The 60,948-nt window shown below is 38.5% G+C and overlaps 2 protein-coding genes and 1 long non-coding RNA gene across 3 annotated transcripts; 2 read left to right on the top strand and 1 right to left on the bottom strand.

Moving 5' to 3' along the window:
- Positions 1 to 1,061: 1,061 nt before the first annotated feature.
- LOC122846500 lies at positions 1,062 to 36,581 on the bottom strand. The gene is made up of 6 exons (XR_006373249.1): positions 36,497 to 36,581; positions 28,973 to 29,119; positions 28,136 to 28,444; positions 13,415 to 13,501; positions 4,817 to 4,895; positions 1,062 to 2,900 (listed from the first exon to the last, which is right to left on the bottom strand). It is a non-coding gene; the product is annotated as an uncharacterized LOC122846500 (long non-coding RNA).
- On the top strand, positions 36,160 to 42,191 carry obi1 (ORC ubiquitin ligase 1). Its single transcript, XM_044143503.1, has 6 exons — positions 36,160 to 36,328; positions 36,515 to 36,650; positions 38,207 to 38,298; positions 39,269 to 39,490; positions 39,590 to 39,678; positions 40,233 to 42,191. Exons 1-6 carry the CDS (start codon positions 36,242 to 36,244, stop codon positions 41,608 to 41,610), a joined length of 2,004 nt encoding a protein of 667 aa, XP_043999438.1. The 5' UTR covers positions 36,160 to 36,241; the 3' UTR covers positions 41,611 to 42,191.
- An 845-nt stretch (positions 42,192 to 43,036) lies between these two features.
- Positions 43,037 to 46,280, top strand: pou4f1 (POU class 4 homeobox 1). The gene is made up of 2 exons (XM_044143493.1): positions 43,037 to 43,389; positions 43,819 to 46,280. The coding sequence occupies exons 1-2, from the start codon at positions 43,267 to 43,269 to the stop codon at positions 44,803 to 44,805; spliced, it is 1,110 nt and encodes a 369-aa protein (XP_043999428.1). The 5' UTR covers positions 43,037 to 43,266; the 3' UTR covers positions 44,806 to 46,280.
- Positions 46,281 to 60,948: the final 14,668 nt, after the last annotated feature.

Below are 60,948 nucleotides of genomic sequence, written 5' to 3'. Positions count from 1 at the left end.
CTGCCCCGATATATTTAACCTCCACATTACACCCGGGATAATGGCCTTGTAAAATTGAATTGTGAGAAAGAAGTGGAGTTGGAGAGCTCATTTAAAGAACATAAGAGGGAAGGAGAAAAAAAAAGTGAATGAGGTGCAGAAGGGTTTTTGAAGCTGCTAGGGCAGGGAGGGTTAAGAGGAGGAGTGTTAAACACTTTGGGACAAGGAGCCCCACAAGTGACAGGGACATTTGTTCTCGTCTCATTTGCATGTTAAGAGAACATCCTGATGGTTCTCTGCTGGACTGACAAGATACCTAAAAGCCCTGTAGGTTGAAAGTGGCCTCAAGGTGAGGAGCTAAGATTAGTCCGTCCTGTTGAGGTCACGCCGGGGCCTACACAGTGATGAAGATGAGCTGGGACAGCAGGAACACAAAGTGGAAAGTCAAGTCTTAATTTCATCACCTTCACTCTCCTGTCTTTACTTCAGCTGCAATTCCATTTATTGAGCTTTAGTTCCTTTGTCTTTTTTTATACATTTCACATTTTCTGCTGTCTTATAAACAACTTACCTGCACTGATGGACTGGTTGAATCACCCACTTTGCCTGAATCCCACTGAGAAGTACCGGGAAGTCGTATTCTACAAACAAACTTCAAAACAAACTGTGGTCCAACGAAGACTTTGTTCTTGTTTTGATTATTCATGAGTCTGACATTCACCGGCGTGTAAAATGTAAAGCCAAACAGGGCTTGCTGCTAAACCTGCTTCATCTCTGTGGTCGTCTGGGTGAGAGCTGTGAGTCCCTGCTAGTAGCAGAGTCGAAAAACTCACCCAGAAACAAGTAAACCTCTACAAACACTCACATGCAATTTACGATGCTGTGCAATTTCGTCAATACGTCAAGCCCAGATATTTACACTTCTCTCTGAAGAAATGGCCTCCAATTTCAGACCAAACCCTTTCTAACTGATTCAGGAGGAATATATGGGATTTTCATCATTTATTCATGAAATGATCTAACAAATTTTAAGCAGATTAACTTGTTTACTTCCAGCTAACAAAAGAAACAAGCGTGTACAGTGCAAATCCCCTTAAATGGCAAATTATTCAAAGATGTGTTATATTTCATAAAATGCATTACTTTTATAAAGGACAAACATCAAGAATTATGACAAGTTATTTATAAAAACTAAATTGAAACTACAGACAGACAGCCGTGAATTGATGTAAATCCTCATGAGATCATTGTTTCACAAGTTAGGAAAAACAAACATTGTCACAGATGCAATATTGAACTCATTTGTTATTCCATATTAGTGCACAGACTTAGTTATATAAAGAGCTGTGAACATTAGAACTTTTTACATTTGATTACTTAGCTTGGAGTCTTCGTTGCTGACCAGTACTTAAAAAAAAATCCAGAAAAATATGTGTCTCCTAAATACAGGGAATACAGAAAGATTAAAAACCAATAAATAAACCAACAGAAACATTGTCACACCAGCAGTGATATCTATTCTGAAGTGTCATTTACCAAAACTCAGACATTTCATTTTACATTCACATTTTAAAACCAGGTACAAACACTCAGACTTGTTTCACAGCTCAAGGTTGAAGCATCAATGTCTAGGTACACAAATTTCTTTCTAGAGAGTTTTTCTAAAATAATGAATTTATTTGTCCTTTCAAAAATGTTTACCAAGAACACAGTCAGTAATTAACCAGGCTTGTATGTGACAACATGAGACAGTAAAAGAAAAATGTCAAAAACAAACGAGTAGGTATGCAACGTGCATTTAAGGCTCACTGCTGTTGAGTTTAACGTTCTTACAATCAAGGGTTAAATTAAAGGTGGGGCTATGAGATGAGTGCTTTCAAATTGTTTGTTGGTTGCATACACAAAAATCCAATAAATTAAAACACTTCAAAATTATATGGGCTTATAGAATATTGGATTTGTGAATTCGTCTTTCATTTAAAAAAAAAATCTGTCAAGCAGGGCGCAGCTCTGTGCTACGGCACCGGCTAAAGTTCAGCCTTTATGTCAACTTCCTAGAGAAGCGCGGAGTAAAATGTATGTGTCAGTATTTTAATGAACTTAAATAATAACCTCAATACTTTCCCTTCCATTTAATTACAATGTTGTATACATTCCTCTGTCGTCTCATGAATCAGAAAAAGAAAAAAACATAAATATAATAGCATGAAGTGTTTCATTTTATTCATGTTACTTTTGAGCCACTCTTTGTCTAAAAAATGCACAATGATAAAAATAAAAAAAAGTTCATATCTCACTTTGTGTTATATGTTTACCATTGTGTTGGAAAGAATTTACGCCTCAGAATTTGGAGCTACTCCTTTACACACAGTTGTTTATAAATAAGCTGTCAGTGGGTTTTATTATCTGACTAATCACAGCAACATAAATTCAGTTGATCTGATCTCAGTAACATTCCTACATTGCTTTTCCCCGAGTCTCCTTTGTGTGATTTTGCAAACAGTGACCATCTTCCTCTCCGGGCTATGAGAGTGAAAACACTCTGCTTTCTAATGTTTGATGACGGGTAATTGCAGTTCGCTCCAACTGGGACAAAATATTATTCTGAAGTTTTTCTGCTCGACGCCCAGAAGGCAGCGCTCTCTGTGTATCTGTCTCTCTGACATTTGGATTCGCCTTTTAAGAAGACATTTCTCAAAACTGTTTGTTCATGTTTTCCAGACACAACAAAAATTCTTCTTTCTGAACTTCAAACAGTTCAAGGAAGTGTGCAATTTATTGATCTGTAGGATTTGTTAAACAGATGACAATAGATCAAATGATGTACTAAATTAGTCCGCAGTGTTTAGGTTTAAATCACGTGACTTTAAGGCGTTGTGTAGAAACTTGAAGTGGCAATGATGGAAAGGTGCTGGTCTCATCTGTAGAAAAAGACACAAAATGCACATTAATCACATTTGTTTACATGTCATATTTACACAATATGTGGTACAATTAAGAGAATAAATGATGGCAAAAAATAAGTTTTTGCCATCATTTCAGTATTTTTTGGGGTGTGTGACTGAGTATTAACGGCACACTGATTTTGCAGTTATTGAGGAGACATGCTCATCGTTGAATAATTCCTTTGAATCAGAGCAGCTTTCCAATTACAGCACTCTGGTGACTCGCAATGAACCTTTATCCATTCTGCAAATGGGCGTGCTATCCCTAAATAATTTCCTCTACAAAGATGGTGCCGTGCATTATGAAATATTCAGAACTCAATTTTCCGGCCCTATCAGTCTTTGGAAAGATCCATAATTACATGATAATCCGTAATGTAATTCATTTTGGGCACTTTCGGAAACTGAGTTCCAGCCGCTGCAAAAATGTTTAATGCGTGGCTGAAATTGGATAAAGTCCGCTTTGTAGTATTTTGTTGTGATTGTTTAAAGGGATTATGTTTCATAGTCCAGTTTTGCCTTGGTTTCTGACAATTACAGAGGCCTTTAGTGTCAATAGGCGATACTGAGATACTCTTGTCAGGGTGACACAGAATTAGAAAGTGCATAAAGGACCAGAGGGAAAAGATTATTGTCAAAAATTCAGAAACATCCAGTCATATGGCCGTACTGTTCAACCTATGAAGGATTTTTGTTAACAAAATAAATCTGAATTTCACCATTTTACATTGAATTCAGGTACATTATGGTTGTAAACAGCATTAGAAACATTTAAGGTGCAGAATCACATCTTATTAACCAGAAATGTGGGGTTACAGTTCAGTTATTATGAGGTGCTGCTCTGCAACAGAGGCATGTGTACAAAATATTGTCATTTCAAAGTTGAGCACGAGACGCTGATTGTGTAAGAGACGGACGGATATTTCACCAAGACCCATTTGTGAAAGCCCACAATAGCCTATAGAACACTATCAACACAAGATTTCCCATCGAATCGCCTGCCATAAAAAGTGAATGTGTGCTTTTTATCCCCTTATAGCTGGTGCGGTGTACTTGTGGAAGTTTATAACATATAATACAGTTTAGACAGCAGTATCTCACTGTAAGGTGCTCAAGAAAGTAGGCCATAAAAAACCTGTAGCCACTGGCTTTAAAACTAATAAAGTTAAATGGAGTCGCCGACATTCTTTTGCGTAGCGTTATTGGAAGTGAGGCCTGCAACCTCGTTTCTGCGGCAAAATGTGTCAAAACAGCTGTCAGTCATTGTGATGGAGCACTCAGCAAGATGATGGCAATGAAATGCCTGTTAAAATGTGAAGCTCCTGTGATAACAGTGCTAAGCTTAAAGGCCAAAGCTGTCACAGCAAAGGCGAGACGCAAGAATGAGAGCAGTAGCACTTTAGAGCAGTGTTGTCAAGCAGGTGGAATTGAAGCAAAATTACAGCAATCTCCTTTGTTTTTGGTAACGATTGGGATAAAAGACTAGATATTAGATGAATTCTTAATGTGTATATTGTGGAAAAAGGGGCTATTCCATTCATACACAGGAACTGGTGTTTCACAATTAATTTTTGTGATGGAAAAACTGTGATTAGGCTGTGCCTTTAAACAGAAATTATTGATGGACACGCAACAGAACAAAGCTGTGCAAGAATTTACACTCAAAACTATTTATTTTCCCCAGCATTAAAGGCACAAATAAGAACTTACTATATAGTAGGTTATATTCAGCCATTATAATGTCTAGGTCAGTGTGTTCTAGTGGATTATGTTTGTCATTGCTTATTTATTCCTTCAGAAACATAAAAAAAACAGTTTATTTTGACATTTTTTGCAGCTGTTTATAGGACCTACAGTATATGGGTAAATTGACACTGATACCTTTAACTTACTGGGAATTGGTGACAAATGACTTCTCAAAGGAGTATCCCATTCCACGTCAGGCACCGCTCTATAGTTTACGGACACGATCTGATTGAAAAAAATAAAAAAATAGACATGAGAAGGTGAATTTTTAACAAAACCCAGCTGTACACAGCATAAATAGATGAGGTCAACAATGAACACTGAAAAAAAGAAAAAGTAAAACATTGGTTGAGCTCAATGTCAAACTCAGTAAGTCATTTTTCCAGGCGCAATTATTTGCTTCATATCCAACACTGTACTTTTATGTAATTTTCTACAGCTGTTCTTTACTGGATTATGGTGAAACAGCATCTATGAAAAAAATAATCTATGCAACATAACAGGAGGAACTCAGTGGAGGTAAACTTTTCATGTTTTGAATGGCAGCTTTTGTCACAGTTTTTGTGCTTTTTCTCCACCACAGTGAATTACAGGCAGGGTAGGCTTGTGACACACAACACATCAGATCTCTATGCGAGGTGCTGGGTGTCCAAGCTAGTGCTGTCAGGCAAGACTTTCCCCTCCCCCTCACAAGACCAATTCCCACTTAAATTTAAATGTAATAGTTCAACTCTGTAATGAAGAGTTTGTTATAACAACTGTCCTCTGGCAGCCGCTGTTGTGCTTCAGGGTCCTGTGTTACTGTTTGTCTTTTGGTCTTTTGCTTTACACCTTTTTTCCCCCATGTTTCTCACTTTTATACATTTAAATAAAATGAACTTTAACAAATCCTGAACACAACGGAAAAGAAAATACCTTTAAATATGTGTTTACATTATTGGTTAGGACAGTGCAGTCAAAACTTGCTTTGGGTTGAAATTGTCACGACGGCTGAAACGTGAGAAAGGAGAACGAACTTAAAGGATCTGAAAACATTTTACATTACTGTAGATTGCATTTACTTTCCTTACTTGATAGAAGTTAGTTTTCATTTTCTGCTTGCCAGTAGGATAACATCCACCACAAGCTCACTTTAAGTCATCGCTTACGCATAACATATTCCGTTTTTTACTGTCTTTCTTGTGTGATGACTGTTTCCAATAACATCATTCACTTCCTTTTAGAAAATAATACTTTTTCTGCTGGGGCAATCAAGCTCTGATGCCCCTCATTTTCTCCTTGACATTTTGTGATGAATTCCCATCTGCAAAGCATTTCCAAATGCTTTGCCCAAGGAGGTGTAATTTAAACAATATCAGTCACTGTGGTGCTGCCAGAATAAGAATTATGGTCACATGAATGTCTCATCTGATGAGCAGCAGAAGACAGACTCAAATAACAAGAGCGCAATAATTCACTCACTGTTATTATCCACCTAATTATAACACAAGATTCAGCCATGTCGCTTTTCCTTCTTGGATTCAGAATAAATGAACAAATTGACCTCTTGTTAAAGTCATGTTTCAAATGTGTACATGCCTACAATTGGCGTGGTGTGTAGTTTTCTGTTTGCCACAGAGCACATCCACAAAGCTAAAACACCCATTAGAAGGTCACCCAAAGTTGTCGTGCGCAGAGTAACCACACACTAAGACATCAGTTTTCGCAGGCAAACTATTATAATTATAGTGCTATAACAAGTTTAATGAGAGCAATCAGCTCTGAATATCCGTGCCTTCAAGGAAGCAGAGGTCCAAGTCAGTCGCAGAGCGACTCCTTGGTCATTCTCCGTTCGCTTGCAGAGGGTGTTCTCTGGGTGTCAGGGTCTTGGCAGTGCTGCTCCCCAATGAATGCTACCCAGTCCGTTCCTTAGTGGGGGTCCCTAATTAGATTCTCATGTGAATTTAATGGACTCACTCCTTTTGGTCCTGCAACAGAGAGCAAAAAGCTGCAACATCTGGAGGGAGAAGACCCTCCTCATGCAAAGTGGGTCTATCTTCATCTATCTCTCCATCTATCTGTCCGTCCGTCCGTCTATTTAGCTGATTTTTACAGGGTGGGATTGCATGTACTTGAAATTAATAGTTTAAAGATCATTAAGTTGTTTCATTGGATTCTCGGGAGGGATCAAGTTTTTAAAAATATGTTTTTTAATAAAACCTAACAATTCAAGTTCTGAACTAGCAACTTACTTCCTTAATAAAACACAAAAACATAGTTGTGGGTGTTGGATTTCATATAGCACCACAAAAATATATCTGACTTCTATATGATCACCGTTTCTAAAAACACACTTTGCTCCTGTTACACAGACTTATTGCAAAGAGATATTTTTTGCAATGTATAAAGATTATTATTTCTCCAGCTGCATGTTTTTTTGCAGTGATAAATCTTGTAAATTTACAACAAAACAGGCTCAGTCTTTTTTTTTTTTTTCCCACATCTGGAGATGGGTTTTCAGGAAAAGTTATTTGCAAACAGCTTTCAGTGCAAGATTTGCAGGTCAACAGAACTAAAGAGGGTAACCGGAAGCATCATCACTGACAATGCTGCACCTGACTTGTTCATTTGAAAATTTGTTTACCAGGATACATAATCTTAAATTTTATGTACATATATATATATATATATATATATATATATATATATATATATATATATATATATATATATATATATATATTTATTTTGCACATACTGATCACTCCTTCTGAGACAACATGAAATCATCATGGTTGTGGATGGAAAAGAGGCTGTTTAACTCAATCCCATTTCTGTCTTCTAAACCTCTCAGTGCTGTTCTAATGAGCACAGACATCTGGACCCATCTCACAATACGAGGCTGTGATGAATATGACCCCCGTGGTCAGGCCCTGCCCTAAACCCCACCAGGGCACATAAAGCAGTAGCGCAGGCCTGTTAAAACACTGAGCTGGAACATAAATCGGTCCGAGCGCTTCTTAACTGTCCAATTTGCATGGCCCTTACACAAAGAGGCTAACGATGTTTTACAAGACAAACATGAAGAAACACGAACACGGCGCCATGCGTGCAGGTAGGTTGATAGGGTTGAACCTGTTTGTTTTACGGGGACATTTCACAGTTTGGATCTGTTAAAGACGCTTGACGGGACTCGTACACGAAATGGTAAACAAAAGTTGTGGTAGACAGAGCAGTCTGCAGGAAAGATGGAGGCTCTGAGAGGAAAGAATTTGAAAGTTAGAGAGAGAGAGAAAGAGAGAGAGAAAAGAGGAAACGGAGCAGAAGCAAGACTGCCGATGGGAAAAGGGAAGATGAAGAGGGTGCTGAGAATGGAGTCTGGGTAGTTTTATCTAGTGGGCAGGCTGACGGTGGCGGCGGGATCTGTCTCTGTTAGCAAGAACAGAGACCTGTTATTAAAGCCATTTATCACTGGCTGAATATTCTCCCTTTAATAGGCGCTGTCGTTAATTACCCAACTTTGTCAAGACAGAGTGTCAAGGGCTCTCTGTTTTCTCAGACAGGCTCACACAGGCACTCTGATGCATACTGAAGCTTGACCATGTCATCAGGCCAGGGGACTCATTTTTATAAGTGAAGGGGGCAAAATGAGGAATCCGTACAGGCACACATCAGAGAAGGTTTTTTATACTTTTCAAGACATGATAAAATAATGCAGTCCTCAACAAAAGAGTTTAAATTATCTAATAAAGAACTGAAATACGCAACTCTGCTAAATGGACAATAGGAAAGTCATATTATTAGTATTTTATTTTATTTTCCTAGGGTTCTATTGTGTTTTTTTTCTGTTTTTTGGATTTGTTTAACTTTATTTTTACTGTAGTTTATATATAAACACTATATTCATCTAACCTAATGGAGGGACAATCCAAAATTATATCAGAGGATAATGTCATGATTTTCCATCATCTCAGTGTTATATAGCATTGTAAAATGCTATATAAACATGCAGAAGTCAGAATAATTAATGCTTGACTACATTTTATACTAGACATTATGATTTGAAGCCAATATTACAAGACTGTGAGCAATTTTATTTTACAGAAATTAAGGTTTTTGGGAATTTCTTTAAGACAAAGTTGAGGTTAATGTAAAATACTTAATTAAAGTCTTAGCTTTTAGATGCAGGAAAAAAAAAAAAAACCTACACAGCATTTTCCAGTTCAACAATGACAAACAGACTGCTCTTTACAAGAACCAGGGAACTTTAATTTATATTCAGTTGATTGTATCAGCTGCTAAAAGAAAAGTGTGTGGGTGGAAAATGTCTCCTCATTCCTAATTAGACACTTTTGTTCTCCTTTTATAATTAGCCACTTAACTAGCAATAGAGCTGTGGCTGTAAAACATTTACAAGGATACTCGACAGGACACGCCAGCACCTTTTGTTTAGCAATTAGTTTCTCTTTGAGAGGAACAATGCACAACATCTGCTGGTCTCGCAGAGCTCAGTGAAAGAGGGAGGCAAACAGAGGCAGCAGTACAGATTATGCCGCAAGGACTGTGAAGTTTATAGTCTGGAGAAGATGATCTGGAAATGGAAAAAAACCCCAGCTCTGATGGATATAATGATAATAGAGTAAGAGAGGAATGTGTAATAGGGACTTGTTTTCCACATCTCATTGATTAAAAATTGGCGTGGCGTAAGCGTAGATTCCCATGTGAACAATGCAGCAGAGTTTTAGCGCGTGTCCCAGTATGGCTTCTTTTAGTACCCAGTCATTTACATTGTAGTTATGCAAAGACAGAAGCAATGATAGGCAGAATGTCCATTGATCCCTTTGGCCTGATTAGCTCACCAATGTGCAGTCAAGGCGAACCAATCAGACGCATTGGTCATGGATTACTTTTTAACGCTTCAACAGGCAATATTATGATTTTTATTTTTTTTTTACATCCAACTTACATGCCAGCTTTCTTCTGGGAACATTTGGGAATTTGTTTCCTATGTCTCAAAGAATCAACGACTGCAATGTCTGGACTTACTTTTAAACTTTTGAAAACATTGGTCACGCCGTCATAACTTCAATAAAATTCTTTATTTCTTAAAATTTTCTCTGAACTGTTTTACTGCAGCTTATTTTGGATTTGCAAGATTTATTTCATTTTCTGCTTGTTTTACCGTTTGTCCAGAAGAGGTTGCTGTGTTCACTGCAATTTACAGGAAGTGAATGTTGAGGTCTGACTCTTATTTCGACTTATATTTATTAAATAAATGAAGTAAGTTTGAAGTGGAAGCTCAATTTATATCTTTTCATTGCAAGCACATAAAATCTCCAAATAACTATGAATTGGACAATCACATAACATTTCCATGGCTTATATTAAATTCATCATTGCTGTTTTTTTGGGTCCTGCGCAGAAACTGTACTTCTAGTAAAGAATTGGTATACGGTAATAATAATATAATTATGCTAATGTTTTTATTAATACTGTTCACTGTGCAATTTTTCCTCATTGAATACCTGCTAATTGATTATAGATGTAGTGTTCCTCATTGACAGTAGGGGGCAGAATCCATTCATTGATTTGAGTGCCATTATGTGGAAGCCATGTAATTGTGTTGTGAGGCCTATTAACACACACTTACACTCGTCTTTGGAGAGCAATGTTTAGCCTGTTGACTTAAATGTGTTTATCTTGTTTCAAAGAACAGAACTGACTGCACAATGTGTGACTTTTTAGAGAGATCTGAAGAAGAGAAAGCTCTTCAAAGTGAAATTTCTGTCTGCCCATTTGCACCAAAATCAAAAAAAAAAAAAAAAAAAGATAAAAAAACAACAACAAAAAAAACAAATCCTGTGAGGGAGTCTGAACAGCTGTTAGAGGTATGAGCTTCTCTCTGATACCTGCGTTCCCGTGATGCTGGAGATCAAACGCTTTGCTTAGCACAACATCCATTCCTGTCTGTCACACCCTCAGGCTAAACATCAGTAGTGTGCCTTAAAGCTTGCAAATGTTCTCATGACAAAGTTAAAATGTCTCGATTAATATCTGACAACTCGGCTTTTCTTCCCCTCCTCCACACCGGTTCATATGTCTGCTTTGGCTGCTAATCCATCTGGTGATTTCTGCTGGATTCGTCCATCGCTACGGTTTTCCCGTGTTAAGACGGTGAAAAGACTCGGCCAGTGATGAAATCTTGGGATCTTGAGAGTTTCTTGCGTTTGCTGTGATGCAGAATGTTAGAAATGTAAGTGTAAATCACTTTTCATTCCGATTCTATTTTGCTGTCGACAAAGTTATTTGAAACTTTGTTACGTTCCAAAGTTCCACCACAAGAGTCATTTACATGAACTGTTGAATAATTGACAACCACAGAAAGGATAATGGCAAAATGCTGAGCAACCTCGATGGTGTCCTCTTATGCCATGAACTCCCATCAGTCCTGTTTCTCCATCTTGACGCTTAATGTCTCATCCATCCATCAACTTTTAACCAGACCTCGTGGAAGATGGCGAGTGACTTAAAAGCCCGGCAAGTCAGACCTAATTAGCCAACGCCTAATCAGACCAACCTTAGCGCAAGGACACTAAGTGGATTGTAGGGAGCAGTTAAGATCTTCTCTGCTGTTGACCTGGTAAGAAAATAAATTAAAAAAAAAAGATACTAAGACCTTTGAGCAGATGAGAAAACTGAATATGATAGGGTCACATCTAGCAGCAAATATAAATAAATAAATAAACAACATCTGCAAAAAAAAGCCAAATGACCTGCTTCTAACTAGACCTACACCTATGCGATAAAAGAACATCCATTTTTCAATTACTCTTCTGTTTTTTTCCTGTAATAATAATGGTTTCTTTCAGAGGAAAGGTACACAGCCATAGGTTATACATTTTAATAAATTTAAGTTTATTAAAACTCACTGGTGGGAGCTAAAGGCACAATTAACATAGAAGGTAAAGGTTAGATGTAACACAACTGTGAACTGTGTGGTTTTACTCGATTGGTTCAGCTGTTACTTTGCAAACTGGGAAACTTTGTTTTGTGTAAATCAAAGCAAAGAAATATCACATATGGGGTTCCTCAAGGCTTCATTCATGAGCCACTTTTATTTAATGTCAATTTATTATGTCTAACTCACAATTTCTACCACAGAAACTACATACTATATTGATGCTACTAACACAAAGCTCTATAAATGGGTCACAACATAACCATAGTCCTCTACAGTCACTGAGTCAGTGTGTCCACGATCTCTATCAGCAGATCAGGAAGAATTTTGTTCAGCTTAATGATGAAAAGGTTTTGTTTTGGTCCCAAAAAGGTAAGGTTAGAGGTGAGGATTCAACTAGACTAAATGGGGCTAAAAATTGCACAGCATGCTAGAAACCGGCTGTTATAGACAACAAACTCAATACGTGTTATAAGCATAAATACGTTTCATCCAATCTGTTATTTTCAGTTTCACTCATTTTAATAACCTTTCTGGTGGTATTGCAAATCTCTGTTTACACAGATTTCATTTATTTATTATTGTAAATTGTCTGTTGTCCTAATGCGTAAATAAACATGCACTTTATGAGCATTTACTATTTCTGATAATTGCACAGTATTTCAGTACTATAATATTGTCCTTATTGTATGGTATCCATCCATCCATCCATCCATCCATCCATCCATCCATCCATCCATCCATCCATCCATCCATCCATCCATCCATCCATCCATCCATCCATCCATCCATCCATCCATCCATCCATCCATCCATCCATCCATCCATCCATCCATCCATCCATCCATCCATCCATCCATCCATCCATCCATCCATCCATCCATCCATCCATCCATCCATCCATCTGTTCACCCTTGTCCCTAATGGGGTTGGGAAGGTTGCTGGTGCCAATCTCCAGGCGGGGTTCACCCTGGACAGGTCCCCAGTCTGTCGCATATTGTATGTTATATTATTCTTAATTTTGTTTTTTTATAAATTTATCATACTTCTTTTCATCTTCATGTCTCGAAGCATCTGAATTTCCCAAGAATAGAATAGAATAGAATAGAATTGAAACAATACTTTTATTCTATTCTATGTGCAGAAACTCTTTCAATTCAGGACTGAAAACATAGTTTTTATTCCCATGAAGCTAAACAACTATAACACCATTTGTATCATGTCTTCTTTTTAGATTTACATTTATAATTTTATCAAAGTTTCTTTCTTTTAATGTGGTGCTTAATTTTTTTCATTCTTTTAATGTTTCTTTTCTTGAACATTATTTTTTACTTACATTCCATGTAGCAAAAATAGATCATAGTCCTTTCTTGTTGGTTTTTGCTGCGTAGAAACTATTCTCACGTGAAGACACTGGGTTGGACTACTAGTTACTGAGAAAATGTTTTTCTGCAAACCTGAGACGGCAGGACTCCAGACGGCAGGGACAAGACAGGAGGAGACAGAGCAGCAGAGCAGCCGTGCAGCAACGTCTCTTCATTCTGTGAGTCACTAAAATATTGAGTAGCTTTTGTTTTGCCTAGTTAAACATGCACTGATGTGACACAAACTGTGAACAAAGCCATTTCACACGCACGGGAATCCTCTTTTTGTATAATTTATGATGCGGCGACGAGTTCACCGATGCCTCACAGTTTGTTCTCAACATAAAACATCCAGTAAATGCCTACTTTAAAAACATTTACCTCAGCAAATATAGCAACGAAAAAAATATACTAATGACTGCAAACATTTAAACAAAAATTACCTGCTTCATCTCACTGAGGTGGCTTTCTTCTTCAGAGTAAAAGATGGCTTTGTTGTTTAGCTGGCTTCTTTTTTTGTGACACTCACTCTGTGAACAAAGAATTGATTGGATGAGTTCAAAAAAAGATGACTTCATTTATAACTTTTTTTTTTTTGCATCTGTAGCAGGGTTTCTTGCTGAAAAGAGGCATCATAAGCATAACTTGAACCTCACTGAAGCAAGTTCAGATTTTTTTTTTTTCTCCCATCATACAGGTCAGTCTTTGGTTCCCACTGGACGATTTACCAGTCCCAGAATGCAGTTTGGCCGTATTTAGAACCAAAACTACTTCAAATAACCTGCCTTCATGACAGAAGGTTTAAAACTTTAAACTATCCACAGATGCATTGTTTATATCTCTAGAAACCTCTGAACTGAAGCATAAATATTAAACAAGCAAACAAAAACAACAAAAAAATGAAAGAGTCAATTTTACTGTCAAATTTACAAATCATAAACTACCTGATAATAGAAGGCACTGAAATTGATTACCACTTTAAAAGATAATGAACATTTTTAAAGCTTAACTTACAAACCAAATTCTTATTATTTTTTTGAAGATTCAGAGAATAAGTCTGCGTGTCTCAAACCTAAAGAGCAAAATTCAACTACTTTACTATCCAAACCCAAAAGCCACTGAGACTGCAACTCAGCAAAGATACAGTGATCATCTTGTAGCATGAAATCCTATTCATTGAGATCCAAACAATCTCAGTTGTGAGCATGAATTATATATCTCTCTGGAGATTTGCTCTCTGTGCTTTTCCCCTTTTGTTCCCTTTGTCTTAAACTCTTCTAAATATTTTAGCTGCGATGTTTCTCTCATAACAACGCAATAGCAGACAATTAAACTAATGAAAGTTAACACAATCAGTCAGCAGGAGATGTTTTAAATGATCTACTTCAAAGACTCGTGAGAATGACTAAGCATACCAACTGAAGAAAGCAACTTTATTCTTCTGTTACTTGCTCTTAGTGTGCTAAATCAGGGTTTTCTATTTGTGTGACTGCATGTGTAAATGCACACTTCTTTTCCTGGTCTATTTGAAAAATAATTCATCTAGAAGAGTCAATACCTGGAATAATCTATAAGATGTTCAGGGCGAACTGCTCCAAGTCACTCCTGATGAATAAATTATTTCATACTCAACACGACAAACTAAATTTCTGCTGACATTCAACAAATACGCTTTCACAAGATGTGGAGGCATGCTTCGGCAAACCAACCTGCAAGTGTGTATCCTGTGTGTGTGTGGGTGTGTGTGTGTGTGTTTACGTGGGCGGTCTCTGTGTGTGAGTCTGTCTCAGATAAAACAAACCGTACATACAACAGCCCAGGGACACTCCAACCATAATTGCGCAGGGTGGCATTTTAGAAACACTCACACAACAGGGGTCAATTTCTCTCCAGGTCACTGAGAATGACATCATCAAACTACTATTAACTCTGCAAACAATCCTAGTCCTGCTACAGCTGTACTGACATTGGATTCCTACAAAACAAACAGCCGTCCCCAGGCTTTGCCCTCAATCTAAAACCATAACCTCCGAGTGAATGACAGAAAAGTCTCCATCTAGGTGGGCCGGAGTGGAGGTGAGGACGGGAGAACTGAAAATGACAAGGCACACAAATTCTTCAAAACCACTCCCCTCCCCAGCTCACCTCCAGACTTCCTTCCTCAATTGTAAAAGACATCCAGTTTTCTTCTCAGCTTGAATCGCAACAGACACGAAGAAGAGTAAAACATAAAGAGCAAAGATTGACTCCTTACTGCTAAGTTGAGTCTTTTCAGACGGATTGTCTTATATGATTAACCTGCTGCAGAGACTTTTTTTTGTCTCCACCCTGAGTTGACCTGTTAGAAACGTCTTTGTAGTAACACGCAGGCCTGACTGTGGCCGGGTCAGCGCAGTAGGCCGAGGCGTGCGCTTGACATACGGGCATCAGGAATTCGTCCAGATGCAGGGCACTGTTTTTCTCTTATAATGGCTTCAACTCCTGACGGTAAATAATTAATGCGCTCTATCCAACACAAAGTGGATGCCATGCAGAAAACACTACATAGCTCGCCATCTCACTGGCCACTTCCCATTGATAGGAGCAATGCACATGATGGTGCTTGTGTTGCTCTGCTTTTACGTGACCTAGCGTTGCGTGCTCCTATTGTTTCAAGCAAAGGCAGCAAAGAACTGAAGTATATTTGCAGGCTAGGGTAAAGGGTAAAGGTTTTTAATTTTCCTTAAATACTGAACAAGAAGCTTTTACATGTCGATTGTCGGTAATCATCCCAAGAAGACGGCTGTTTTTGACGGTTCTGCGTTAAAATGATTTTAAGCATAGACATTATTGACAGGTCCTGTTCGTACAGACATACTGTGTGATATAACCTTTGTTGAGGCCAAAATGTTAACGAAAAGGGCGAAAAAAATTGATCATAATAGGACGAAGCTACTGTTAACGATTCATCGAGCCTGTGTTGGTTTTCTGTCCTGTTTTTACAAGAAACAGTCTTATTTGGCACGGAGGTGCAATAAAAGCACAAAAGCGTATCGGAGGTTATGGCAGGAGCAGTCACATGATCAATAATGTCCCGACCCTCCTCTCCTTGCCCCCTCCGCCGCTCTTCTTCCTTTCTCTCCTCACCACCTTTCCTCCCAATCAATTACCTTCCCCAAGTAAATAGATCTGTCCCAATGCTCACTGCTCCCAGCTGGAACCTGATATTCCTTCTCTTCTCTTCATCGCCCCAGCCAAGTCACAGAGCGAAACCAGATATCTGACAGAGCGCTGCTGCAAACTCTCCTCCAGAATGTATTGAAGTGCAAAGGCTAAAAAAAGCCCAATGACATCATCTTTGTATTCTTTAGTATTATGTTTACTTTGCTCTGACCTCTGAGAGAGCCACAGATGGGCAGCTTTTATGAGGAAATTAGTATTAAAGCTCCACAAAAACTTTAATAAAATAATTCATGTTTGTCACCTTTATCTTATTTGTTTAATAGGTCGTTATTTCTTTTATGCTGCTCCAAATAAGGTAATGTCAACATTAGAAGTGTTCAGAAAATCAATTTTAAATGATCAGACTACAGTTTTTATGTTTTTAATGTGTGTCCCTATTAAAAAAAAGCAGACACAGAACCGCAACGTCACATGAGGTGGGATGAGATTCCCACAGTTTTAAAACACCACATTTTCGAGGAAATTGTAGTCATAATAACTAAAATAAAATCAAGCAGTTGATTTAAAAATAAAAAGTGACAACTATTCTTATGCTTCTAAAATACTGATTATTAGTTACAATAATGCTATTAAAAATGTTTTATATTATTTGTGCTTTCATAAATAGGCTTAAGCAAAGATTAGCCTGCTACTAAATGTAGTAGTTACCAAGTTCAAATACCAATTTATTGAATACTTCAGCTTTTTGTTTACTTAGCAGAGAGCTGTGTGAATTTTAAATATCTGGAGTAGCTTTTTAAAGAAAAAAATGAGTTTTTAGGCTTCATCCATTTAACTGATATTACTTGAAAAAAAATCTAAATACTTGATTGTTTGAGAGGTAATACAGTCAAGGCCATTCAGATAAACTAAGAGAACATCTACTCTTTTATTTAGACAGTCAGTCTGCCCAGAAAAGATTGTACATCTGTTCCACTTATATATTTATATATAAAAAAATGTCTGTCTTCTTTTGTAAGATTAACAAGTGTGAGGGCCCATCTGCACTGCATTTATTGTTTTTAATTTATACTGTACACAGTTGAAACCAGGTATCTACACACACTGTATAAAACCTTTTTCTCCTTCTGTCAAATTTATTTTCATAATTCCAGTTTACAGAATTAAATGGAAAATACAACCAGTGACTCCTCATCTCGGGGGTAAAGAACCAGTATCCTTCTTGAACTGTATGATGTTGGACATTTCAATGCCATTTATACCTGCATATAACTGCTTGATGAGAAACATGATACTGTCAGTGAACTGTAAGTTATAGATCAGCGTGAAACAGACATGAAAAGTGTGAAAATTATCTTCAAGATATTTTGGCTAATTGCTTTTCAAGACCAATTCTTCCCATAATGTCACACAATGAAGCAGTGTGCTTTAGGTTTTGCCTCTTGCCTCTGCATAAGTTAGAATTTGTGAATCAATCAATTACAAGTTTCAAAAGCAATGTTATCATCATTTCGACTTTTGAATGTTTTTAAATGCCTGGTAATGTTGGGTTAACTTGTACAAATGTGTTTGCAAACTACGTAGTTTATTCCTTATTTTTCAGAAAGTGATAAAAACGTGAAGACTTGTTACGCAGCATGCAAATATCTGGTTTCAGATTTATAATATGTTAGGAGTTGGGATATTTAGATGAACTAATTTTTTTAATTCAAACAAAGCTGCATTTCACAAATGAAAATACTCCAGATGAAGCCCATCCCCCGTCATCTTGCTCGTATAATATACAAGGTGTCTACAACAGGAATCCCCAGGAGTTCTTGAAAATGAATTTGTTCATTCCACGAGCAGCACAGCGCGAGAGTGGAGATGCAGGCAGAGCCAATCTATATCTCCTGTGACCCTCAGCAACATGTCGTTATACTTGCTAATCAGATTTAGAGACAACAAGTGAAAAGGATGGCCTCTCCGGGCCGTTTGCTTTCGCAAATGGATCTGCTTAATATGGGAGATTAATAGACTACTATCTCATCTTCCCTGTGATTGAAGCTATGATCTGGTTACTGAGAAACATGATGGATGCTGAGGTGGAGGTATGCGTTAACTCTTTCAAGGCAGAAGGCAACGCAGCCTCACACAACTTTGTTAAAAGGCAATGCAGAGCAGCAATAATGATGATGTCTGCAGGGCTGTTGAGTTATTAGCATCAATGTGTGAAATTGATTTTTTTTTTTTCCAGTTCCCAGATGTGTCAAATTACAATATGAACTAATTCTGTATGGTTGCTGGGAAGTAATTATGCCTGCCTTGGGTGTTTTGTGTGAGATGCTTGCCTCAGTTGAAGGTATTCAATTAGCATATTTCTACAAGGTGGGCTTCTGTGCAGAGATCAATAATAAAAATCTCTATGATCTTTAGAATCTAATCAGTTAAAGGGACAGTACCTATTTTCTGAAGTGGGGATCTGTAAAGCTATGAGAAGGACATCTCTGCAGACACTGGTCAGAATTACCTCAGAATAAAGAAACAAACAAACAATTTTCATATCTTGTTATGTATAAAAAAACCCCAAAACAAAATAAAAATAAGTTGTATCAGTTTGCCTGAACAGGTTTCTATTAATTATTGTTCTACATTACTTTTGCATCAGATAGTTAAGTTACTCTCCTGAGTAAAACTTAAGATAGTTTACGTTTCAGTATACGTTACAAAAGGTATACAGACTTCGATATATATAAAAAGTGATAAGTGATTCAGTAAAGAGCTGCTATAAACCTTATATACTGAAACAGTTTTCAAAATGTCACATAACCTGCTTTGGTCATGGTCCTGCTTCAAACAGCTGATAGTTTTAGTCTTCAGTAGGAACTTCTTTTGTTCCTCTAAACTCTGTCCCAGGTAAGAGAGTGACTGCTAATGGCAATTTTACAGAGCAGCTTTGTCTTAATAACAGATTCCCAGGAAATCTCAATCTTTTAGCATTTCATATTAGAGGAAAGTTACAAATATCTTCAGTTAGGCTGTCATTTCTCAAAAACTGCTATAATCAAAAATATTTGTAAATTACATTAACTAATAAATGCACGCACAGTAGTATTATCAAAAAGTCAATTCTTGTCTCTCATCTAATTCAATAAATGTAATTGCTGTTGTATTTATTTCTACTAATTTCAACAATTATGTCTTACAGCCAATGAAACCCAACAATATATTATTTCAAACCAACAAAAAAAAAAGAGGAATTTCAACCCATTGTACTGAAATTGTGAAATTGTATCTCTATGTACTGTGCAGTGTATGCATCCAATATTGGGTCAAGGCCCTTTTTGCACTGCATTTATTGGTATGTCACATAGATGTCATAGTTTTTTCTTCCACTTAACTTTCCATTGACATTCTTGGTATAGCACTTGAGTAGTAATGGCTTTGTGGCTTAATGTTCTTGAAGAGGAGATGACTGTCTGTCAGCAAATCGGTCAAGTAAGCAATTTTCTCCATGACTGCATGCACCATAAAGTTGCCAAACCATGCTATCTGTGTTTTAAAGGTGTTTTAATAAGAATTATTCTTATGTATGTAATATTTACTTTTTCTGAGAAACTGAATTTTGGATATTTATTAACTGTAAGCCAGGATAATCCAAATTTGTAGAAATAAAGGCTGTAAATATGCCACTATGTGTAAGGAATTGATGTGAATTGCTGAAATTAATTAACTCTGATTATGTTGTAATTGACTGAGCCGTACCTTTAAAGACCAGTATTTCATCTTGCTGCTTAGCATATTTTCCCTCCAATAGTTCCCGATATTTGAAACTGGATTTTGTTAACACTGCACAGCTGTCAAGTTTGCCCTTTTTATACAGTTGTGTCCATTTTTTTTTTGTCTTATATCAGATAACATGCAGATTTTAGAGTCAGTTCAGGTGCCTCTGTGCAACTAAGATGCAAATATGAGAAAGATAACCAGAAAATATGGCCTCATCAAATCAAAGGCAAAGGTAACATATTCAAATGACTTGCAACAGCAAAAAACAACCACAGGTGTAAAGTGGAAAATGAAAATAAGACAGAGCTTAGGGTACAACGAGGCGTGCCTATTTTAAAACAGAAAAAAGCTTGACGTTACCAGCACACTCTCTTATTTCAGCTATATATTCTAGTGTTTTTCCTTCCAGGGTGTTGCTCCATCTGTGTGGAAATCACACAGAAAAACTGTCAACCCCAATAGGGCCTGTTTAGTTGATGCAGAACCATGATGGCTGATGCCTTGAAGGCAAACTAATTATCAGGTACTTAACAGTCCGAACCTGTGATGCGCGCTCTGCGAATGAATTGGATGCATAAAACCGATTTCTTCATGTACTTTTCTCTATCACGTTCTTCCATTATTTCTCTCGTGTGTTATTGCTGTCATTATTATCATTATTATTATTATTATTATTATTTTTTTTTTATCTCTTTATGTGTCTCGTTTTCATTGCTTTTCCAATATGATACTCTTCTGTTTCTCCTCCTTTTTCTTTCAGGGAACCAGCTGGGAAACTGGCCCTGGGATACAAGCAAGAAGCATGCAACCATATGTTAGATATTTCCAAGGAAGGTGTTTGTGAGCGCGTTTGAAAGAGAAACAAGGGGAGGAGTGAGTACTTGCTGAACTGCACTACAGTGTAATAGTTAAGTAGGACATTTATCTGGCAGTGGTTTGTCTTCCCCTGTTGTGCTTGGATGTGAGCAACACTGAGAATTTCTGTTGCCTTCAAACACAGGCACACACACACACACACACACACGCGTGCGCACGCCCACGCACGCACACTGCAAAATGCACAGGCAGACCGCTGAGAGCGACTTGTTAGAGACACTGACACAGTTGCTCATTAGACAGTTTCTTCTTGGATTGGGGCCAAATATCTGCAGGTCACAACTCATTGAAGTAACAGGCAATGTAAATCACTGACGCATGGAAGTGCTGAAAAGCAACACAAGACTGTTTCATCATTATTTACCATATTTATGTCACATTTTGCTTATGACTGTAAAGAAACGGAATACAAAGTGTTAGCGTTCATACTAAGAGCTGCCATGAGATCAATGTTTTCTTTTCCTTCACCGCAGCAGAGCTGCTCTTAGATTGTACAGTACAAGTCAAGTCACGTCTGTTTGTATAGCACATTTCAGCATAAAGGCAGTTCAAAGTGCTTTACACGGCAAAAATGTAACGCAAAAACCAATAATGAAACAAGCAATACCATCATCAAAATCATCAAGAATAGTCATCATAAAAACTTGATTAATCGATGTTCCAGTTGTTTTTAATCAAAGGCAACGTTAAACAGATGTGTTTTTAGTTTTGATTTAAAGAAACTCAGTGTTTCAGTTTTCTGGACGTTTGCTCCGGGCAAGTGGGGAATAAAAAGAGGAATTCTGCTTCTACTTAAGTCTCCAACACCGTCATTTATTGAGAGACTGACTCCACTGGGGCCTTCAAGAGGGTTGTGGGGTTTTCTGCTAGGTGCTAAGAACCTTTTTAAGAAAAAGAGAAAATTATATGAAATAGATCTACAAATTAAGTTGCTTTTCACTACTGAGAAAGTCTTGATGATGAAGACGGATGGAAATTTCCCATTTACCGTGAAAGCTGAGAGTTTTTATTCTGTATTCAATATTTCAAAATTGTAATATCTCAATAACTGAATAAGGCCTGCTGCATAATAATTTAGGCCTGTACTGTCATATTTGATAAAATGGTTGAAGTTATATAGAAAATCCGCCCAAATTGGGAACAATGAGCCTCAAAGTAAATCTGCCACACATTTACTTTTCTGAACTTGCCTGGGAAAGGTCCCAGCTTAGCAGTGTTTGTTAAATGTTATAGAAATATGGCCAAATTGAAGAAGTGTAATAGCCAATACTTGAGTCATTGTGAATGTCAGGGTTGAATTTGTTCAACAGACACTAAATATATTTGTTGCGTTCCTATAAGGCAACACAAGAATTAGTCTATGTGGAGATCATGTTCTCTAACGACCAGGAAACTCCAAAAGGTTCACACCTGCTCTCTCCTTCTCAACAAGCAATAACTGTTTGGGAAACTGGAATATTTTTGTGAACATTAGGACATGCCACGCAATCCTTTGTCACTCCTGCCGTGCACATGCGTACCCTCCCCTAAGGGTAAGACTGAAGGTCCAGCCTCCATTTCTCATTAACCCACTGGCTGGATAAATCAAAGAGCAGGGCAAGACAGGAGACCCTCAGCCTTGGCCATTCAGATAACAAGAGCACCCTACACCATTCATAGCCTACAGCCCAGTGATATATGGATCTGTGGAGGCTAATAGCAAAGTATTGACAGGGAAATGGTGTGCTTATCCTGCTCCTGCATGCTGGGGAGAGGTCCCCAAAGCAGATGGGATACACATCAGGGAGAGGGAGAGAGGAGGAGGAGGGTGAGTGGATGAGATAGAACTGTACTGGGACAAATTAGGTCCTTTATTGCTTTATTTCAGCTAATTTGTTCCTTAGTTTGAGTACAGAAAATAGTTTCCTCTTGTTTATGTGACTGGTAAGGAACTGGTCATTCCTGCAAATGAGTATCTACTAACAGCCAACAGTTCACAGCTACATCATAAGGTATTGAAATAGTCTGTGGCAGCAGACAGCGTTGTGAATATTTGTAGGGTACACACACACCTAGGATCTGACCTTTCACTCACATTTTACTGCTTTCTCAAAGGCCCTTCAAAATATCCTGACTAAACTTTTATATTTAGCTACAACAACCTCTCGCCCTATGCCAAAGGTGTCTAGAAACTCCAACATTTAAATGTCTTATGACCCAGATGAGTTACGCTTGAAGAGTTTTGTCTGAAGATCTGCAAATATGGCAAGGATAAGTTGTTTTTTTTTCTTCAATATTTGCATATTTACTTCTTCTAACATTTAGTTTAAGGAATTTGCCACTTTACAAGTTTAGCAAATCAGTTCAAAATAATCTATGATTAGTTAACTTTAATTAATTATCAATGTGCTAAACTTGAAACACAATTTCATCTACATCATGGATACTTTGTGTACATGTAGGTCTGTCCCCCATTTTCAAAAATACTGGTATGAAATTATTTCTTGTAAAGCCTGAAAAAGCTCAGACACCCACAGAGAAACTAAAAAAAAACAAAACAAAAAAACAAAGACTGATCTACTGGTCACATTGAGTTGTTATATACAATTTTTGTATTTTTATATTTTATAATAGTTTATATCTTTTGTGTATCTTTTTGGGGGGAATTGCATGCTTTGTTATTTATGGCAAGTCTTGTGTGAGTTTCTCACAAAGTTTTAGTTTTACTTTTCTTTCCTATCATTCAGTTCATCCTCCAAAGTGAGGAGCCACTGGACATCCCAGTACTAGGGAGCGGAGCACTGCTTATTAATATAACATCGAATTATTTAATGAATTACGAAACTGAATATTTATGTAAAATTTTAATGAAGTTTTTGAAAGCGAGGTGGTTTACTGTGGAATGTGCTTATAGATAAGTATAAAGATCACAATAGCCATGTTGCCCAATATTTGCAGAAATTTGAAGTCTAACTGCATTCAAATTTAGAAGCTTATTGCTACACGGTCTGTACTTCTTTCACACAGGTACAGTACATTCCTCATGCCAGCACACAGAGCTACAGGAGTACAAAACACACAACAAAACACAAATAATACGTTTCTCTAATAGGAGCCAATAGATCACGATATATCCCACCTCCCTGTGGTGGAGTCTTTAATGCTGGAGTCAGTAGGTTATCGCTGTGGGCGCTGCACCTCCTTCCCTTATGTGCCAGCTTTATCAAGTACAAGCAATTCTTCTTGTAATGTGGTTGTGGATGCAGAAGATGGGCCCTAATGACCACACTTCATCACCAGCCTCAGAGAGGATGTAGGGAGAAACTTGCAGCTTCTGATGTCAGGTAAAGATGTGACCAATGTGATGTTATTACACCAACAGGCATGATTTGGTTAAAGCCCAGCTTGAGCCATACCTGAAGTAGTATAGGGTTATCATTGGATTAGAAACAGCCAAAACATTACAAACAGGAACTTCCATAAAAGCTGCAGTGGCCAGTCAGTAAAACAGAAAGAGAGAAAGAAAAAAGAGAGAAAGAATGAAAAAGAGAGAAAGAAGGAACCTAGTTATTACTATCTTTTTATTTCTGTAGTTCACAGAAATAAAAGAGAAAGCAATAAAGAGACTTCCTGTACACTGTGTCGTAAAATTTTAACTTTTTTTTTGCAGTTTGTCAGATAACTACCTCCAACCTCTGTATATTTTATTGGTTGTTTTATGTTACAGACTGGCACTAAATAAGCATAGTGAAATCAAAGAATAATTATAGGCTATTTTACCTTTTTTTTTTTGTTACAAATGAAAACCTGAAAAGGGCATTGAGCATGTTGTAACCGTCCCTTTTACCTTGAGGCTCCTAAATTACATTCAGTACAATTAACTGCATTTAGAAGCCACACAATAACTAAACAGAATTCACCTGTGTGTGATCTAATCCCAGTAAAATCTGTTCTCTGACGTCTCTTAGGGAACGCCAAGGAACAAACAGCATTATGAAGACCAGTGAACACAACCGAGAAAGTGATTGAACATAACTGAACAATTGTGGCTTGGTGCAAATGATAAACCTTTTTTTTTTTTTTTTTTTTTTCACCAGGGGGTCTTTTGTGGGCTCTAGTGTCCCTTATTTGAAAGTAAGCTGACAGGAAGGGGGAAGACATGCGGCAAACGTTGGCCGGGTCCGGGAATCAAACCCGCGACCGCCGCGTCGAGGACTGAAGGCCTCCAAATGTGGGTCGCGCTGTCCCCTATGCCACCACAGCACGCCCACAAATGGTAAACCTGCCAAGACATGGCTGTCCACCTAAACGGGCAAGTCAGACAAAGAGACATGCAGCTAAGATGTCCATAGTAACCTTAGAGGAGCTGCAGTGATCCACAGCTCAGGTGGGAGAGTCTATTGACAGGTCAAATACTATTCATGCACTATACAACCAGACCTTTATAGAGTGGTGGCATAAAGCCATATGAAGCCCCCCCAAAAATTATATCAGAGCCACTCTGGTGTTCTGGCAAGATGAGACCACAGTAAAACTTTTTGACCTACATGAGAATGTTACCTGTAGTACAATACCTTACACTGTACTTCACTCTGAGCACACTATCCTTTTGGTAAAGCGTAGTGGTGTTGGTGGTATCATGTGTGGAAACTGATTTGTTTTTGCAGAGAAAGGGAAGCTGGTTAGAGTTCATAGGAAGACAGATGCCATTACATGCAGGACAATCAAAGAAGAAACCAAGTTAGAGACTATGCTCTAAACTTTCTGACAACGGTAAATTTAAAGAGTTTAGATGAAAAATTGGATTAAAATGGCCTAGTCAAAGCTTAAGTCTAAATTAAATTTTATGGCAAGGCTTCAAACGTATTTTCACAGATGCTCTTCCTTTGAATTTGAGCCAGCTTGCACAAAGAAAAAGCAAACATTTTGATCTCTAGATGTGCTAATCTGGTAGAAATATGCCCCAAACAACTTGGAGCTGTAAATGCTTCCCTCCGGGGGAGTAAATACAAGCACACACCATATTTTCAGATCATAATTTGCTTAAAAGTTAAAAAAATAAAAAAATAAAATGTTTTCTTTCTCCTCCACATTATGGTTATGCACTTCTTAATTGCATGAAGTCCCAGTTAAATTGGTAAAAAAAAAAGAGTCACGGTTACAAACATACATAAAACCAAATGGATCTAAATTGGATTTTTTCCAGTGTGAGTTCATATCAAATCTGTTTGTCAGTTTTGTACCAATGAGCAATGGGACAAAACAACAGACCATCATCGTGTGCATATCTCCATAGCTCTAACGGGGGTTCACCAACAACCAAACATACATCTGGATGTCAAGTACTGCACTGAGGCCTGCCCCTGTTCATGATTACCCGCTTGACATCTTTATAGTTTCATGGCAGAGTTCCTCTCCAGCAGAAGTAGGCACAGAAAAAGCAAGTGTGCCAAAGTGGCTCCACAGTGCCGGTGTGGGACACCAGAGTTTTGTGTTGAAATAATTAGCCTGCTTAGCTGCCATCTGGGCTCTAGTAGCTGCTGTGTGGCATGAGCCAGGTGCTTCATGGGTAATACTACAGAGAGACATGCAGCAGATGCTCATGTGTGGATCTGCCCAGCTTGGCAAAGATCTGGATTCAGCTAATCCCTGCTACATTTTGTGGAAAAACCCACTAGAGGGGATACAGAGGAGGCTGGTTTGAGCACAGTGTCATGAAGCATGCCTCCTTAAAGCCTTCAAGGCAACAACAATAATGTGTCGAAATGAAAAGTAAACTTTTCTAAAGTCAGCAACATTATATGCTATGAACCTGCATTCACACCAGGACTGAATCTGAGATCCATCCATTTCGCCTGACATAAAACCTGAGCCAAACGATCAGTTCGCTTATCTGTGAAACACAGGGGCTGTTTAATTGCTGTCCCCTTCCCCTTTGCAGTTCAAAATCTAAAGAGGTATAAACATTTTTTGAGCAGTTCAGTAGGCTAGTAACTTGATAAGGCCCCTGGATTTACTCGATGAGCTTAGAAAGTTCCTGAGCAAGCAGCAGGCATGTGGTTGTTGTTCCCAGAGGGCTGGGAAACCGTATCTGCCCTGAAGGAGCATCCTCTTTGGTAAGCACTTCTTATCCAGGCCATCACTGCAGGCCGATAGCAGGAGGGTAATATCCAGTAACTGCAGCTTTATGTGCGATCCAATACTTGGATCAATCTCTAGGACAAGGAGGATTGCCATTAACCCCTGAGATTTCTCTCACTTTATTGTAGAGCTTTTCTTATTTCTCCTTCAGATACTGAAGGAGAAATAAGGAAATCATAATCAAGATGGAAAAAACTGTGTACTTTAAAATTATGAATAAGAGAGAGGTTTTTATTTTTACCAAAAAAAAAAAAAAAGATGAGAAACTTTATGGCAAATTAGCAAGGTAAAGCAGTTGATTATATGTAAAAATGAACACACTCTGGCGTGTCCTTCTGTGAGTGTGAGCAAGAGTACATTCTTCTTTCACCAGGAGGTGAAATGACACACAGATTCATCTGTCTGTCTACTTTTCTTTGTTTGCATTCAGGCATGTGTTTGAGAGCGTGTACGCGTCAAGAAAGCCAGAGAGTTCTCAGCAGTGAAGGTATGAAGAGAAAAGAGACGGTTACTTTCTTTCAAACTCTGGATACTTTTGGGAGTATTGTCCAACACGCTCTTCCATGTGACTGAGAGAAAGAAGCTCTAGACTGAAGCCAAGACTCGATTCTCTGACAGAACATTTCTGCCACACTCACTGAATATAAATGAATCGTCCCTGAAGTCAGTCATTCGTTTTTAGAGGAATGAAACGAATAAAAGAGCGATGCAAAATTGTCCAATTAGCAGTAACATTTACAAATTTACAATGTGGGCAGCTGAAAATAAAATATATGTTTTTCGGTTCTCAAGTTAATTCAAAACTGACTCAAGATGTTTGTGTAAATTCCCATTCAACTCTTAGGAGAAAATAATTTTGAACAAAATAGGCACAATTCTAGTTTATATATATATATATATATATATATATATATATATATATATATATATATATATATATATATATATATACTTTTTTTATTCGTTTTGTAGCGTCACACACTATCTCCACATATATGTAGGAAATCAGTAAATCATTAGTTTTCAGAATGTTATATGGTGGTAGAAAATATTATTATTAACTATTACATATTATTAATAATATATATTTTTTAATTAGTAAACAAAACACATAAATCGACAGAAACAATTCTCTAAAACACAAAATTCCAAGTATTTTTGAGAAGTTGAAAACTGTACAGTAGTTTTCTAAAAATCTAAGCAGCTCAGGTCAACCTAAAAGTGTGACAGGTCTCACTTACCTCGACTGTTTCCTTTCACAGGCAGGTCAGGACCCTGAAGCTCGATCGCAGCAGAACAAGAGGGCTGAGCACATCCCTTCTTCTCCACAGCAAATGTCAGAGGCCACTGGGCAGTCGGCTGCTCCCGCCTGCATCACGGTCCACCGGCGCTGGTACAGGAGAGCCGCCGGTCTGCCTGTTGGCCGCTCAGCCTGAAGGGACCGGTCAGCTGGCCTCAGCAGAGACGAGGCAGACGGGGAGACGAGCTGAGCCGGACTGGGCTCTGCTGGAAGGCTTTTTCGCCTCTCCTTCTCTGAATGAAAGCAATCCCTAAGAGTGAATGGGTAATGAGAGACTGGCTCCTGAGATTTTAGCTTTCTTAATCATGTTCATAATTAATTCAAGAACATTGATAATTTCATTACATTCTTTTTGTCTTATCAATAAATGATGTGCCTGCACTTTTGGTCTTGTGTATACGGGGAGAGAGGGAGAAAGGGAGGGAGTGAGGGACAAGAGGAGTAATACTGCACTAAAAGCACAGGAGATGGAAAATGATACAAACAGGGATGTGGTAATTATAATCTTTGACCAAGCCACTGGAAGCACAATATGAAGTCAAGTGGGTACAAATAATTAATAAGGCCTCCTGGAGTGTGTGAGTGTGTGAGTGTGTACGTGTAAGTGACTGTGGTTGGGATGCTGGGGGGCGGGTGACAAAAGTCTCTGTTGAACAATATTTCACCGACCCTGAGAGTGAATACTTTCACAATAAAAAGCAAAGAAAACATGTTTAAAATGCATGTTCACATAAGTCTCTAATAGAGCACCAGTTATACACTCGCCTTTAATCCTCACCTTTAAACAGAGGTAGATGCTGGAGGATGGCTGTCTCAGGCTGCCCTTCAGATCCAATAAGAGCTCAGATTTCAGTGCATTAGTGCATCGATGCAGCTTTCAAAAAGACCACTCTCCTCCCACCCTTCTCCCCTCCTCAAGCGCTCCCTGTTAGGTCACAAGAAGAAGAAGAACAAAAAGAAGAAGAAGAAGAAGAAAGCAGATCAATTTTCTGTCTAGCACATATAGTTTCCATTTATCTAGCAGCAAGAATAATGAGATAATATGCATTTTTAATAGTTCATCCTCAGAATATTAAATAGCCCTTCACCTCTGTGCATGCTTCATCAGTTGAACTTTCTGTTTAAAGCTGATCTGAAAATAGAACACCAAGGAGGAGGAGGGGGGGCAAAGGCGATGTAATGGATATCCCTGTTTCCTAAAAATGGCTGTGACGATGATTGAGAGTGAGGAAGATTCTGACTCACAGTCTTCTCATTTGCCCTGAAACGCGACACGCAGACGGATGGCTACGAGCGGCGTAATCTGACAGTGAGAGATTGACAATCCTGCCGAAGGTCTAATCCCACACCTAAATACTGTCGGAGAATTTGTTGATGCATCGGGATCAATCTGAGGCAACGTGCAAATTTACAACAGCACTGTGAGCTCCGGGAAGTCTTCCGTCTTAAGTCATCAATATCTGAAAAGCTCTCTGTAGCTATTTCTTTTTCACTTAATTTGTGACAAAATTACCGAGTTACAGATTTTTTTTTTTTTTTTTTTGCACAAAATTGGGCTCATTTGACAAAAAAAAAAAAAAAAAAAAAAGCAGGGCTTTGGCATAACTGTAAGGCTGTGCAATTTGTCTTTTTCTAATGGATTTCCAGCTTGTGACACACTACAATATAGATTCGTAAAGCTATATGAGGCATTAGAGATTCAAGTACTTTATGTCCTATTTATTCCTTATATGCCACAGGCCCCCCCGTCTTGACATATGACCAGCTCGAGAAACCTTTAATAAAATAAAAAAGTAAAAAAGGGGAAAATAGAGATTTACAACAGGCCATTTTGACAGTAGATTTGATATAAGGTGTTCATAACAAGTTTTGCATTTTGTTCCAGGTCCCCTCACACACATTTTAATCATTTTTATGTGATCTATGTATGCAGCACTCATCCTCTCTCTGTCACCCAAACCCTCCAATGTGTCTCTCTTAAACAGATTGCTACAATACTTGTAATGATGGTCCTTCCCAGCTGTGCTGCAGGAGAGGGGAAGGGAGCAGCAGGCTCTAGTATTACCATAATACCCACTCCCTCCCTCTGCTGTCCCAAGGGTCCGTGTGTGGCAGCACTGGGACGTGGGGTAACTCTGCTAACTGCTGTGGAGGGGACTCAACTGGCTGCCGGTCCTGCAGGCTTTGTGAATTTGTGTGAGCGTGTGCGTCCGTGTGTGTGTGTGCTCGTGCGAGTCTGTGTGTGAATGTGACAGGGCTGAACCTGCCTGTGGGCGATGTAATAAAAGCGCCACGCTCTGCTGGTGGTGATGGTGGCAATGCTGCTGTAGCTGCAGAGGAGGGGATAAATATAAAGCAAGGAGGAGTCGGCCCCTCAAGTCACGGCTTGACTTACATCCTAATAATTAGGCTCCTTTCCAATAAAACAGGGATTTGTAGCCATGCATCTCTTTTACTTCTGTTTGCTATTCTGCAGCGAAGAAAAATGCAAGATCTGCTGCAGGATGGGGGTGAAGCAGGAGCCTTTGAAAAGATTGAATTTGAGCATTGGAACAACATGAGCAGAGCTTGGCCAGGATGCTAGATTGTAATTATAACATCATTTCAGTAAACATTATTTCCAACTTAATATTTTTCTTTAATTTAAGCCATTAGGGTCTTCTTGAAATGATACCAAAAACCACATTCACAACTGTCTCTGAATTTTTGAAAATCAATAGATGAGCCATGGAGGTTACTATTACATGTTACCCTAAACCTTCCAATTTGTGATTTTGCGTAATATTCTCAATATTACATTTCTCAGCTATATCAGTCAACTGAATTCAGACCCAATTTGATTAAACTCTATTTCATGTTGTTTCAAACAGTTTGCAGTGGCTGGGTTAAATGTGCACACCCATGTTAAAATTTTGGGAGCCTTAAGAGGCTTTGAAAAATGGTACAGTAAATAAACACACCCTTAAACTAATTGCTGGTTGAACAACTTCCTGATTTTATTTCAGCATTCAGTGTTCTGTGGTATACACCACAATTACAGTCTGATTAATAAATAATTAATTAATAAAGGTCAGCTACAACAGGATTTTTCTAAAGTCAGCTGTAGAGGGAAGAACAACAGTGACATGGGAAAAACAGAACATTTCCCCAAAATTGTTGAAACTAAAAAACAGATCATGAAGTTGCCAAGTGCCTGACGGTAACACTGAAACAATAACTGGACTGTCTGGTAATCACAGGTGGTGTGACAACAGACTCCTGGATTCTCAATAGGCCTACACTAATCAGTAGGACTAAAAGACAGAAGCCTTTTCTTCCATATAAAATATTTAGGCCTGACTAAAATACACTAAAACCTTTTGGAATTATGATGAAACTAAACTTGGTCTTCTTACACTTAGCATGCCTGCAATTACCATTACCATATGTAACATATGCTGGTCGCAACATCATGATCCTGGCTTATTTTCTCTTAGAGAGCAAGATGGATGAAATCATTAATAACTCTAAAGACCACTCAGTTTTGACTCAAAACCTTTGCTGTAGGTGTCTGCTATGAAGCTTATGATTAAAGATATTTTTAGTTAACGTGAATTTCAGGCTGAATATGCACCTAATGCAACAAAAATATGTCGCAATCAGAAGACAATTAAAGTGTGGGAATGGCCACGTCAAAGTTCAGAACTAAATCTTGCAGAAAGTAACGTGGATTCACCTGGAGAGAGCTAAGCAAGGCAAAGTAGAGTTAAATTAAGTCAAAAGGTGGATAAACAAAATACTAGATTAAGATGTGCACACTTATGGAAACAACTTTTGAGGCATTTTATTTAGATTTTTATAATCATTGTTATTTTATTCATTTATTTCCCTCAGACAGTTTTTTTCAGTTGAATTGTACAGAGTTATGTGACATTTAAGGTGGAACGACTTTGGAAATGATTTAGCAAATATCAAACTTCAACAAAGATGTATTCTTATAGGGCATGACAACATCTTGCTTTTAACGTTACTTTCCTTAGATGTCAGCTGATGCTTGTGTCTGCAAATCTGAAAAATCCCCAAAATTCAAACTGTGCAGGATTTTCAGAGTGCCAGACACACAGAGGCAGGTGGGGGCTGTGTGTATGTAGGAAAAAGAGAGAGAGAGAGAGAGAGAGAGAGAAAGAAGGGCTGTGCAGGATGGTGGTCCAGGCAGGGGGTATCAGGCTAATTAAAGCAAGCATTTGTCAGAGATTAAGCCTTAAACAGAAAAGGTCATCTGAGCACAAGAGCGCACAGTTTCGCTGCTGTGCTCTAAGGGCAATCTAAACCTTTCCAAGCTAAATGGTAAAGATGCTATTTGAAGGGGGAGGGTGCCGAGATCCTGACCAGCGACAAGACTGACACTCGGGTCATTGGTTCTTTACTGTCCATTACACATGCTGGTCAAATCTGGCAATCGGTGTCATTTAGGGATGAAAAATAAGCACTGGGACAAGATCAATAGATGCAGCCATCTGTACCAGCTGTGATTAATTGACTGTCTCCAATTAATGAGTGGCCTGTTGCAAAGCAATGCAATCTCAGCAGAACAATGCTTATTTGACTTATTTCAGCCAAAAGTTGTTTATTTTCGCTGGCATACCATCGGAATAAATTCATTTACCAGTTCAGGCGGCATCTGTTAGTTTACTGGAGTAAACTGGAAAGCTTTTTTTTTCTGATGGCATCATGTATTTTAGGTGCTTTCTGAAGTCATTTGCAGTAGTGAAATAAAGGCAGACATTCACATGGCTTATTTTAGTTTATAAGACATAGGGACTAAAAATATTTGAAAACTGTCTTTCATGGTGTTTCAAAGGTCTGTATACATTGATATCGCCTCATTATAAGCAAACAGCGAGCAGTGACAACAGAATAATGCCAAATAAACTGCAGTAAAATTTCAATATTCTCTAATTTGTCTAACCTCATTCATCATGATCTTTACTCTGAAGAGCATTACATAAAACCACTGGGGATATGAAATATGAGTAGGAACAAGTGGTGGCTTATGATCCATTTAATGAACCATTGAAAACAGTCCAACAAGTACTGGTGATGTTTTTAATCTGGAATCAGTGTACAAGGTTATTTTGCACTCAGTCAATTGTAATCATATTAGGTCCCGAGAAGATGTCCCGGTTTTAGATACGATGAAGCGCAGGATGTGTAACCTCAGGCATGAGTAATGGCCCTACGGGGTTAAACTCTGGTACTGATGTAATTTGAAATATTTTTAGTGGAATTTATGCTAATATTAGGCCACTCTGAATAGATATTCATAAATTCAATCATTTTCATCTGAGACAATGATATGCGAAGAAATATATGGCAGTTTTTATATGGTGGGACTTTAAAAGAATAAGTGATACAAGACATATCAAGTTAGATATTGGTCTGTGTTATATTGTCCCTTTTTTTTCGAAATGCAATGACAACAAAACCAAATTACACATTTAAAAAAATATTTTTTCTACACATTATATTTATATATCTGAGTGACTTTTGTCTTGATAAATAGATTTACTGGCTTGTGGGATTAGACAAAGAGAATATTTATATGATGATGGGAATCTGCTAATTTATATTTTTTCTATACACTAAACTCTTGCATATACTCTAAGGTGTTTTTCCTGTGTATCCCATGACAAGCAAATCCCATTGTTTAGCATGTCTCTGTGACATATTTATGGTGAGTTCAGCACTTTTATTAAGTCCATCAACTGACTTTTTCACCAGCAGATTTGGTAGTTTCTATGTGCATTCACAGTCCTATTTATACTGAGTAGTGAGTGCATTGCATTGCAAGAACAAACTTTTCCCCTTCCAAGTTAAGCACCTTTTATATCTCAACTCAAGTGGAACAATAAAATTAATAAAACCGAGCCCACAAGAACAGATCGTCATGTTTTTTAAATGGAAAATGGTGACATGCATGGACAAAAATAACATAATATTTTGCATTAATTTAATCTAGTGTTAAATAAAGACCATCAGATGTTATAGTAAGAAGAACACATTACCAACACATGGAGTCTAATCACTTTCAAGCTCTCAGCTTATTTATTGCTGAGAAAGTTATTACTCATCAGTGAATGCATAATATATAAAAGCTCCTGGTATTTTAAGCTTCAATATTCAATATCTTTCTGTATTTATAGCGCTAAGCCTATTGATTATGCTTTTTTTCCCCCTTGATATACACACAAATGTATTAAATTATATTACAGCTCTCTTTTTATGGCTTGTTAGCCCACTGTGTTGGTAAGTCTCCTCTTAGATTTACAGCTACTGCTAATTTAGTCTCCTGGCTCACATCAACTACGTGTCAAACAAGAGATTAAACAAACCTATTATATTACTGAACACCAAGTAGCACAGAAATACTATAAATGACAAGTTAAACTACAAAGGGAATATGTCAGCTGGAAAAAGGGAAGCAAAAAGCTATTTATTTTCATTTATGGATAGTGGGATGTAAAACTACAGACGATGTTAAAATCTGTAAAAATAACCATTGTATACAACTATAGGTAGAATAAATACAAAGAGGTATATTTTTAAATTTCCTTCTATTGAAATTAAAGGCATACTGTTACAACTAACGTAAAAAATGCCATTAAGGATGTAATTTAAATGTTTCAGAATAAAATTAAGAGCTCCAGGTAACATATATAGTGGCAATGTCGCTTGAATGAAGTTGAAATGACGGCAGCAATATTAGTTCAGGAATCAAGTATAACAACTAAGATCAAACAAATTAAGCTGCTATATTAACCCATGATTGATATGAACAAAATCACCTATGAAAACAACATTGTGACATTTTTAGCACATAATCCATATTCAGTTTTAAATAGTTGGCATAACTATTCAGTTTTGAGGAAGATAGATTCGGAAGCTCTGATGATCTTCGATGGAAAGTGCAAGTTCAAAGTCAGATTAAACTTTAGAAGATCCACAACTTCTTCTGTTCACTAAACAGAAAATAGAAAGTCTACCAGAGGAATCCAGGCAAATCGGAGAAAGCCCAGACTGTACTGTAAGTGATATTTCAATCAAGTGGAATTGCACAGGAAGGCAACGCCCAGTCTAGTTGTAGCCCATATCTTGGATAGGTCTGTGAGTGGTGGGCCTTGGAGCACTGACTCTAGTCACGGTCCAATTTGTGCATCTCCATTACTCGTAATGGAGGTTGTTTCAAATCCTATTGTAGTTATTAAGCCTATCTCTTTCACTCAACTTTCCAATATGCTTGCATACAGCACTTTGTGAACAGTCAACTCCCTTTGTGGTTTACCCACCTAGCAGGGTGTGCCAATGACTGAACTGTCAAGTCAGTTCTTTTTTTATGATTGCATAGGCTAAAATATTACATGTATGTATTTAAATATATAAAAATATTCATGTGGTATTAATATCTTTTGACAGACTGCATTAGGGTGTAAAATATAAGAAAAAAATGGACATGAACAGATGTTTATAGAGCACAGTAATTAATCTATTTGAGTTTCACTTTTTAAACTAGTTAACTATTGTTTGTTGTTAAAAAAAAACATTTATTTTGTTGATTATTTGAACAGTAGTCTGCTCTATGCATCAGCCTTATACATAAATTACACATTAAATATGACAGTTAGGTTTAATCATAAAACCTTAAGGTGGAATTAAGCGAAGAATCCTTTAGGAGGTGACAGCGAGATCTGGTTGGTGAGATGAGCCACATTATTCGGATCTCCAAAACAAGCCGCAATTCCCATACTCTAACACAAACCCTTTTATACAAGTTGTATTTCTGCTAGCGGTGAAAAACTGTCTTACTAATCTTGACCTTTTTATTTGTTTTTGAACACCACATTCAGTTTAATCACCCTACATCCACATGAGATTTTCAAATAAACATGTTTGCAGATTCCTTTTAGGCCGTTGACGCTTTCCGTAGTTTTCAGAGTCGGCGGGCGGAACAGCGGGTTCCCTAATGTGAAACTTTGTACCGCCTCAAAGGAAGTCCCTTCTCCTCTGTGCTATGTTCTCTGGGAATATGGCTCATATCTACCAGACATCGACCCTCTCTCTAACTCTGCCAATTTCGTGTCAGATATGTCTCGGAAAGGTAACAGCGTTTCGCTTTTAGCAAACTCACCATCTGTTTGTTAGAACTACGTTCACACGGAACAGACGGTTTCTTAGTAACAAACCAGTGCAGCTTTGCGACGCCGTCATTTGCAAAGTCAACATGTTTCTTATAATCTTTGCCAGGCCTATTCTAGATATAACTCACTCAGGTTTGCTTCTGCAGGTCAAGCAGCCCGTCATCTGCGCCAATCACCACGTGTTCTGCTCGTGCTGCATGGAGATGTGGTTAAAGAAAGCCAACCAGTGTCCCACCTGCAGAGTACCCATCACAGCCGAGAACCCGTGCAGGGAAATAATCGGTGCGTGGCTTCACCGCACACTGACACAAACCAAGACGAATGCGATGGCTAACCAAACATGAGCGCATATTCAAAAACAGTGTCTATAAGACAGTTTTTTTTCCCATAAACAACTAGATTAGGAGAGTTATAGATGGTCCATAGGATTCCTGCACAGTTTTGTAGGAATTTCACACTTTTGTAGGCAAATTTAAAGAGTGCTTGGGCCCTTTCACGCAAGTTCTACCTTAAAAATACATCAGTTTACCTTGGATTTATTGCTTCAGCAATAGGCAGACATTAAATATAGAACCTACTCAAATCATAAAGAAAGGATGGAAGTTTAGACAAGCAAATTGATACCAGCATAGACAACGGGGTTGGCTGAAAATGTCTGAAACTACAAATATTTTTCAAATTCTGTTCTATTTCTCTGTAGTTACCAAACCTGGTTTTCCAGACTCTGTGAGAATCCTCAGTGATGTTTGCTTCCTGGCTTTTTAGTTGCAAACCAGTATGAGAAATAAAATAAAGTTCAGCATCGACCGGCCCTGGTGCTTTACGGAACATCATTACATGCGTCACTGCAACTTAAAGCTTGAGATGGACTAAACTCAAAGCTGGGCTTTTCTGGCACTGTCCATTACCTAAACAGGCTTCAGGAGCACAGATACATGTTAGACATCATAACTGTCTGTGTCTTGTAGAAAAAAATTGGTGTTTAATTAGGGCCGCACAAAATTTTGGTACCAACATCAGTATTGGCAGATATTATGTTTTAACATCTAAATATTGGTCTGATTAGTAAAACTGGGCCAATATAACAACCAATATTTATTTTTCATATTCTTGCCCTTTAGTTCTTACGGTTAGTGTTGGTCATGTGGTGTTTGTTTGGTCATGTGACTGATGCAGTGTAGGATTGTGAGATCACTTTTTTTTAAGGCATCATAAGGATAGTATATATTGATAAATATTGATTATTGGCATTAACACCAAGATTAGCAATAAAAAAACCCAGTTATTTAAGACATCACCATCTCCAGTATGTGTGTTAATGTTTTGAGTTGGAGGAAAAACCAAGTTCATTTTCCGCTTAACCATTTTCCGCCTTGCCATTTTTGATTGTAGAAATCATATAACTGTCATATATTGTGCTCAAATAACAAGTAAATATCCAGCCATAAATCCGTGTTCTGCTTCTGCTTTGTGCTCTTTAGAATCCATGATTATTTACAGGAATCAGTTGCGCTATCTATATGATTATTAGAGTTGTTCCTGTTGCTTGTTAACACAATACTTTAGAGCTGAAAATTAAAAGTTTAAAGCGGACAATATTTAGCTATATGCCTTTAAGGACTGATCCAAAGCTTTGAGTTGACACCATATTGAAATAAATCAGCTGTGAGGAAGAAATTTCCAACATGGCAGTGCTGAGAAGCCTGTTTGAAAGTTGTGTTTATCAAATAGAGGTGTGGAGTTTCTAGTTAAACTCTGGTAGAAATTCTTCCTGGAAATGCCGAAAGCAGATATTTTAACTCTTTAATATCACTGCTCGTCTTTTTTCCTCCCCACAGGAGGGACAAATGATGGCGATTACAGCGAGAGCCCCTCTATGAGGAAATGTCTGAGGAAAACCAGAGGAGAACTGCTTCTACAAGAGTATGAGGTTGTCAAATATAGATTCCTTTTAGGTTTTATTTTAGTATCAGTGAAGATATTGAAAAGAGTGCCATATATAGGATTACTGCTGTTTTTTTTAAGTGGAGTATTGTGGAGCAGACACTCATAAAGTGAGATGGTTATAGAGAACCAACATTAAAGTAATAACTCAGATATTCATAAAGCTATTTAGTTGTTGTAGATACTTAAAGAAGTCCTTTGTTGGGCGTGTCATTTCCTGTCCACTTCCTCAAATCTAAACACAGTCACCACTCAAAATAATTGAACATGCAATGTATAGAAAGATATTGGACACCCTTTTTGTGTTGCGTTTTGCAAAGAATTAAATTGTTTTGCATTAAAAAGATTTGAGGGAAAAAATATAACCAACCTGATCTAGCTATGATGCATCATTTTATAGTGAATCTGAACCTAACATAAGCTTCAGCTTTTCTTCAAGCACTTCTCACCTATTTGCATATTCTGGATAAAGCTATTTATAGAGCTTACGCAAGATTGAAATGATTGCACTAATGTACAAAGGCGTCACTCAAGAGAAGAAAACAAAACGTGTTCTGCAACATTAACTTGTCCCATTGAAGCTGGCCTTCACCAATCTGACAACATATGAGTGGTGAACGTATCAGGCTGAAAGATCTGCAGATTGAGGTGGTGGCAGAGTCATGCATTTAATCAGCGTGGTTGGAGTCAAGTTGGGTAAAATGTTAATCATTTCCAAACTAACTGACTAAACTTTTTAATTTAGCTACATTTTTTTTAGCTTAACTTGAAGCACTGAAGCATTCATCCAAATCAACAAAAAAATACTCCATCCAGAAGATCTAGACCTTTTTCATGTTTTATTATTTTTCCCACAACATATGTATTTTTTTTTTAAGCTTTAGAAATCCTTGATATGGTTTAGATGTCAACAAACAAAGTCTTGCTTTCAGATACATCAAATCTCTTTTTGACAGGAAGAGATTGATGGACTCATCAGAGAAAACGAGGAGCTGAAATCAAAAAATCAAAGTCTGGAAGACCAACTTAAGACTGCTTTGCTCCCGTGCAACCTCAACACAGAGCAGCCAGATGACAAGAGAGTTTCGCTGTTTGTGGTGGAGGAATGGAAAAACAAACTCCAAGCTGCCACAGATGTTTGTGATAAGATAAAACAGGATATGGACAAGATGAGAGAGGTAATCTTTATGTCCAGAATGCGTTTTATTGTACAGTTAATGTTGATTTTGTTGAACTTTTTCGATGCCAATAAATACATTTATTAATGTGTTTCTTAGGCAAATAAGACTTTGCGATCTCAAAATGTTGACCTTGTGCAAGAGAATATGAGACTGAAAGCAGAGGTGGCAAGCAGATCTCCTCAGAAGTAAGTAATGTTTTGGTGTTTCTTACCATCAAATTTGTTCATTTTTTTCTGATATCATAACCCCCCCGCCCCCCGTGTTTCCATAAGTTTTCTTCTGTCATTAAATTAATGAGTTTCAATTTGAGGAAATTTCCTTTTCATCTGAAATATGCAATGTTATGTTCATATGCAATCTTTTGTTTTCTTCTACTTGAAGTATTTTATAAACCTCAACCCTGATTTACAAAACGGGAGGCAGAGTATTGGATTACGTTTCTGTCAACAAACATGAGCGTTAGACAGTTTCATCAATAAAAACAAATATGTCTGGCCTTTAAGTGAGATCAGGTTTACTTTAAGTTTGAAAAAGATGGCCTGCAGACAGTCGTATTCTTTTTATTTCAAAATGTTTAAATTTTACTTTTGCATATCTATTATGCTTGTTTCATAGTTGCTAGATTGTAAAAAAAATGTGGGTTTTGAATAAACAAAAACTAATTAAGACAGGTTATGATTCAGCTAATTGTCATTTTCCTTGTTTGTTGTCATTTGATGACAAACTGATCTGTTCTTAGGTTTGGCCGCTACACTGTGGCAGCCCTGGAAGCTAAGATTCAGCAGTACGAGCGCGATGTCGATCACCTGAAACGCGCTCTTGATCGCAGCGACCAGTACATCGAGGAGCTGGAATCTCGTGTCAGGAAGTCTGAGAACAGACAGCTTGAGACTCAAGAAGCTCTTGGGACTAACAAAGGCGCAACTGACGTTCTCCTGCAGCAACAAAAGTTCAGTATGATGATGAGAAGCTTGAGCGACAACGAGAGAAGGTCCATCTGCAGCAATCCAGAAACGGAGTGTCGAACATTTTCAATGAATCACAGTTTGGTGTTCCTGCCGTCAGCAGATCACAAGGAGTTTTACAGAAATGTGCCTGGAGAGCAGAAGAACGAGGACTCCGAAAGCATTTCCTCTGACTTCTTGCCCAGCACTCCTTCCTCTGCTTTCCGCTCACTGACCTTGAGAAGCCCTGGCATCCGTGAGAAGAAAGTTGCATTTAAACCTGTCTCTCACCTGAGAAGGCTCGATTTCGAAGAATATGCTAGCCAGGGGAAGGCTAGCGCAGCCTTGGAGAAAAAAATCAACAGCCTGGAAAAGTTTCCTAAAGGTTTATATCAAACGGAAATGGAATCCTCCAAATCTGCCTTCTGGGGCTCCTGGCAGCGATCAAGTTTGCGGGACATGTCACACCCAGGTCCAAATAAAGAGAACTTAGCAAAGGGAGCTGCATCTGCTACTCTTATCAGAGAGGAGCCCGATAGTTTACAAATGTCCAGTGAGGCATCTATGGATGCAGCTTACCTGGACAAAATATCAGAGTTGGACTCCATGATGCACGATGGAGAGAGCTCGAGTAGCCGGGGATCCCAGTTCTTGGCTTCCTCCCCTCAAATAGACTTGGATAACATTCTTGTCCCAGAGCAGCAAACCTGCCCTGACACCTTTACTGACAATAACGGCAAACCTGCGATTCCAGAGGAGAATAAGAACCACTGTACAGACACTAACAAGGATAGTGATTTGAATGTCAGTGTTGCTCCAACAGGCTCTGACAAGAAAAGCTTTGCTGCTCAGGTGTCGGATGGGATGGATGGTGCCCACGTTTCTGGCTCCGCAAAGCATGCAGGGCCTTCCCTGACTGAAGAAATGTCGTTTGACTTGTTGTTTGATCCTCTGGATGAGATTAAGACTGCTCCCTCTGACTCCCTCAGTCCAGAAACCCAACACCAGGATCAGGATCATGTGAACCCTTCATTCTCCTCTGGCTGCACTAGTAGTAAGCCTGTGAACACAACAAGAGAGAGAAGTGCGCTGAACGGTTGCCAGCCAGTAAAGAGAAAGTCACACAGTCCCTTCAACACAAGCAGTCCCACCAAACTTTCAAAGCTCATGTAATGGCATTGAAAGCAAAATGCTCCAATCTGCATTACATCCTTTGGCTGTAATTTATTACCGTTTTTTGTTGTGTAGTGTTAAATGAATTAAACTAGAACAACATTGAGGTACTTTTTGTAAAGTGGGGTTGTAGGTCTCTTGGCAACTCGGTTAACCTAAAGCATATTTTCTGCTCGTATCAGACTACCAACTCCAACAGTTGTGTACAGACGTGTCTTGTTTTGTGCTGGGACTTTTATCAGACTTATTTGCAGCCTACTTGTGTGTACTTTTCCACTATTAACTAACTGAGATCATTGTTTAATAACAACAAAAAAAATTAAGATTATCTTGAAGCACTGAAATGCTACAGAAAAAAATTGTGTGTTAGGAAATAAAGAAGTAATGCAAAGCAAAAAACTGAATGAAAACTGTGTATGTTTCTGAATTTCTGCTGCCTTGAGCACCTGCTGTGGCTCCTGTCAACAGTGATTGTCCTCTGTTTTGTAGTGACGTTCCAGCATTTTTTATTTTTGTTAACCGCATATGGCTTAAAATACCTTAAGCTGTCACAATTATTAATACATTGCTATTAAAAATGGAAACGGCACAGCCTGTTCATGTCGACGAAACCTCGTAAGGACACACACTGGAGACCTCACACAGCAGCAGCAGCAGCGAGCCGCCTTATTTATTATGCAAATTTAACGGGTGCCGTGTATATTTCACATACCTCTAATCACTGCATGAAATTTTAATTGGATAACCATTGTGGTTTGAATTAATGAAGTGTTAATTCATTGGGATTAATTAATTTAGATAAAGACCGTGCAAGGTTTGGTAATGTATTAAATCAATTTGTTTTGAACTCATCTGGCAATGATGGGCCTTAATGATCAGGTGGTGCTCCCCATTTGCTTTTAATTAGGGGTGAAAAAGAAGGACCCTGCCACCTGGACTGGAAACTTTACCAACAGAACTTGATATCCTAATAGTGGTTAAAAAGGAAAACCAGAATAGAGTGAATATTCTGATATAATTAGGTGTGTGATTTCATTAAATGTTACTTTTCTGTGATTCAGATTACAACAAGAAAGAGTGTAGACAATTGCATTATAAAAAATATATATATATATATCTATAAATTTAGTTACACAAGCCAAAAATTAGCTGCACTGGGTCATTTGTGAACTGGAGCTGAAGTAAAGAATGAGGCCTGAAAGCTACTGATGCACTCCTGCAGCTGGATAGACAGAAGCCCTAAAACGCAAGCAACTACTCTCCAGATGTGATTGCCTGCCCTATGAGCAGTTTTTTTTTTTTTATCTGTCAGCCAGTTCAATGTTCTGGCAGCTCGTGTCTCGCGAGAGCAGCCGAGCACGGGCTTGACGAGATCTGAGGCGCTCAGGTGTAAGAGCCTCTCTCATCCCCAGCAGTGGGGGAAACAGTAGACAGATAAGTGCGTCTGAGAGACTGCAGGCATCTCTGTGATCTCCGGGCACAAGGCTGCCGCACTCGGCGCACTACAGAGCGAACCGCACTGCATCATTACCGAATAGGCAAAGGATCTGTGATTATCTATGACTATTTTCCAGCTCTCGTAGCTGTTTCCCCCCCTCTATTTTATTTATTTAATTTTTCTTCTCCTGAGCACTTTAATTCGAGACGTTCGCCAAGATGATGTCCATGAACAGCAAACAGCCGCACTTCGCCATGCATCCCTCCTTACCCGAGCACAAGTACACCACTCTGCATTCCAGCTCGGAAGCTATAAGGAGAGCCTGCCTGCAAACTCCACAGGTAAATGATCCCAGAAAACTTTACCTTCTGTGTCACTTTTCCTGCCTCGGCTGCTCGCAAGCGACGAGCGCTGTCTTGTGCGTAATAACGAGAGGCGCTTCAAGGCACTTTCCGCCAAAGACGCGCGCTTAATGTTTTTTTCATGTATTCCACAGCAATCACTCGGGAGAGTCTGTGATCTTTTTGAAAGCATGCTCACGCAAAAGCCCGGCGTTTGCCGTTTTTGTATTAATTTTTATGACTTCCCGCCTCTGAAGGAATACTCAACTCTGCTACGTGTCGCCAAAAGTACCGACTGACAGATGCATTTATGCACGTTTCTTTTTCCTCTTTTCCTTCCATGTGCCTTTTCCTATTTTGCACTCACTCACTTTCTTCTCCTCTTCCCTTTCGTTTTTTTATTTTTATTTTTTATTTTTGCCCTCGCAGCTACAGAGCAACATATTCGCGAGTCTGGATGAGACCTTGCTGGCCCGGGCAGAGGCTTTGGCCGCCGTGGACATCGCCGTGTCCCAGGCCAAGACGCACCCGTTCAAACCGGACGCCACCTACCACACGATGAGCACGGTGCCATGCTCGTCGACGTCCACTGTGCCCTTGGCCCACCACCACCATCATCACCACCACCACCACCACCAGAACCTGGAGCCTCCGGACATCATGGACCACATCGGCTCGCCGTCCCTCGCCCTGATGTCCAGCTCGCACGACGGGACAGGCGGAGGAGGTGGCGGGGGAGGCGGAGGTGGCGGCGGAGGGCTCATCTCCACCTCCTCTGCCCACCCGCATTCCCACATGCACGGTTTGGGTCACCTATCCCACCAGGCAATGAGCATGAACTCGTCGCTCACCCACCACGGGCTCTTACCGGGCCATCACGGTGGAAGCCAAGGCGGCCCAGGGCTCACAAACCCCGGACTTCCCTCCATCAATGACTCGGACACAGACCCAAGGGAGCTGGAGGCTTTCGCGGAGCGCTTCAAGCAGCGGAGGATCAAGCTGGGGGTGACCCAGGCGGACGTGGGCAGCGCTCTGGCTAATCTCAAAATCCCCGGTGTGGGCTCGCTGAGTCAAAGTACAATTTGTCGATTTGAGTCCTTAACTCTGTCCCACAACAACATGATTGCGCTCAAACCCATCCTTCAGGCCTGGCTGGAGGAGGCCGAGGGGGCCCAGAGGGAGAAAATGAGCAAACCTGACATTTTCAACGGCGGGGAAAAGAAACGGAAGAGGACCTCGATAGCAGCCCCGGAAAAGAGGTCTTTGGAGGCTTACTTCGCCGTACAGCCTCGGCCGTCCTCCGAGAAAATAGCGGCTATAGCTGAAAAGTTGGACTTGAAAAAAAATGTGGTGCGAGTGTGGTTTTGTAACCAAAGACAGAAGCAGAAAAGGTTGAAATTTTCAGCTGCTCACTGATGGGCAAAGACAACAGAGAGAAATGAAATGAAGAGTTTGGGTGACTGAATGTGGGGACCAAGGGACACTAACAAGACACCATTTTCAGTCTTTTGTCTCCAGCGACTTTACACGTTGGTGCACAAGGGGCTGTAGACACCCATTTTATGAGGCTTCATATATCTTGTTTATTTTTCACGTTATTGGTGAATGTGAAGTATGCAAATACCAGACTACACAAATTTCGCTCAGTTGTTGCGAGGGAAAAGTTTAGCGTCGTCGTCATTGCCTTTTAAAACGCTCAGAAAGACGTAATTTGCTTGATACAATATAGCGAGTTGTTTTTCTTCTCTAATAGGCCTATGATTTGAAATATAGCCATTTACGAATTACCTCATTTATTGTTGAACTGTGTTTCCGTTTGATTCTTGTCACTGTTTGGTATAGAGTAATTCACGAAGCTGTTCATTTTATTCATGTGTTCCTTTATTCTGATTTTAGAAGCTGCTATAAACTTCCAATTTTGTTGCAAACTTTAATGTCTAACGAAAATAATAATAATAATAATTAATAAAATAAATTGGGCCTGCATGAAATACTAATTCACGGGAAGAAAATAAGCCTCTACAGGCCATCACAATAACTACAGATATATTTATTTAAATTTGCACACACAAAAAAAGACCCTTTAGGTATAGATCGACATGGTTTGTATGTACAGACTACAGTTTATCACGTACAAGAGGCGAACTCCTGTGTTTTGGAAACAATTTCTAAGGGTCTTGCGACACCTTTGGCATCACAGATCCGAGCACGAAAAGCTTGTGTGCTTCATGAAGGAGTAATCACGATTTAAAAAAAAGAAATAGGAAAATTTTCTTTTATGTGTTTCAGTTTGCAGTGCAAACACTCTATGCATTTGAGAAAAATAAATAAATAAATCACTGCTTACAGTAGTGCTATCTACTGATAGACCTTATTTTTTGTGGGTGGTTGTAAGTCACTGTTAAATGCTTGTTTTTGCATTAAGATCACCTCGTTGTTTGTCGTGTTAACTGTTACGGAGTCGTTGTGTAAGTACTATTTACTTTGTGCACAGGTATGTTTACAAAACTACGGCGACATCTGCATCACGGAAAATGTCTCCTTCCCTCACTCACAACTTCTACACTCTCCTCTGTTGTCCTCTTACTTTCATTGGTACTCTCAATCCTGTACGCCAAAATCCAACGGGGAGTGTGTTCCAGCAATCTTCTAATAAATCAAAGAAAGAAAACCGTGCTTTTTTTTTTTCCTGGTTGTGATTGGACACGCTACTCAGGGGGCTCATTGTTGTTGCACAATATCATAGCAACAACTTTGTTAAAACTGAAATGATTTTAGTACGACATGCAGTTATGTTTTCCCCATTCAGCTCTGTTTTCTTTATTTTTCTGTGTGTCATTTTTTAGTTTTTTTCCTCCTTTTTTTTTTGCTAATAAAGCTTGGATGGGAAATGTATTTTATTTGAATCACACATATTCAATCAAACAACGATTTATTGTATTCTCAAATTAAAAATATGAAAGATATTATTAATAATATTCACTTACATCCGATTATTATGTAATAATAATAATAATAATAATAATAATAATAATAATAATAATAATAATAATAATAATAATAATAATAATAATTGTAAGAATAATAATTAATAATAAATTCGTTTTGTTTTTTCCTATATTATACACTGGACATTAGTTTAAAAGAGAAAAAAATCGGATAAAAGTTTGTTTCCAATAGCTATCCCCTTAATAATAACAATATAAAAAACAATAATAATGCACTATTTTATTAATAAATTAATGTTCTTTGCCAAGTAAAATTGCAATTAGCATTTTTGAAAATGTCAGGATAAAGCTCCACTCTTCTAGATTTATGGTGATGCCAGGCCTTGACAACACACCAGATCCACTGAAGTGTCACAGCAAAGTCAGAATAACTCCGCGGTAACGTAAAAGAAAGCATGCAAATGAAGAAGAAGAAGAAAAAAAGAAAGAACCGAGCAAAACAACACAAAGTAATAAAATATCAGATTTTATCTTTGAAATATGACAATGACATAACATCCCTCCTTTAACTGTACTGTTTTAACTCTAAACCTGCACGGATTTCTTCTTCTTCTTCCTTCACATTCGCCTGGTGCTCGGTCCTATGAATTACTCTGAATTTTTAGAAGCGTGTAATGCAATATTAATCGAGGTTTGCCGCTATAAAATGCAATACTTTCAGTCGGCATTCGGGGTTTTCAGAGGAAGTGGGCATGTGGAGGACGTCGTTTGTGTAACAGCAGCGAAAGCTTCTCGTTTCTGTTTTCTGCAGATATTTTTGGCTAAATTGGACAGAAGAGGAAGCGGCTCGTCAAAGTAAGTAGGCCTTTTTTGTTTTTATTTCAAATAGTTTTCAACCTGAATGAGCAAATAATGATTAGAGTGTTTCAGAAACAAAGCTTAGAACGGAATACAGCTTGGTTATTTTGTAGGAAATAATAATTAATGCCATTTATTGAAAACTTGAATGGTATCTATCTATCTATCTATCTATCTATCTATCTATCTATCTATCTATCTATCTATCTATCTATCTATCTATCTATCTATCTATCTATCTATCTATCTATCTATCTATCTATCTATCTATCTATCTATCTATCTATCTATCTATCTATCTATCTATCTATCTATCTATCTATCTATCTATCTATCTATCTATCAGATATGACTTTATTTATTTATTTATTTATTTATTTATTTATTTATTTATTTATTTATTTATTTATAGTACGCAGCACCGTTAGCACTGAACACTCTCCACCAGCAGCAGCACCACACGCGCCACATGGCACATCATTTCAGCACCACGAACAGCTCCGCTGGCGGACTGAAGAGTAATGCATTATTGAAAGCCTATATCAAACAGCTCTGGGGTGCTGTCTCTCTGCACAAGGGGCTGTGGATGAAGTCGGACTGTCTGCCTTCACAATAGCCTCTAATATGTTAATGGCCGTAGGGGATGCCTGAGGTACCGTCCCCAGCTGCCTCGCCTACCATATGTCAAGCCGTTACGACAGAGCCCTCTATTAATCAGTTGGGGATATTTCATCGATGGCCTCGCCGATATCATAACCCTTAAAGCGCCATCAATACTGCGCCGCATCGTCACCTGATCTCAGGTATTCATAATACGGAGGCCTGAGAGAGAGAGAGAGAGAGAGAGAGAGAAAAAGGGCCTTCTTTCCCATTTGCATGTCCGGTTCTTAAACTCTTCCCGCCGTGTTACTTCCCGTGATGCTTTGGTCGTGCTTCTTTGGCTACAGAAAACTGGTTACACATTATTATTATTATTATTATTATTATTATTATTATTATTATTATTATTATTATTATTATTATTATTATTATTATTATTATACGCAAATTTCGCCCATATTAATCACCTCTTCTGCTTCCGCCTTTGTATCCCTGCGTAGGATGATGGATTAATGGTGGAGCCTTCCAAAGGATCCCATAACTTAATTCCTGCAGGCTACTAGTCAGGGGAGTAATTAATCTATACCGCGGATGTAAATAAAAGGAAATTGGATTCCTGACAGACGAAATGAGCGAGTCTCTGACACCACCTCGGCAAATAATGATTTCGCCACGTTATGGTTACGCGTGGCGCTTAGATTTACGAGCGTACGAGTTTTTACTATGGCTCTGAGCGGAAGAAAGTGAGCCTACTCTAATCGCAGCTGTTAGGCACCCAGGTTAAGATGGATTAGATCATTATAATTACAAGATGACGCGCTGAAGGTAAAAGAAAGAAAAAAATGCTCACAATTGACGTTGGTTGGGTTATTCTGATATCTTTGATATTATTCTAGGCCAATTTATGAATTTTCTTCCAAAGTAAATAAAAAGAGAAGCCTCAGATGGCTCAGTTGATCTAACAATGCGCGCTAAGGTTGGCCTTTGGACGAAAATGTCAAACCTAGGATGCGGATGGGAAGATCCCCCAGATCTGCACTCATTTCCCACTCATATTTGCTCAGTAATCCGCCGTGGCAGCCCTTCATCGCCGGGGACCCGGTTTGAGAGGCGGTGCTGTTGACACAAGGGTATATTTCAATCACAGAGGGTTCAGAGTCAGACGCACAACTTATTTGTCTAATAAATCCGTCATTTAGTAAGAAAAATATTTGATCTTGAGGGGCTGACCTCTTGTCATGTAGCGAATGACAGATAAAAATGGATATGGACGCATGAAGGATATGCAGGTCGCCTTGGTAACAACAACAACAACAACAACAACAACAAAAACTATTTAGATTTGTATTAGTGTGGAGCACAGAAGTCCTTTGTGGGTGTAGTTGTTTAGATAAGGGGTCAAAAAGTTGCAGAAAAGCAAAATAGTAGGTAACGTGACGGGAACAGCTCAAACTTACAGAACTGGTGATTTTTTTGAAGAATTGGAATTAAATTAATGACTAAGATTGGCAATCTATAGAAGCCAAATTTTATATTTTGATTCTTTGCTGTGTGAATTTTAATACGTACTTCAATTGGTATTGACACTTGTGATTATTATTATTAGTATAATAATAATAATAATAATAATAATAATAATAATAATAATAATAATAATAATAATAATAATAATAATAATAATAATAATAATAATAATAATAATAGTACTAGCTGAGGTAGTTGACAACGTTATGAGATTTACACACTATAATTTATGGAAAAAACCAGGGATAAACCTCTTCATCCTCTTGACCATTTTTATTTTGCTATTCCTAAAAGATCTATTTATAATTACATTCATTTTCTCACAAAAACCAACCAACCAAACAAAGAAACCAAAAAACAAACAAACAAACAAAAAAAAGCTTTGTTAAAATCGGAAAAGCTCCCAAAATCAATACTTATGTAGCAACCAACCACAAACTGAGTATTAATCAATGAGCCAGGATCGCCCATTCAGTTGTGTTTTGTGTCACATCTTTTCACCGAGCAGATAATTAGTAGGGTACCTGTAAACCCAACCTACAAGATACCTGTTGTAAATGTACACAACATTATTTCATAATGGCCAAATGTTCTGGTTTAGTCCAAATAAAAATTAAAATAAAATAAAAAAAATCAAACATCTGGAAATATGCTCGGTTTAACCTTAGTACAGTTATTTGAACTCACCGCTTGACAACTAAACTGATAAAGTGCGACACTAAAACATCAAAACACTTGTCAGTGTCTTCACGTGATCGTGGCGGGATGTTTCAACTCGTTCTCAAATCACGTCCCGCCACCTAAATGTCACTTTATGCTAAACCTGCCTCACTTCCTAAATGTCACTTATTTCCCAGTCCTTGCCTTCAAAGAGCCGCGGCGGCCCCGGGCAGAGTGCTCTTTGAACCCTGCTCCCTCTCGTCATTACTCGCACGTGCATCAGCAGGTAGGCGCTCGAGAAAAGAGAGGGACGAGCGACCGGAAGTGTAAGGGGGGTAAGAGGGATAATATGCCATATAAGGAGACCCAACGTCAGCGTCATCGACGTAAACTCAAGAGAAGCGACAGGAGTTTAAAACTAATGTTTTGTTTAGTGTGAATGTACAGATTTGTTGTTTATTTTAAATACTTTACTTTAAAAAAATAAATAATAAAATGTAGGAGAGGAACTTTAGTTCTCTGTGAGAGTCAGGCTCAGCAAGGTTAACCAAAAGCGAATAGGCTACCTCTACACAATGTCAGAATTTTTAAAACGCACATACATTCTATTTATTCTAACCTTAACTACATAACTAAGCCTAAATCTTACAATAAGTATGCACAATATTTTAAAACAAAACTAATGTATGTAAAAGAGAAATGCCTTATTCTTTTTTATATTGCAAATATTTTTTTCTCTTCTCGTTTTGCAATATGTAAAATAAGTAATTCTTGCTTGGAATGGTGATTTGTGCAGTGAATGAATGAATGAATGAATGAATAAATGAATGAATGAATGAATGAATGAAATTTTTTTCTACCAACACGACGAGTTTGTTTCTGACCTGTTTATGTCGCTGTCCTTCGTGTTGAAGTGCTTTGCATAGTCTTTTTGGGATAATCTCCAGTCTCAAGTATGTTTCCACGTAATAAACTTTGTTTAAGCTTCTACTATCAACTTTCCCATTTCCACCTTTACGTACTCTATTAAATGCTAACATGAACAAATACAAACCTATTTACAGGTGTTTCGGCTTCGAATCCAGGCGCTTGATCCATAACTCTTATTTCTGCGTGGTGTCCTATTTTGAGAACCAGCTTTGCACATATTTAAGGTCTAGACTTTCGTGTGGTGGGGAAATGTAGGGGCATTTCATGTTGCTGACAGGGGCCAGGTCCCCATCGGAGAGATATTCAATATCTTCCTCTGTACACACGGACTTCGATAATGAGGAGAGTGTCGGCCACCATTTGCCCGCCGCCACGCCATCAAATATTCATCACTGTTGATTAAACAGCCGGCAGCTGCCGATCGGCCGGTTGTCAAGTTTGTATCCAGCTACCTCTGCATACATTCAACCAGAATACAATACACTGGGCCTCCGAAACGCTTGCTGAAATTGCACAAAGGTTCACCGAGTGTCTATGCTACGAGTAACCCGTGAACGCGTCCGCGGAGGGGTGAGAGGTTTGTGAGGTGAACTTCGCATGCTCTCTCAAAATAAAGCGAGGCTTAAGCGGACATTTACGTTTACATCCCTTGACTATCAGCTAAAATGACAGAAAGAAAAATATATGTGTGTGAGCGGATGTGTGAGAGGTTACTGTGAGGCACCGTAAATATTTCATGAGTTGTTAGAGGTTGGGGTAGACAGGGAGGACTGCCCGGGAAGGTTGGTTCAACTCATTTGCTGAACTCGAAGCATACAGGGGAACAAATGTTGATGCGCTCTCTCTTCCTCTTCCTCTGTCTCTCTTTCTCTTTCTCCCTTGCTCTCTCAATGTTACGCACACGCACGCACACACTGAAAGTCTGAAATCTGTTAAAGTAGTGGAGCAGCAGCGATCATAAGACTTATTTTTAGCCCCTTCTTGTTCTGATACTATTCTAAAGAAGCAATATTCAATCACAAAGGGGCAGAAGTCTAATTATATCAAACTCTGGAACTATAACCTTTTTTTTTTTTTTTTTTTTTTTTTTTTTTTTTCTAAATGCATCTTCACGGAAAAAATAATGGCTAAATTATCCGGCTTCATCCAGCTTCACAAAACCCACAAAATTTATATAGAACAATTTTCATGAACATTCTCCAGTCCTCAGTCTTTTCATTCAGCCCAAGCACAGAAACAGAAACCTCAGGACATTTTTGATTCTGGACGATTTAAATGTTACAGATTAGATCGTCCAACTCAACATCTTTATTAACTTTTTTATCCATCACTAAATAATCTCTGTCTGAAACTATCATCCATGACAAATAGTCAACTGTTTTCTTGTTTAATTGATTTTACTTGATCCTAGTATATAAATGTCATAAAATTTCAAGTTCCACAAAGCCAATGACAGCAATTGAAACTCCAGTTTTCCATAATAATCACTTTTCATATCGGTAAACTAAAATAAACCGAAAAAAAGTAGCATTTTCACAAGTAGAAAACCTTTTGACAGTGAGCTTGATGACGAGTTTAATTTTTTAACTTTGTATTTTAGAGTTTAAGAAAAAACAACAACCTTAAAACCATGAAAGAATGAAACAAACAAATCCCATTTGCCATTTCCTTTGGTTGTCAAAACAGATGAAAAAAGAAAAAAAAATTAAACACCCACTAAAAAAAGGAATATTTTGATTCATGTCTATCTGAACAAGAATGCTCAACCATATTAAAGTATCTCACTGTTCATGGCTTTAAACAAATAACTGCTTGTTTTCTTGGTCAAATATACAATTTGCCCAACAGAAGTGTGGCCACTTATTGGTGACACTGAAAAACGACATAGCAAGCACTTTAGCTACAAACATCAGTGGAGCTCCATGACAGTGGACACAGGTTTCCCCTCCACCATCTAAAACACTCTGCATTTAAAGCACACTTTACTCTACAATATCGAAATGTTTTCAGTCTCTTTGAGGAAATAAATAAACCAAGGCTGATGCATGATGACACAACATGTTCATGCCTCAACAAATAGCTGGACAAATTGTGGAGACTGTTTGACTGCAGATGCTGAATATTTTCCTTCTCTTCCATTCAGCGTTGTGGGTAGCAGTAAACTGAAGAGTCTTTTTTTTTTAGAACCAAAGGCCATCTTGTTTTAAGAAAACTAACCTCAGATGAACTTATGAGGCTTGAGTTGCCTGGCAAAGTCCCTTGAATAACATTTTGAAAGCTCCATTATCGCTGAGCAGTTTCACATGAACATGTGGAAAAAAGAGAGACTTAAATAGTCAATGCATGACGTCCTTTTTGTGTGACAGCTGTTTGGAGAAATGGGAGATCCGTCACAGGTGGATCTCAGAGAAACAATCCCGGTTCAGAGAATACAACACAAGACCTAAATGTTTGTGGAATTTTAGTATATTGCTTTGTAAATTATTGGGAGTGTGAGAGCATAACACAATATTTTAAACCACTCCCTGAGGTGCAGGTTTGTTAAGTCACCATGCTACTGCTCTCATCTCTTCACTTCCTCCTCCTCAGTGGATAAATCACCACATTAATCTTCACTTTCCTGATTTAAATTTGAAGTGCAGGCTTGGCTGTAACTACTTTTATCTTGGGTGGGCATCATGTTCTGGTCTCGTATCTGGGTAGGAACGCCAGATGCATTATCATTCTTTTGCATCTTTTGTCTGCATTTGTGGACTTTTTACATGTTCAGTAAATAATATTTGGGATGCTGCAAGTCAGACATTGTTTAACAGAAAAAGGAAGCATCTCAGAGTGAAAACATGGTGAAGGGCACAGAATACTGACCATTGATTGCCTTTCGTTGATCTTGTTAGGATCTGATTACACAGACTGGAAAATGACCCCCTAAATCTCATTGCTGGAATGCATGAATAACAAAATGAGCTTTTTGCTGGACACCTAAAGAAAGTGGCACCTTAGAGATAGTTAATCTCTAAACATAGAACTTAGAGATGAACTATTGGTTGCATTTCTGCAGTTAAAACATTGAATCAGACATGCAACTCTTGAATCTGTCAACAGAACAAAAACAGGTACAAAACCTCCTTCAACAACCTTCTCTACATCCAACAGATGTTGCAGCTGCCTTGCATCACTATCACACAATGCATCGTGTTATAACTATGATCACACCCAAGAGATTCCACTGAGAGCCTCCAGGATCTCATGTTAGGTTTCAGCCATTCCTGACAGCTTTCATCAATTCCACATGTTCTGACAATGATTATGATGTCCTCAGTGGCCTGGCTTCACACCTTGCAGGTCACACGGTTGCGAAATCAGCTCTGCTGCTTATTACTCAGGGGACCTCATCGGCTCCTCAGAAGACTGACAGCTTTGACAGGTGGAGCTGGAGTCGGCTTTGACAAACTACTGATTAGGCTGTCACTCCGAATAGAGGAAAGCCAAGAACTATGTAAAACTCATTCACTTACTCACTCACTCACTCCCTGCGAGCCAGACAGGTAGCTGAATGAATGCATCAACTCATCGAGCTGCAGAGGTTGACACGGCTAATTATGCTTGAGTAATAAGCAGCAGTCACATTGATGTATCTCAGCAAGAGTTTCAAAGCACAGGCTCGGTTGCCTTAATGGAATCAATTTGTCCTTCAAACCCCTTGGAAATTGGTAAATAAAAACTGACTTGTGTTTGGATGTTGTGAGAGTGATGCCTGAACACTGTGTGCTGGTGTTGCCTAAAGCAAAAAAAAATTAGCGCCAAATTGTGTCGCACGGCAGATTACATCCATACGTACACGATTATCAGCAGAGTGAAATTGTTCGCATCAAGAAGGGGAGGGGTGGTAGTGCAAGAAAAAAAAATTTATTATTTAATCCAACTTAAAGTTGGATTTTTCTGTTAACATCTAGGTGTTATTCCCAATTATTAGAATCTGGAAAGAGTCAAGAAGAATCATGTGCTTGGCTTCCAACAACAGTGGCAATCAGATAGTGACATGTACTACATACAAATACACATTTTTTCTTAGTGTCATGAAATGAGATTTAGTTCAGTTATGATTGCCAACATTTCCATTTGCTCCATGCCAAAAATAATGGCAGAGACTTTTTTGTATTACATCCTGCCAATTTAAAACTGTACTTATTCTAATGTAACATTGTGTTTTGAACAGTTTTAGGAAAGAGCATAAGAGATGCGGTTGCAGATTAATTACAAAGGTTGATTAATTCTCTAATGACTTTGATTGACTGCTACTCAATTTCACCTATGTGGGCTGCATACTACCTTCTCATTTGTGCATTCTAAGAATAATGTTGTCTAAAACAGCCAGGATCCAAATTTCTGCCACTTATTGACCATCGTCACACAATGTAGTAGCCAGGGGAGGAGGTGCAACAGTCTGTGGAGAAGGAAAGGTGAGGAGATAAAGTGTACCACTGAATAATTCAGAACAAAAACACAGAGGAAAATCAATCATGTAGCCAAATCTGGTATTAATAGCCAATTCTACTAATATTAGGAGGCATGTGTTTGACAGAGGGTTTATGGGATGCGTTGAAGACTTTCTGTGGATTAACTGTCTCTGAACTCACTATGCTCTGATTTTATGAGTTTTAAAATAACCATCTGCTTAAAACTGTAATGTTCTCCACGTTAGACACTTTAGAGTTGCTAAGTAATTAGCGCTACATTGGATTTTATAATTGACAATCATGTACCTTTATTGGTCAATTACCTACCCTAATCAAGTGACTCAGCCAATTGTAACAGTCTTGTTATTACTCAATTAAAACAAATGCTCTCTGAGGTAGGGGCTTTGAGGCAGAGAGGAACAGGGGGTGTGTGAGGTGTTCCCACTATATCACCAGGTAATTAATATTTTCATTAACTCTCTCTCTGCTGAGCGCCGACCTGCCTCTGATCATTTCATTTCCCCTCCATGGGTTCGATACCGTAGTGGCTCCATAATTAGTTTGATTTACATCTGCCTCCTGTAATGAAGGAGCGAGGTCACTCCCTCTTCTTCCCTACGTCGAGTGCCACTGCTCTACTCACACTCCTGCTACATCCAATAAATTTGCCGGGTTGTACATGGAAGGAATAGGCTTTGGTGTATAGAGACAGCTCATGAACAAGAAACAGAGACTTGGTTTATGAAAAATTCACGGCCAGATCTTTGAGGGATTGTGGAAGGGCTTGTGTAGGGAAACGTTGCTTATTAATGATTGAAGTAGACATGGATGGTTCTTTTTCTGGCTGAAAACCGAAGAGTCTTACATGGTGCTGCGTAGAAACCGTTGGGATTAGGAGCAGTGTTGTCACAGATGAAACTACTCACTATCTAACATCTTTTGGTTGATTTGATTTGCGTCAAACATTTATGATCAGTGTGTCAAAATATATTTGTTATCAAATTAATAAAAAAAATAGAATGTGCGGATAGTTCTAGGTAACGCTCCACTTTTGGTAAGATATTGATCTCAGGTAAGTGAGAGCAGATGCAATGGATTTTATTTAAACCAGCACATGCGATGCAGTCCACTGTATGAGCTCCATGACTTAAGCAGCTTTACACTCAGCAGGATAACACAGGAGAGCAGATGAATGATTTCAGCATTAATAATGCTCCATTGATTATTGTTCTGCTGTTTAAAGGTGAATGGCAAAGCTTTCTGAGCAGCAGGGGATGGAGAAGTCTGTGCGTCTCTGAGAAGGCCTGATTTACATTTTGGAAAGTGCACCTGATTCTCAGGGGGTTTGGCTGTCGTTTTCACTCGATACTGATGGTGAACTTTCTTTGTTGTGGAAGACTCACCAGTCCTTTTACACACAAGCTGCAACACAGTTGCTGTAAATTCATATATGCTGAAAACCCATGTCCAAACCCATAGCTGTTCATTCTCCAACTATAAATACATAATAAACAAATTCAATATTCTGATTTCAACAGATCAAAAAGGCTTTAGGTTTGTTGTTGAATAGTCTGCGCCTCAATAATGCCTTATTTTTTACTTGACATGTTACTCATAGTCACGATTGGACTGCATGAGTGCATTTCAGAGGGCAGGAACGTTTTCCAAAGACAGAGACAAAAGCTTGGTCAACAACTGCTCTCCAGCCAGCTACATGTTAAGTTCATCTCAGTGTCATGATATCTAAAAAACCCCCCAAAAAACCCCAACTATTAGCATAATTCACAAGCAGCACAGCATAGAAATAAAAATAAAAAGTGAAGTTTGATCCTGCAGTAAATATGCAAAGCAGCTTCAATTATAAAAGTAAAAACAAAGGTTCTAATCTTATTCGCTTGAAGGTCCAAAATAATTGTAGCTTAAGCACTGCATTTGATATGAGTAAACTCAAACTCATTCATAAATGAGTGCAATAAATCCTTCATGTTGCGCCATACATCCAACTCCTTCGCTTTATGTTGCTTTGAAGCTCTTTGGGATCAATATGCATCGGCACACCTGCGATAAATGGTGCTAACAGGAAACATTACATGTTCTTGCTGCGGGTCTCAGATGGAGCCAGGGGCAAGCGGGTGGAAACATAAAGATAATCTTCAGTGCCACATAAAAAAAGGAAGCCAAAATAGCAAGCTAGCCAGACAGTCCATCGCGCCATCTCTCAGGCACATTTAGCCAGCAATGACTGCAGCCCTGCCTAGCATTTCCCCTTACTCAATTATTGATGGTAATTATCCCACCGTGCTTAGACTGCACCATAACAATATATTTTTAAACAAGAAACAAGTCACTGCACATTCTCTCAAGTGATCATTCCTGTGTTCTCTTTATTCTCCTCTTGATAAAATAATTGGTAGAGGGTTGAGTTTTCATGACATGGAAACAGAGCTTTGGCCCATCATCTGTTAAGGGTAAGTGTGATAAAGGTGCTCACTAAAAAGTAATATACATTTATTTATGAAATTATTTATACGTACTTAGGTGAAAGAGACAAAGAATAATGTGTATTAGGTATATGGAATCAGTAGTGAATACTTCATTTGTAATGAAATATTGCAAAATGACTGAATCAATCAAGCATTTTGAATAATATAATCTGAAAAACAACAATGTTATATTTTTTGTGGCATCTTTCTGAAAGGATTTCATGACAAATAAAACATCATACATAGCAGCTTCAGTGTGTGTTTAAAACCATCCCTATGCTAAATATTTTCACCATTCAAACAAGTCAAACTATCACAGTCTAAAAATATATCCCCCAACACAAGGCATGCAAACCTTCACTTTGCTAAACATACAAGCACAACAATATAACAAAATCGAAACAGCTCTCTTTCTCCCTTCTCTTTTTTTTTTCCTGGCTAAGATCTCGGCCTTACTGTCCTCTACTTCCCCTTCCATTTCAGTGGAAGGCCCAAGCTTGCCGTCTTCCAGCGCCGCAGGGCATGGAGCTAGCCAGCGGTGAGTTTCCATCAATTAGTGCACCCCCGCGGCCTCATGGCAGAGCCCACCTTTGACTGCGGTGAGATATTGATTAGTTCAGCTGCACTGTCAGGTCTGGAGTGTGCAGGGCCTGGTGATCCAAGGCCTTCGCCAGAGACAAGATCATGTCAAGTTTCTGACACATGTAGGCTCTCACATACACACCCGTGTGCACACGCATGGAGGTTAGCATGTGTACACATGCAGCTGCACACAGACGTGCGCGTCAACACATGAACACATACAAATGCAATGAAACATGCTCTCTCAGATGACTGCAAGGTGTGAGAGAGGGAAGATAAGAGGAGAAGTCCACAAGAGTTGCTTGTCAGGAGTGATGGGTGAGAACTGACAAGTGCTTGTTAGTTTTTTTTTTTTTTTTTTTTCTCCCTCTGCCCGGTGGAGTTGGTGTGAAAACAACAAGCTGCAGAGCCTCCACATTCACTCAATTAAGGTACAATATGATAATATGTATCCACTGGACAACATAAATGGCTGCTGAACACAAAGTTCAAAACAACAAAAATAAAAACAACAACATTTTATTCAGGTTAGAAGTGGTAGATAGGAAGCAAAAACATCTCCTGTCAATGCATGACAGCTATTAGCAGGGCACGGACATTAGTCTGTAATGTTCAGAAACACATTGCATCTGCATAAATGAATAGCACTTTAACTTTTCTAGTGAATATGGCAGCAGAGTAAAAATTAAACGCTGCTTGCCCAACCAAGTGATGAAGCTGTTTAAGGAGACCTCTGACAGCTGAAAGTATGGAAAAAAATAAATCTGGATCAGTGCTTCCCCATGTGCATTTCAAATATCGGCAAGACCTGTATATTCATAGGATGGTATTCATTGGGCTTTTGCAGTGATGCAATCAACTGCAACTCCACAGGTATTCACTCATAAAGAAAAATATTACCATCCACTCTTTGATGAGCACAACTCAGAAAATATTTCTTGAAACCATTTCAAGCCCAAGCAGAGCTGCAGTTTTTTGTTGTGAACCTCAAAGACAAATTGGACTGACCACAGGAGCCTCACTTGACAACTGTTAGAGTCTGATTCCTGTTTTTGTGCCACCGTGACGCCAAAAACAATCACAACAGTCTCAAAGTGAGCAGGAGAACACAAACATCGAAGGGTGCAGGTCAAAGAAAATGAGTAAATCCAGCAACGTTAATTTTGGGAAATAGCATTGATTTTATGTGTCAGCCCATTGTTACCTAATTGGAAAACAATTATACATTGTTTATTATCAAGTCAAGATAATAACTTGACTTGAGTTATTATCTTTAAAAGATAATAACTCAAGATAGGTCAAATAATAGCCAAGGGAATATCACTCAAATGTTGATATCAGTGATAAACATCCTAGTTTTCTGAAGCTTTTTGTTTCAGTGTCTGGGATTAAAATAAAACCAAAGGTGTTGATAATATTTATATTAGTTTTTATACAGCAATCTGTCCAATCTTGGTGCTGTAGATACTATTTTGAGAAAGAAATGTTTAATGATTTATAAGTTGATTTGTTAAAATATTAATCTTTAAATGGAAAATCAAATTATGATATCTTTGGAGAAACTGGGTTTCTATAATTAACTTTTCTTTCTGTTCACAGAGACTCAACAAAAATGAGTGAACGTCGGGAACCGGACATGAAATTGGACTTCATAATGACTTGGAGCAAAAAGCCATTGTCTGTGTTGTTACTCTGAAAAACAGGATGGACGTTTGGACTGTTGTGGGCAGCTGTACCTTGTGAGAAATTTAACATTTTTATCCTTTTGCCCTCTTTCATATTGTTTGCGCAAAAAAAAAATCCTGTTTTGTTATCTGTTTATAAATAAAAAAGATGAAATAGTGTTTTTATTTTTTATTTTGATAAGAGCAAACTTATTAGGATGCAGGATACATGTGGGCTGTTTGCTATACATTGGCAGAAACATCACAAAATAGTGCATCTGAAAGCAACACAGAAAGGGAAAAACACACACAAAACACTGTCAAACGCCTGAGGTATGCTCCACTTGAACGCTAGCTGCAATTAGTCCATAACCAAATGATGTGCTGCATCTGCACTTAATGCATTTCTGTATCTAATCAGTGCGAAGGCTACGGGGGACGTTCAGCCTTCATCTCCTGCCTCCCCGCTGTGTGCCCTGTACCACACCACTCTGTGTGGAGCGCAGGGATGTGTGCACCACTTCCTGTCTCCTCCCTACTTTATCCAAGCAGAACAAAGTTACTGTTAGAGAACTGATCCCCCCCTGCAGTTTCTTGCTCTCTGTTGGTTAAATAAGCCATTTCACCGTCTTTTCATCCTCCTCGCTCTGCCGCTTACACGAGCCGTCAGCCCGTTACGCCGAGATGTTGGGTGGTGCAGCTTCGCCATACATGTATGAGGAGCTCATCTGAGGAGGGTTCTGGAGCTCTGTGCCATGCTGGATTTGCTCAGCAGATGTTAAAACAAATCAGGCCTTTGCAAAGCTGACTGGAATAAATTGAATGTGATTCATTTGAGTTTAAGTAAAACTGA

Source organism: Gambusia affinis, linkage group LG02 (assembly GCF_019740435.1).
Source record: "Gambusia affinis linkage group LG02, SWU_Gaff_1.0, whole genome shotgun sequence".
Taxonomy (NCBI): Eukaryota; Metazoa; Chordata; class Actinopteri; order Cyprinodontiformes; family Poeciliidae; genus Gambusia; species Gambusia affinis.
This window is presented reverse-complemented; position numbering and strand designations above follow the sequence as displayed.

Bases quoted from the DNA above. Each gene is read 5' to 3' on its own strand.
- obi1 (XM_044143503.1), top strand. From the start codon at position 36,242: ATGTTCTCTGGGAATATGGCTCATATCTACCAGACATCGACCCTCTCT. The intron at 38,299-39,268 runs GTTGTCAAATAT...TCTTTTTGACAG, and splicing joins TGCTTCTACAAGAGTATGAG to GAAGAGATTGATGGACTCAT. The intron at 39,491-39,589 runs GTAATCTTTATG...TGTGTTTCTTAG, and splicing joins ATATGGACAAGATGAGAGAG to GCAAATAAGACTTTGCGATC.
- pou4f1 (XM_044143493.1), top strand. From the start codon at position 43,267: ATGATGTCCATGAACAGCAAACAGCCGCACTTCGCCATGCATCCCTCC. The intron at 43,390-43,818 runs GTAAATGATCCC...TTGCCCTCGCAG, and splicing joins CCTGCCTGCAAACTCCACAG to CTACAGAGCAACATATTCGC.